Source organism: Gorilla gorilla, chromosome 10 (assembly GCF_029281585.2).
Source record: "Gorilla gorilla gorilla isolate KB3781 chromosome 10, NHGRI_mGorGor1-v2.1_pri, whole genome shotgun sequence".
Classification (NCBI taxonomy): domain Eukaryota; kingdom Metazoa; phylum Chordata; class Mammalia; order Primates; family Hominidae; genus Gorilla; species Gorilla gorilla.
In genome coordinates, this window is record NC_073234.2 from 71,135,001 (window position 1) to 71,204,324 (window position 69,324).

The window sequence follows — 69,324 nt, forward strand, 5'->3', positions numbered from 1 at the left end:
ATTTCCCTGTCCAGGGCCTTGGGCTCAGCACCTTTCAGAAGAGCCTTATTCACCTGGAAGTAAAATCTGTATGTGTCACACTCCATTTCTAAGCAGCCCTCAAATACATTTTTGAAGGACTATAGAATGATGGCCAGCTTGCTGATGAAATAAAAACCTGGGTCCTGATTATATATATGATGCTTTTTTGTTGGATTGTTTTGTTTCCCAGTGAAATAAATTTATGTGTAACATTTTTGGAGGATTAATTTTTTTTGCAAGGTCATGATTACTTTAGGGCTTTTGGCCATTCACTTTTTAAAGTGAATACATGCCTGTGCAAGCATTCACTATGGGCATGTGTAAGTGACGTTTCACTGCAATGGGTCATGGTTGTGCACTCATGTGTCATAAGTTTAAAAAAAAGCGAGGCAGTTAATTTAAGAAAGAGGAAAAGACAAATGTAGTCTTCCATATCTCCTATTTGAAATAAAATATCCTGTAACCTAATTTTTATGTTTCCATAAAACATTTCCTTTTAGTTTTTTACCTAGAACATATGATTCCTTATTGAAATATATTTTTAATAATTTTTAATTAAAATTAAATTATTAATTTTAATTAAATATTAATTAAATAATAATTTTCATAGGCTGCTTTTCCTATTTTTTTCTGAAGAGTTAAAAAACTGAAGAAAAGTATATAGAAAAATAAAACAAACACTCACATTCTTACTACCCCAAAAGAATAACTTTGAACATTTATAATTCTTCTTCCCAAGTCCCTCCAGGAAATGAAACATGGCAGGTACATCTAATGTCTCCATTAACTACATTTTTACAAATCATATTTCTTTCCCTTTTCAGGGATAAGAACTTTGACGAGTTTGGCGTGTAGACTGCCACTGATACATTACTTTTTTGCGAACTTATCTGTTTTTCCTAAATTATCCAGGAAACTGCTTCAATCTCTGGTTAGTCAAAACAGACAATTTCCTCAAAATAATGTATTGGAAGTAGAAGAAAATACACTATAGGACTCCCCAGATTTTACCCTTTCTTGGTCTCCTAATTATTTAAGGTATCACATGACCTAGTTTCTCCAAATATCAATTTTTATTTACTCATCTATGCTGTAATAACCCTGAATTCCTAATGATTGACTCAGAGTAGGAAGCTGTTTCTCAGATTACAAGAGTCTCAATAATCCTTAAACTTGTCCCTAAATTTCTAGCCCCTTTCAGCATCTTCATGCAAAGATACCATGGAAGCAATTCCTAGATTTGATATGATCAGAGTCCCTAACACTTGATCAGCAGATATCCTTCACTCATCCCTGCATCATCATGTCCCTGGAACTGCAAATGAGAAACATTGCCTAGGGGCACCATATTCCCCCATCTGAAGAGAATGACCGGACCAGTCTAGGAGGCACCTAATTTCCATTTGCCTCCATTGCTCTCAGAAGCCCAAGCCTTCCAGATTTTGTGTCAACATTCAAATTCTCATCTCATCCTTATCCTGGACATCCCTCAACCAGACTGACCTTGCTGACATATCTCAACAACTGGATATGGACTAGCCATCCTATATTTGCATCTCATTCTCTCTCCTCTACATTCCTTCAAAAAGAAAATCACCATACAATACTTCTTCCTGTTGCTGTTGTTAGCTACCCACTCCTCTAGTCATTGTGACAGACTGGTTACGGGTGTATGTTCTGTATTAGACAGCTTGGGTTTCAACTCCAGCAGTGCTACTTGTTAGCTGTATGATTTGGGGCATGCCTCAGTTTCCTTATCTGTAAAATTAAAGTTTTGTGAGGAGAAATGATACTGCATGAATGGTTTTTGTTTTGTTATTTGTTTTTTGAGACAGAGTCTCGCTCTGTCACCCAGGCTGGAGTGCAGTGGCGTGATCTCCACTCACTGCAACCTCCATCTCCCAGATTTAAGCGATTCTCATACCTCAGCCTCCTGAGTAGCTGGGATTACAGGTGTGAGCCACCACACCTGGCTAATTTTTGTATTTTTAGTAGAGACAGGGTTTTGCCATGTTGCCCAGGCTGGTCTTGAACTTCTGGCTTCAAGTGATCCACCTGCCTCAGCCTCCCAAAGTGCTGGAATTATAGGCGTGAGCCACCACGCCTGGCCCATCAGTGGTTTTTAAAACAAGGTCTGGCATCTAGTACATATCTAATAAATATTAAACGTTATTTTCAAAATAATTGTCATTATTTCCTTATAATGATGGAGACATCTCCATCGATGTCTATAGTGCATCTAAAATCTCAGCTTTAAGCAAACTAATGTCTAGTCACTGCCTCCTTTCCTTCCAGCTTGTCTCCTCTGATACTTCCTTCCAGCATTCTTCCATTCCAACAAGGACTCTAAGCCTCGAGTCCTCCTACCTTTCACCTTCAGTTGCCTTCCATATTTTCATTATCTTTCTTATCCACATTCAAGCTTATGGTCTATCTTTATAATTCCTCTCTTGCAATAATGTCAACTCTCTTCTTCCTCTGTTCCTTCTTTATACTCATCTGGTAAAACTACCACTCTATCCCCAATTCTTGCCTACTCTGCCAGAATCCAAGCCATTAAATATTTATGGGAAAAAAACATCACATGAGTCTGAAGATTTATAAATGAAAATCTCAAATGGGGTCTCAATGCTACCCACCAGTCCTACTGAGTTTTATAGTATGATCCATTTCCCATTCTCCCAAATGATTATTTCACATCTCCTCTCTCTTCAAACCTACAGCTCTTTCTCTACTGCCTCAGTTTTCCTAGTCATCTTCCTGAAACGGTGGCTTTGTTTCCTTGATCTGTTTTGCTTGTTACTCTATCAATACCTGTTCTGCTTAAGAAGTTAACTCAAAACTTCGTGGCTTAAACTGACAATAATCATTCATTTTCTTCAGTTTCTGTGGGTCATGAGTTTGGGAGTGACTTGGGGTCCCATGGGGTTGCAGTCAGATGTCACAGAGATCTGCAGTCATCTGAAGCCTAACTTGGCCTGGTTCACCCGCATGTGATGCTGCTTGAGTGTCTTCACAACATGGTGGCTGGATTTCCCTTAAGTGAGCCGACAAACAGAGCTGGGTGGATATTGCAATTCCTTTTATGATCAAACCTTGAAAGTCATGCACTATCACCTCTACGGTATTGTATTGGTCGTGCTTGCCAGCTATTATTCGTTGTTGGAGGAGACAATGTAACAGCATGAATACCAGTAGATGAAGATCACTAGAAGCCATTTTAGGTGCTGCACACCACTGCACATCAGTCTGACTGCTAAATGTTGGCATTCCACAGGTCTCTGAAGCAAGGTTTCTTTTCTTCTTTTTCTATACTCTCTTCCTTAGTGCTCTCATCCAGTCTTGTGGCTTTACGTATTCTCTACAAATTGTTGATCATCAAGTTTATCTCCACCCCTAAACACTAGATCCATACAATCAAATGTCCACTTGATACCTCTAGTCAGATATATAATAGATGTTTCCAAATTCTTCCTCAAATATTTTCATAGTTTCCTCATCTTAAAAATTATACCATCATCTGTTCAGTCACTCAAGTCAAAAATCTGAGAATAATATTAAACTTCCCCCTTTCCTGACCAAATTCTTAACAATAACTTCAAACCGTATCCCAAATTTGTCGAATTTGTTCCACTTCTGTTGCCAATATCCTAACCTAAGCTATCATATGTTTGCTGAATTTAAATTAAAAGCTGCTAATTGGTCTTTCAATTTCTGCAATCCATTATTCACCCTTCAGAATGATCTTTAAGAATAATCAATATCATGCTGAAATACTTCCATTGGCTCCCCTTCCACTTGGAATTAATGTCTCTTCCTCATCCTTCCAAAAAGGCCTTCCTGAATGGTGTCTGCACACCTCTATGATGCCATTTTCCCCCACTCCTTTCTTTGCTCACAACATTCCACCTATGCTTGCCTTCTTTCTGATTTTGGAACACGCCAAGCTCATCCCTGCACAGAGCCCTTTGTGCTGACTTACATCTGCCTGACATGCTCTTCCTCTAGATCTTTGTGTGCTCAGGTCCTTCTTATCATTCAGGTCTCAACTAATGTTCAGCCTCAGAGAGGCCATCCCTGACTACCCAATCTAAAGCAGCACCAGGTCATTCTTTATCTCATCACCCTGTTTTATTTTCCTCATTACTCTTAACACCACCTGTAATTCTTGCTTCTTTGTTGCTTTTACTACTTAGTAGAGTGTAAACTCCATGAATTCAGAGGCTTTAGGTCTCTTGGTCACTGCTGCATTCCCAACTCCTGGGATAGTGGCTGGTTCATGTTAAATGCTCAATAAATGTTTGCTGAATGAGAAAAATGAATTGTTGTTAACTGGTCATTCACTAAGACATTCTTCTAGGTATCATATTTACTGAGTTACCCCTGGAATATTTAGATTATCAGAATGGAAAAAATTATGTAGAAGCTATTTAGCATGAACAACCCTCTGGTGTGTTCTAATCCAAATAAAACAAATGAAAAGACATCTTCTTTGACTCTGTAAGACAAATATATTTATACTAAACATCTGTCCTTCATTTTATATGTTCTTTTGTGAGAATTCTCTTTATTGCTCTTAGTACTTGTAGGAAAATTTGCCTACATTTTAAGAATGTTGCAATTTCAGTTATAGATAATTATACCTTCGGGGTGCATCTTATGTTAATGAAAACGTATGTCCCTTTATGCTATTGGCTACAGTTCTTTCATTTGCAGTGTTTTTCTTGATAGCTCTGTTTCTCAATTTTTTATTGTCCAAATTACTGTTAACCTGGATCCATATTGTGAAGAAACCATTTAAGTGGTCATTTTCTCAGCAAACTACCACAGGTTGTCTTCAGCATGACCACCCTTTTTTGTTGCAAGCCACTGTGCTTTTCCTTTAGAATGACCCTGAAATTCAGACACCTTATGAGACCCCATCCTTAATCTCCCTTAGCTTAAAATCTCCTTCCCTTCTAAGGTGTGATACATTTCCCTTTACTTATCATATTACCCGTGTACTTTGCTTTATTTTTCAATTATGCTGATTAGTTATTGTTTATGACATTATTTTTCTTGTAGATGTTTTGTTCTTCTTTTCCCCACTTATCTTACCATGTACTGTGGGGCAATATCTGCTGCACAGTGGACTCTCAATCTGGGTGGGTGGATGCTACTCTTCTGATCATGCTGTCCTGGAGGACCCAACTGAGCCAACCATGACTGAGTGATGCACCTCACCTGGTGAGATGCACATCCAAGCTACATGTGGCTGAACTTTCCTTTATTCCCATCACATTTTATGCCAGAATGTTTTATGAAACGTAGACGTTTCTGTCAGTTTAATTATGCAAACATTTATTCATATTTATTCAATACCTGCTATTCAAATACAATACTTAATTCCAATTTAAAAAATCCTCTGAGGTATTACAGGAATATTGAGAATAATTAATAATATTAGCTGCATCAGGATTCTACCAGAGAAATAGAGCCAGGAGAAGAAACATATGTATATCTTAATCCTCAGTATTCACAGATTCCATATTTGCAAATATACACACTGAAATGGGAAAAGTTCCCTTATCTCCCTCACAGGGCATGCAATGGGGGTGTGGCTCATTTCTTCAGTGCCCTGCTGCTCAAACCTGTAGGGGAAGCCTGCAGACGGGCAGGTTGTGGTCATGGGCTCCAACCCCACGGCGGTGTCTAGGGGTGAATGTTTACAGCTTTTGAAGCCTCAGTGGGCGTGTGTTACCATGTTCTCTTTTAGTTTTGCCATCTATCTGTAGGTGGCTTGTGTTGATCAGCTCAATTAGACCCTCTGCCTTATCTCAAGGACAGAGGGCTTTCTGTATTCCAGGGTTCTTGCCTTAGTGTACTGGAAGAGTCGGATCACACGTGGGCTTGGAGAATGAGTGCAAGGTTTTACTGAACGGTGGAAGTAGCTCTCAGCAGATGGATGGGGAGCCAAAAGGGGGATGGAGTGGGAAGGTGGTTTTCTCTTGGAGTCGGGTGTTCAGTGGTCTGACTCTTCTCTGACCGCCCCAGCCATATTCCCCTCAGGGTCCATGTCGTTCCGCTGGTCAATGGCCCGCCGGCATCTTCTGGTGCCTCTCAGTGTGCTCTTCCGCACCTCTGCTCCTCTCGACTTCCAGCTGCCTGTGTGCCCTTTTGCTGATGTGTTCCTCTTGACGTGCAGCCACTTGTGTCTCTTCTACCAGTGTGTTCCTGTTGACATTCAGCCACTTATGTTTGTGCCTGCTAGGGCCTCAGGGGTTTTATGGGCACTGGATGGGGGCATGGCGGGCCAGGGTGGTCTTAGAAAATGCAACATTTGGGTGCAAAGGCAGGAATGCCTGTCTTCACCTAGATCTGTGGGCATAGGCCTGAGGGTGGAGCCCTTGCCAGAGACCCCACCCTTCTCCTCCCAGTACTTCCCTGCTCTCCTCCTGTATCAATACTTACTAAAGTGTTTTTGTGATCTCCAAATTCGTATTCATGGTTCTTTCATGGTCATTCACAGACATACACAGAGCAGAGAGAAGTTTGAATTGCCCAGGACAGCTGAGGTTGAATGAAGAAACACTCTGCCTTCTTGTTCCAGCTCTAACACTATAAATGTATCCTTTCTGCAGTCAATTTAGTGCCATGTTTTTCACATTTTTATGCTTTTTTTTTGGCTGATTTCACTGTTTAAAATGCCCCCAAACCTTGTGCTGAAGTGCTGCCTGCCTCCTGTTCCTAAGTGCACAAGAAGGCCACAATGTGCCTTTTGGAGAAAAAACGTGTTAGATAAGCTTCCTTCAGGCATGAGTTATAGTGCTACTGGCTGTGAGTTCAATGTTAATGACTCAGCTATACAGTACATCCAGCAAAAAGAAGAAGACATTCACTGGTCTGTATATGAGGCCACTCTGAAAAGTACTAAAATAACATCTATAGTTTTTGATGAAGCTATAGAAAAAATGGAAAAGTGGCTAAACTTCTGGCTTCATGAGATAATGACAGACCAAACAAACAAACAAACAAACAAACAAACCGGACAACACTGTTGTGAGGCCGAAAATAGAGAAACTTAAGGTAAGGTTATGTTACCCAGAACCAGGAAAACCTTAAGCCCTTCTTGGCTAGAGCTGGCTGGCTCACACATGTAAAAATCAGTATAGTGTGAAAAATGTTAAACTTGCAGGCAAGGCAGATTCTGTAGATCAAGAGACTATAGAATAATTTTTAAAATATCTACCAAGTTTATAATAGCTAAGATTTGGAAGCAACTTAAGTGTTCATAAACAGATGAATGGATAAAGAAAATGTGGTACTTATACACAACAGAGTACTATTCAGTCATAAAAAGAATGAGATCCAGTCATTTGCAATGACATGGATGAAACTGGAGATAATTATGTTAAGCGAAATAAGCCAGATGCAGAAAGACAAACATCACATATTCTCACTTATTTGTGGGATCTAAAACTAAAAACAAGTGAACTTACAGACTGAAAGAGTAGAAGGATAGTTACCAGAGCCTGGCAGGGGCAGTGGGGGTGTCGGGGGAGGAGGTGGGGACGGTTAATTGGTATACAAAAATAGAAATAATGAATAAGACCTACTATTTGATAGCACAACAGAGTGACTACAGTCAATAATAACCGCATTGTACATTTTAAAAGAAAGAGTGAAAATTGATTGTTTGTAACTCAAAGAATAAATGCTTGAGGGGATGGACACCCCATTCTCCATGAAGTGCTTATTGCACATTGCATGCCTTTATCAAAACATCTTGTATACACCATGAATACATATACCTACTATGTACCCACAAAAGCTAAAAAAAAAAAACCTGCTAAATATTATACAAAAGAATTATGTGAAGGAGAAGACTTTCAATGCCAGTGTTACTGGTTTGTTTTACCAGGATATTGGCAAATGAACCTATATCATGCAAACGGCTTCCAAAGCCCCTGGCTTTAAATCATTCAAAGATTGTGTAATTCGTTATTTTTAATACATATATATTAAATAAGGTGTCAGAAACACAGGTAAACAAAGCTATGTACTGATCGGTTGATGAAAATGTGACCAGAAGCTTGCAGGAACCTAACCCTGTATTTTCTGTAGGAGCAATGGGTCTGTATTCACTAATTCAGTGTTCATGGCAACTTTATAGAACATAACTAGTGAATAATGAGATGCAACTTCTTGTCAAGATTTTTTTTCGAGACAGTCTTGCTCTGTCATCCAGGCTGGATGATAACTTTCCTAACTGCAGTCTTCACCTCCAAGGCTCAATTGATCCTCCCACCTCTGCCTCCTGAGTAGCTGGGACTATATGTGCACACCAGCACACCTGGCTAATTTTTGTATTTTTTGTAGACACGGGGTTTTTCTATGTTGCCCAGGCTGGTCTTGAGCTCCTGGGCTCAAGCAATCCTCCTGCCTCAGCCCCCCAAAGTGCTGGGATTACAGGTGTGAGCCACCATGTCCGGTCTTCTCAAGTACTTGAATAGGTTTATACAACTGTGGGCTCTGGCTAGACAGGTTCAAAATCTGTAGGGCAGGCCTGCGGCTGGAAAATTTGGGGCAGGGGCTGGCAATGAAGTCTGGAGGCAGAATTACTTCTTCCCAGGGGAAATCCTCAGTTTTGCTCATAAGGCCTTTCAACTGATTAGATGAGGCCCACTCAGATTATCAAGGATAATCTCCTTTACCTAAAGTCAACTAATTGTATATCTACAAAAACACCTTCATAGCAGCACTAGATTATTGTTTGATTGAGTAAGTAGATTCTTTGCCCAGCTGAGGTGACACATAAAACTGACCATGGCACTGGCTAACATTTACTGAGTCTTCACAATATTGATGCACTGGTCTCAATGCCTTCACACTTATTTAACCCTAACCACAATCTCATGTGGATGGTAATATTATTATCTGCATTTTACAGACAAGAAAACTGAGGCTCAGGATCAAGCAGCTAGTGTGTGGTAGAGCTGGAAATCTCTACCACACAGTAGGGTAGACCCCCTAGTCTCTTCTCATGCCCAGCTTACTCAACTTACGTAAAGAGAAAGTAGTTGTGGCAAGAAATCTCATAATTCCAGAGGTGGGCCGAATTTTTACCTTAAAGATGGTACTGCCTAAATGGATTTTGAGGGTCCTGTGCCATTCATCAGGGTCCAGGCTTCTGAGCAGGTATTGGTCTCTCCCTCTGCCATAGGCTTCACCTCTTCCCACCTCACCCAGGCTCAGCCTGGTGCTGGGTTCCAGGAAACCACAGTGGTGATATGATTGGTTATCTAACAATTACACATTTTTTTTACTAGCCTAGAATAGGCTAACGCTGGTGACAGAAGCCAAATACCGTGGAGAAACAAAATTCACATACAGATCCATCAAATTATGTCTGGCAATGTTTACACCGAGTTAAAATAATCTCTGAGGTCTCAGGTCATTTCCATAAACAGTGTGGCTTGAAGTGGTTGTACTGAAACCACTAAATGTCTTGAGGCAGAGGGTCTGTGATTGTTAGAAACATCTATTATAACTGTTTCAGTTGTAAAAAGCAAAGTGAGTCAAAATAGAAACACAAATTACCAACTAGTAAAATTGAAGTAAAATAAAACTAAAGAAAATTAAAGTTCATTAAAAATTGATAATGGTAATTCAACATGAATATGGGGAATGGGCCACATGCATAAAGACTAATTCTTCAGCTATTTCCATAATGTGATTCAAAATACTGTTTTAGTTTTGTTTGATTTGTAGAACTCTCAAAATACTTCATGATCTTTTCACTTAGGGATGTAGGTCACCCATCTGCTTACTGAGACAGCCCTAAAAAAAAAATTAAATTGTGAGGGAAATGTAAGATGTTCTGATATCCTTGGTGGAGGTCATTCATTCATTTATATGAAAAATATGCTGTGTCTCTAGGACCATGTGCAAAATCAGATCAACCACACTTATTCAGGCCAGCGCAGGTGTGTGGCCTCATCACAGAGAGACCAACTCAGCTGAGTGTTTGAGAAGAAACACATCATCCCCACGGAATCATACTTCCCCTCTCTCTAGGTACAGGAGGCACATGGAAGAGGAAAAAAGATGAAATGTTATCCTGGATCAGTCAGAGAGTGAATCCTACTTTAAACAGCTAGCTTTTCACTACTTGGTGAAGGAATAGATGTTTCAACATATGTTTTAAGACATGTCATACACTTAAGGGAGTAAAACAGAGTAGTTGATTACCATACTACAAAAAAAGTACAAATATTTGAGCCCTGTTCTCAGAAATAAGTTATATTTATTTTCCCCAGTGATATGCTGGATATAGGTCTTCAAAGAAATACAAGAGAACAATTTCAGTTCCATTAATATTCTGTGGAAATTGCCATTTAAAAAAGCTAGGCCTTGTGTGGTCAGATCAAAGAAATGGGAAGTTCCCCAGATACGTGATAGAGTAAGCAGAGCAAGATTGAAATGTGTGAGAATAAGTAGGAGGTGTGGAGGATGGAAAACCTACCATTGGCACAGAACCTGAGGGAAGGACTGTTAGGGAGTGAGGGGTCAACTAGGAAAGCAGCTCCTAAATGGTGAAGGCTCATGCTGAGGCATACAGCCAACTTGATTGCAAATGTTGTCAGGTTACAGCTAGGAAAGTGGAGGCAGTCATGTTTAGAAATGATAATTTTGATCAAAATTCATTCCTTTAGATGGAAAGGAGACATGAGTTGGGGGGAACAGCTGAGACCTTAGCCTGACTCTTGCGGCCTCTCTGTATTACTAGCAATGGCTGGCAGCTTCTGACCTTAAGGATAAAACACAGGATAATAAGTAAACAACTTCACAATGACACAAGGGATTTCCCTTGATTATGGCTTTTCTGTTAACCAAAGGCATTCTCATGGATGAATCGATGAAGTCAGGGAGGCCCTGGGCCTGGGGGAGCTGACACTCAGGCATGCACTTTCCTCCTTGGGGTTCTCAGAAGCGGGGAATGAAGCCAAGTCAGATGGCCTGGTTCAGATGCAGTGCTGCACCCACTCCATCTTTGACTCAAGTTACTTAACCCTCCTAGACCTCAGCTTCCTCACAGGGAAAATAGGGCTAGTACAGCATCTCTCTCATAGGATTGTTATGATGATTAAAGTAGACAATGCCTAGGACCGGGCATGAAGTGGGCTCTGAAGTGTTTGTAGTGTAGCCACTGTGTCTGACTCTTTTGGTAAGATACTTCTGCTTTAGTTATCTCATTTAAGCTTCACAACAGCATATACAAACGCTTTTATTATTTACATGTTTTAAATGTAAGAAAGTTGAATTCAGAGAAGATAACTTGTCAAGAGTAACACAGGCAGTCACTATTTGAATCCAGGTCTTTCTTGACTCAAGTCTTGTTCACTGTACTGGGAAGGTCAGCATATATAAAAGATGGTACTGGGGCACTGTTGGGAAGCTCCAGCTGAGTACAGAGGTGAGAGGCTTCGTCCTGGAGGCTGTCGGGGATAATGGGATGTTGTGGCTGGGTAAGAGGAGACCAGTTCAAATCTGTGTTGTTGGACTGACTTTAAACTGTGTTGAGAAACCTGCATAAAAGGGATGTGGGAAGAGTGGCCTCCTCCATCTGAAAAGGGTAATGGGTGTTGTTTTCCAGATGTGTGATTTGTCATGTCACAGTAGAGCAAGACCTCACTAATGGTGACACAACAAGACCCAACAAGACCCAATGTGGTGAATAATAAGAACTCATGCTTTTTTGATCCCTTGATACAGTATGCACTGTGGAAGAATTTCTCCTATTCAATACTGACAGGAATTCTCTGAGGCTACTTGCTGTTATCATCTCCATTTTTGCAGTTGAGGAAACTGAGGCTGATAGGTGGAAGAACCAGGATTGGAAGGGACATCATAGGCACCTGAGAGCCTGTGATGACATCCCCTGCACTGTCTTTCTCCGGCAGCTGTACACTCATTGGCCTCGTGTCCACATTTCCAGTCTCATCTCCCACTGCCATTTTGCAGTAGTTTGCTCTCACCACATCCCCTTCCTCTCTGCTATGTAATGTATCTGTCCTTTCTGCTTGTAATGGTTTTAGTATTGTCATCCATCTCCACACCTTCTCCCCAATAATTTCTTTTGGCATAAAACAATCCATTTAATACTTTTTTAAAACCACCTGTCCAGGTGCTGGAGAGGATGTGGAGAAATAGGAACACTTTTACACTGTTGGTGGGACTGTAAACTAGCTCAACCATTGTGGAAGACAGTGTGGCAATTCCTCAAGGATCTAGAACTAGAAATACCATTTGACCCAGCCATCCCATTACTGGATATATACCCACAGGATTATAAGTCATGCTGCTATAAAGACACTTGCACATGTATGTTTATTGCAGCACTATTCACAATAGCAAAGACTTGGAACCAACCCAAATGTCCATCAATGATAGACTTGATTAAGAAAATGTGGCACATATACACCATGGAATACTGTGCAGCCATAAAAAGGGATGAGTTCATGTCCTTTGTAGGGACATGGATGAAGCTGGAAACCATCGTTCTCAGCAAACTATCGCAAGGACAAAAAACCAAACACCGCATGTTCTCATTCATAGGTGGGAATTGAACAATGAGAACACATGGGTACACGAAGGGGAACATCACACACTGGGGCCTGTCATGGGGTGGGGGGAGGGGGGAGGGATAGCATTAGGAGATATACCTAATGTAAATGATGAGTTAATGGGTGCAGCACACCAACATGGCTCATGTATGCATATGTAACAAACCTGCACGTTGTGCACAAGTACCCTAAAACTTAAAGTATAATAATAAAACAAAAAACAAAAAACAAAAACACCTGTCCAGTTCATTGCAACTTATCTGGAAACCTATAGCGCTTATTATTGCCTTCCTTATCATTTGCCAGTTTGTACTCTTAGGTTAACAAGCCCTCAAAGTCTTCCATTTTTAACCCCTATCAATCCTTCTTTCCACACTGTCTAACTTAATAAATATTGACTAATTGAAATTGACTAATTTCAGGAAAAGAATATAATAATCTGGAAAAACAATTTTAAGACACACACACAAAACACATTTACTGTAAAATTGTAGCATGAGTGAGAGTTTATGGATATTAGAATAAAAAGCCTTCATCATCTTATTTCAATGAAAAGAAAGTAAATTAATGCAAAAAATATATAGCCAAGGAAAAAACTATAACCAAAAGGCAGAAAGTTAAAGGGATATGCCAGGATCATGGTGGAGTTGATACACCAGTTTGGAAGACTTAGGTCAACTGGGGACCCCAAATCCTTGAGTGTGAAACAAAGTGCAGCAGCCAAACTGAGAGAAACCATCTATACCATAGATAGTTATTAAGCAGCACTTCATTTCTCTTATGTATCTTTTTAGTAGTCCTCATGCTAAATAACATTTTGTATAAATTGTGATATTATTTAATTACCTGACTTCATCCAAACAAATGAGAGAAAGATAATTTAGAAGTAAAATTGATATTAGATTTTGATAGTTTTATTGTGTCTTCTTCCAGCAGTTGTTTGCACAAGAAGCAAGTTATCTCTGTAGTCGTGTAGGTTAAAATTGTTATCTAGTTTAAAACATTTTTCTTTTAAGGACTTAATATTTACTCCCTGATATTTTGCCATCATGCTGTTGTTGTTGTTGTTGTGTGTGTTTAAATATATATCTGCCTTGCTAAACATTTAGGCTTCTATTCACACCATTGCTGTGTTTGCTGAATTAAATCTTTTAGTAGAAACTACAGTTCGCTGATCAAGTATTGAAAAAATCAGGCCAGGCACGGTGGCTCATGCCTGTAATTCCAGCACTTTAGGAGGCCAAGGTGGGTGGATTGCTTGAGGTCAGGAGTTCGAGACCAGCCTGGCCAACGTGGTGAAACCCTGTCTTTACTAAAAATACAAAAATTAGCTGGGCGTGGTGGCATGCACCCGTAATCTCACCTACTCAGGAGGTGGAGGCAGGAAAATCGCTTGAACCCGAGAGGTGGAGGTTGCAGTGAGCCAAGATTATGCCACTGCACTCCAGCTTGAGTGACAGAGCAAGACTTGTCTTGAAAAAAAGAAAAAAATTAGATTTTTATTTCTCAATCTTTTCTCTAAACATTTCCTAGAAATAGGGAGAATCCATTCCTATTTCATATACTAACAGAGATGATGTTTGTAAGAACATCTCAGATTTCCAGGTATACCATGACTTTCCTCTTTTTGGAATATCTTCCTGTCTTACCTTCAGATATTGTTAGAAGACAGAATGCAGCTATTTTAGCTAAGACATGTAATTAACCTAGGTACTCATCAATGGTTGATCGGATAAGACAAATGTGGTACATATATACCATGAAATACTATGCAGCCATAAAAAAACAACAAAATCATGTCCTTTGCAGCAACATGGATGCAGCTGGAGGTCATAATCTTAAGTGAATTAACACAGGAACAGAAGACCAAATACAGCATGTTCTCACTTATAAGTGAAAACCAAACATTGGGCATACATGGACACAAACATGGGAACAACAGACACTGCAGAACAATCAGGTGAAGCCTCAGCTGGCATCAAGGCTATTAGAGGTGGGAGGGATCAAGGGATGGGGGAGTGGGTAGAAAAACTACCTATTGGATAGTATGCTCACTACCTGGGTGACAGGATCCATACTCCAAACCTCAACATCACACAGTGTATCTATGTAACAAACCTGCGTGTGTATCCCCTGTATCTAAAGGTTGAAATTAAAAAAAAGAATGTATCTGTTTTATATAACTGTTATATTTCCTTGCATAAAAGAGATAGTTAAAAATATCATTCTCCGCCAGGCACAGTGGCTCATGTCCATAATCCTAACACTTTGGGAGGCTGAGGAAGGCAGATCACCTGAGGTCAGGAGATCGAGGCCAGCCTGACCAAATGGTGAAACCCTGTCTCTACTAAAAATACAAAAATTAGCCAGGTGTGGTGGCGGGCACCTGTAATCCCAGCGACTGGGGAGGCTGAAGCAGAATTGCTTGAACCCAGGAGGCAGAGGTTGCAGGGAGCTGAGATCGCACCATTGCACTCCAGCCTGGGTGACAACAGCGAAACTCTGTCTCAAAAAAAAAAAAAAATATATATATATATGTGTGTGTATATATATATATGTGTGTATATATATATGTGTATATATATATGTGTATATATATACACATATATATAATTTATACATATAAATTAATATACAAAAATTATATGTAAATAATATATACATATATTTCTCAAACAGGCTTTTCCTCACTTTCTGAACCTATTAGTGGAATTTCTCTATGTGCTTTCTGCCTTATTTATACCCAAAATAATTCTGTACAAAGTTTACTATTAAGATGTGAGAGCATACGAATCATTACTACCCTGTTTGCTGGCTCTTTTAAATGTGTGCAATTTATTTTAATATGGAACAACTGGAAAACAATCAGGTGAAACCGCCTTTGGCATCAAGAAATAATTAAATCATCTTCGTGCTGATACCCACCGTCCTCAGCTGCAGATGCCAGAGCTGTCATCCTTCAGTGATCTCTCCCAGAGATGGTTTTAAATGTGGAATCTCCGCTTGTTTGCAGCAACTCTGACTGTTTTAAAGGATAAGTGGGGGAAAGGACATGATAGTATCTCCTCCTGTCTAGGTATGGGCGTTATTTTGTTGAAACTAGTCAGATGTGGAAAAATGGTTCTGTAAGGCGCTCAAGCCCAGGATTTTAAGTCATACATGTTATAATAATACACTTAGCATAACCCTTCTTTCTTTTTGATGAAGAAACGTGGCTGTTTTCTACAAAATGCATTTTGGAAAAGCCACTTCTGGCGGTTGTACTGCATGTGGCCATTCAATCTGACTGGCAAGCGACGAAAACCACCTTTCTTTATTCATTTCTTAAGTCTCATCGACTCAGGTAATATACATTCAGTGTCTTTGAATTTATTAGATACAGCTAAGTGGATTTAGACTAAAATAATTACAGCTTTTGATTCAATTTAGAGCATGCTTTCTGGGATTTCCTGCTCCCTGAAACACCCAGCCACTGATTCCAGGAATATTCCCCTTGAGTGGCTTGTTCCACACACTGGCCCTAACCTCTCAGGAATATCTGCCATACACAACCAACAGTCTCTTCAACACCCTCCTAGAAGACACCAAATGCAGAAAAAAAGGAAAGATTTAATGCAAAGAATAAATGTATTCATCCAGTCAAATGAGTGCCATTCACTGTCTAGGTCTAGAATGTATACCCGTGAAATCAGAGTCTTATTCTCAGCAGCTGGCAGAAAAGAAGGCATGTAATCAGATGGAAACATAATGTATGAGTCACATCCTCATTAGGAAAAAGAAAGTACACTCACGTAAAGATAATTGGAGGAGGATTTGTCCACAAAGGCAGGTTTATAGCCATAGAGAGGATGGTGTGATGGTGGAGTACCCTAGGCTAGTAAGTGGAGAGTTGCTGTCATTGAGAGGTGACAGCTTGTTGGCAGCCCTTGCTCACTCTCGGCGCCTCCTTGGCATTGGTGCCCACTCTGGCCGCGCTTGAGGAGCCCTTCAGCCCGCTGCTGCACTGTGGGAGCCCCTTTCTGGGCTGGCCAAGGCCAGAGCCGGCTCCCTCAGCTTGCGGGGAGGTGTGGAGGGAGAGACGCGGGTGGGAACCAGGGCTGCGGGTGGCGCTTGCAGGCCAGCGGGAGTTCCGGGTGGGCATGGGCTTGGCGGGCCCCACACTTGGAGCGGCCGGCTGGCCCCGCCTGCCCCGGTCAGTGAGGGGCTTAGCACCTGGGCCAGCAGCTGCTGTGCTCGATTTCTCGCAGTGCCTTAGCTGTCTCCCCAGGGGGCAGGGCTCAGGACCTGCAGCCTGCCATACCTGAGCCTCCCCCGACCCCCGCCCCTGCTGCAGGCTCCTGCACGACCGGAGCCTCCCCGACGAGCGCTGCTTCCTGCTCCAGGGTGTCCAGTCCCATCACTGCCCAAGGGCTGAGGAGTGCGGGGGCATGGCGCGGGACTGGCAGGCAGCTCCACGTGTGGCCCCAGTGCGGGATCCACTGGGTGAAGCCAGCTAGGCTCCTGAGTCTGGTGGGGACTTGGAGAATCTTTATGTCTAGCTAAGGGATTGTAAATACACCAATCAGCACTGTGTATCTAGCTCAAGGTTTGTAAACACACCAATCAGCACCCTGTGTCTAGTTCAGGGTTTGTGAATGCACCAGTGGGCACTCTGTATCTAGTTAATCTGGTGGGGACTTGGAGAATCTTTATGTCTAGCTAAGGGTTTGTGAAGGCACCAATCCGCACTCTGTGTCTAGCTCAGGGTTTGTAAATGCACCAATCAGCACTCTGTGTCTAGCTCAGAGTTTGTAAATACACCAATTGACACTCTTTATCTAGCTAATCTAGTGGGGACCCACGTGGAGAACTTTTGTGTTTAGCTCAGGGATTGTAAATGCACCAATCAGCACCCTGTCAAAACGGACCAATCAGCTCTCTGTAAAACAGACCAATCGGCTCTCTGTAAAATGGACCAATCAGCAGGATGTGGGTGGGGCCAGATAAGAGAATAAACGCAGGCTGCCAGAGCCAGCAGTGGCAACATGCTCGGGTCCCCTTCCACATTGTGGAAGCTTTGTTCTTTTGCTCTTTGCAATAAATCTTGCTGCTCACTCTTTAGGTCCACACTGCCTTTATGAGCTGTAACACTCACTGTGAAGGTCTGCAGCTTCACTCCTGAAGCCATCGAGACCACAAACCCACCAGGAGGAACGAACAACTCCAGACGCGCCGCCTTAAGAGCTGTAACACTCACGGCGGAGGTCTGCAGCTTCACTCCTGAGCCAGCGAAACCACGAACACATCTGAACATCAGGAGGAACAAACTCCAGACACGCCGTCTTTAAGAACTGTAACACTCACTGCGAGGGTCCGTGGCTTCATTCTTGAAGTCAGTGAGACCAAGAACCCACTGAGATCAAGAACCCACCAATTCCGGACACATTATCACCCCTAGAGCTAACAGGAAGAAAGAACAGAACAATTACCCAAACCTGGAATGAGAGAGTCTTGTAGAAATGTCCCCTTGAGAAGTGCAAGGAGTGACACATCCATCTTAAGGCAACACGAATGATTCGCTGACTTTCCTCCCTTCCTCTCACCTCTTGTCAGGGCATTCCATTGCACTCAAACTGCAAGCCAGAGGACATGGGAGCTTGTTGTTGTAAATCGTATAGGGTAGTCTTCTGGACAAAAAGCAGAGTGAAGCAGGATGGAGAAAAGATCTCAAGGAGAAACAAGACACCAAGCAAACACAGATTAAATGTCCTGCCAACAAGAGTTCCTTATGTAGTAGGGAGACAGGGCAGTAAACAGACTGGATAGGCTGGTTGACATGAGCTCCATAAGTGGCACACACACTGTGCAATTGGAGGCCTAAGAACAAATCCTAATTCAGAGGGAGAGGAGTCGGTGGTGTTTATGGGAGACCTTTTTGAACTTTGAATAATGAAGAGTTTTCGTGGTGAGAAAACTAGCCCCTGAGTGAGGAATTGGCCGGGCACACACAGCTGGGCCTTGACATTCTGTTGCATATGAACAATTTCACACAGCATCAACATCAGACAATGTTGATGGATCTGTGCTTGGATGGATCAAGCCAAAGACAATAGCACTCTGTAATTATGTCTGAACACAAACAGATGCATGAAGATTGTCCAAACCACAAAATGGTCAAATATTCCTCTATCCTAGATAATATGAGTGACTGCTCCTTTCTTGTTTTTTTTTTTAAATGGAGTTTCACTCTTGTTGCCCAGGCTGGAGTGCAATAGCGCGATCTCGGCTCACCGCAACCTCCACCTTCTGGATTCAAGTGATTCTCCTGCCTCAGCCTCCCGGGTAGCTGGGATTACAGGCATGCGCCACCACGCCTGGCTATTTTTTTTGTATTTTTAGTAGAGACAGGGTTTCTCCATGTTGGTCAGGCTGGTCTCGAACTCCCAACTTCAGGTGATCCACCTGCCTTGGCCTCCCAAAGTGCTGGGATTATGGGCGTGAGCCACCACACCTGGCCAACTGCTTCTTCTTTACAAATTACAGATTTAGCCTTGTTCCATCTCTCCCACCTTATTGATAAGATTTATTGAGATGCTCCATCATGGAATTACCCTCACTTCTAACAGCGTTCAGTCCTGAGCAAAGCCCTTCCTTCCTACCCATATTCACTAAATACTAGCCCAAATCTTATAATAAGTCCTTTCTAACATTCGGACTTAGACGCCCCACGTCTCCCCATGGTGTGCACTCTCCTTTTCCACAATGAGGAGCAATAAACTCAATGTGTGCAGTCACAGCTGTGTTCCTGGTGGGTTATGGTTGTAGGGTATTGACACTGGCTATAATTGAGAAAGACATTTTAGGCTGGCAATGCATCATATAAAAACGAATAGAAGGGAGATAATATAATACCGGGGCAAAATTATTAATAGTTCACAATGGTTGGAGCTATCTAAGTCCATTAGATGCTGTAAATATGCCCCCAAGGCATGTAATTAAAAATAAGTTTTACTTTTTCCTAGCTTGTGTAATTAGGTGAGGAAGGGAAACAACATGTATACAAATTGGAAAGAGATCTTACGTTTTGAAGTAACCCAAAACTTACCCATATGCAAAAAGTCAAATCAATTTTTGTCCAGATTTTCTGATTGCAAAATTAAAATAGAGCTGTACTTTTCTTATTTCTATGGTGGTTGGGATGGAAGTGTAGCCATTTTTTGTGGGTGTCCTAAACATGCTGAATTGCCCTGCTGGGTAATCCCGAACTCTGTGGACATTGTGGCAAAGATGAGACAGGAGTACGAAGCAAGGACAAGATAGTATGCAGCCTTTCACAGTGTGCCAGAAGACAATGCTATTCTTTAAAAACACAGGGGAGTCACCCAATCAGGCTTTAAAATCCTTGCATAATTTAATCCGTATTTTGAAACAGAGTCATATAATGCTAAAATAGTTGATAACTTACTTTTCTGCTGTGCTTTTTCTGCAAGTCGTTATAAATAAAAATATTAACACAGCCGGGCGCGGTGGCTTACGCCTGTAATCCCAGCACTTTGGGAGGCAGAAGCGGGCGGATCACGAGGTCAGGAGATCGAGACCACGGTGAAACCACGTCTCTACTAAAAATAAAAAAATTAGCCGGGCGCGGTGGCAGGCACCTGTAGTCCCATCTACTCGGGAGGCTGAGGCAGGAGAATGGCGTGAACCCGGGAGGCGGAGCTTGCAGTAAGCGGAGATCGTGCGGCTGCACTCCAGCCTGGGTGACAGAGGAAGACTCCATCTCAAAAAAAAAAAAAAGAAAGTGTGCGTGTGTGTGTGTATATATATATATATATATATACACACACACACACATATATACACACACACACACACACACAATAATTACTAAAACTTACATTGAATTGACTTTATGCCAGGCATCGTGCTAAGCACTTTCTACACGTTTGTTTACTTAAACCTCACATTTGTAGAAGGAATTGAGAGACAGAGAGTTTAAGACTTTGGCCTAGATCACCCAGTTAGTAAGTGTAGGAATTGAGATGTGAACTGGCGGAGTTTGTCTCCAGAATCTGTGCTTTGCTGGATTGGAAGAGTTAAACTGTGGTGTAGATAAGTGCTTTTAAAACATTCATATGCATGGGAATTTTCTGGGGATGTTTCAAAATAATTCCTGGTTCATTTGGCCCAAGACAGATCTGAGAGTAGGCATTTCTACCAAATGCTGCTCGTCTGCTTTGAGTGGCAAGGGATAGACGACTTGGATTATAAATGTGGGGTCTGCGTCCTAAGGATAAGCCTCTGGGTAGCTCAGTGCAATTAATCTCTTTGCCATCCCTTTGCCTGATGTGTGAAATGAGCAAGTTGGGTGATTCTTAAGGTCTGTTCAAGCTTGTAAAACCCTGCACTCCCTGGCTTCCCACATGTGGGCAGCTCCTTTTAGCTGTCATTGGCGTTTCCCTGGCGGTGACTGTCCAGGAGGCTCCAGAGAAGGAAGCTGGTGTGCGTGGCCTCCTCCTCCCCGCGTGCTGAATTCAGATCACAGCTCCTGAGCTTCTGGACTGACAGGATGTACTCTGCTGTCAGCTGTTTCCTTCCAACTCTGAGATCTCTCAGCATCTGGCTCTGCTCCCTTCTGCCCCATGGATCCTCACTCCCTGTCACAGCTGATTAGGGTGCTGGCTCTAACATTGGAGCCTGATGCTCAAGGTACCACACTGAGTCATTTATTTAACATCCTGTAATTTCAGCCAAATATTGTTATATTCCTGTGAAGAAACCTCCAGCATCTTAATAAAGCTCCTTCCTTTCAAAGAAGGTTTCTATTAGACCAAAAGAAAATACATAACTCATTGTGGCCAGTCAGTGCTCTGCTTCAGACTCACTGCGTTGCATTGATAATAGCTGGGAGGCCCCGTGAATAGAAAGTGATAAACCCTCTTATAACCTAAGCTTCAAAGACAGTTTCACTGGTATGGTTCCCAAGCTTGTACCTCTGATTTAGGGCTCTGATGTACTGTAATCCACAGCCCTATGATCACTATGCAAATCACAGCTTTGTGTTTCAGGTGGTCAGTTTGGGCCCACATTAGTGGTCCTTGCTTCTTTTTCTTCCTTTTGCTTTGATCATGCAGTGCAATAGCACATGCTCAATAAATTATGCAAAGAATTTCTTCAGATGCAGAGCTACTGTGACATTATGTGATATGGTTTTCTTGCTGTATTTTGACATTTTGTGAAATTTAATTGCATTTGATGACGCTGTCAGTCTAACCAGGCCAGAGCAGCAGTATTACACGCTATCATGCTCAGCAGTGTCTCCTAGAAGGTGGTGGAGAAGGTGGTTTCCTTCCCTAGTTCCATGGTTGTATAATTCATTATGTCTTAACTACACTCAGGGCTAATTACAAGTCATGACGACAGTTGGACAGGATTCTCTTTAAAGTGTATATTTAATCTTCAAGTAGAAACAAATCTTTCCATCTTTAGAGTGATTTCTATATTGGGTTATTGAATAACTTGGCTTCCTACTTTTTCCTGGTCTGTGTTCAGGGATGTTTTTATTATGTGCCACGGATACTCAATGATTATCCCAGTTGTGATTTAGGATGATTATGCCTAACACTTACAGGAATGGAACTTTCAGGATTATTAAGAAATTTAAGGTGCAGTGTATTTGAAAATGTTATAAATCTAGTGATGGGTGTTATAAGGCACAACTGTTACAAAAATCCTGACGAGAAACACAGTTGGTCTCTGTCTCTGTCCATATGTCTTTCTTGGCTAATGCTCCATTACTGTTTGAGCTGAAAATCTGGAATACGTGGAAGAGAGCTATTAGAAATCTAGAAAGCTCTTCTCTGGGATTGTGTTAAGATTGCGAAGGTGGTGGAGACTTTGTTACTAACAGGGTAAATACTGTATTAAATGTCCCCTACTTCTCTGAAAGCAGTTTTCACATGAATTGCTTTTGAATTACACTAAAAAGATAGAAAATATCTATTGAATAAGCAAAGGTTAGGGCAGAAATCTGGTGCTATTTCACAAGACAGGCTGCGTCTCTGCTCTTAGGACTCACCTCCTGTCATCTATCCACCCTCGCCCAGCAGCCCAGAGTACAGGCAGCCACTCTCCCAGGGTTGTAGGGCTGAGCATGTCCCCTGAGACTGCACTGCATGATCTTCTGGAGCAACATTAGGTGAAGCAGAACACAGTGTATGATTTTTCTCTTCCTTTTGGGCCAGTATTTGTCAACTCAATTAGGCTGTGGAATCCAGAGTTTAGGTAGAAGCTACATATATGAAGTCTTGGGTTTTGCAAAATGGTGAGAGGTCACAACGAAATTTGTCTTCCTCTGCCAGGCAGCCTATTATTCACATTCAGATTCTCTGATTCCTTTTTTTTTAAAAAAACTGCTTGTATGTTTAAACACATGCATGCGTTTTGAATTTGAACATTTGGTTTAAAGAACTGAGACCCATCTATGTGGGTCCTTTCCCCTAAAGTCAATCCCAGCGTACCTCTGATAACTTTGAAATGTTATGCATGGAAGAAGGAATATACTGTTTCATTACGGCTGTTGTGAAATAGATTAAATGAAGATCGTTTTAGAAATTACAAAAATGTAATATGGTAGAAACTTGTCTTCATAGAGTATTCACTTAAGATTTGCGGGGAAATCATCATTTTACAGTACGCTGGCATTTATCTGGGTGCAGTGTTTTATAAACAAGATTATTCACTAATAGTCTTTCCATTACACCTTTATTAGATGATGATCTTACAGTCTAAAATGTGGAAGACAACGTTTGAGACTTGACAGAAATATAGCCCAGTTATATAGATGTTTAAATTGTTCATTTCTAGTAAGAAAGACATCTATAGCATTTGTATCTTACATGCTTTCATGTGCCTTTACATATTCTAGCTTTTTACTTTAAAGTCTTTTAAGTATTGAGTATATAATAATAATTATAATAAAACATTTGCTCAATTTTACAGGGTTTAGAATGAATTCAATAAATCCCTCTGTATCATGTGTCTCTCCCCTACAGCCCGTTGTCTTCCGACTTTCTCAGCGGCACCATTATCCTGGATTTTATGTTTATTTTCTCCTTTTCTTTCTTTATGGTTTTAATCACGTATGTTTGTATCTCTTAAAAAATCCCTTTATGTTTTGGATGCTTTTGAAATTTATAGAAATCAAACTTCTTTTTATTTTGAATTGCTTTTTTTACTCACCTTTATGTTTCTCAGATTCATCTACATTTTTAATTTTAGCTATAATAAATTCCTTTCAATGGCTATATATTTCATTACAGGATTGTATCACTATGTATCCATAATGCTATTGATAATGCTATTTGTTTTTTCACCCTTTGCTACCACACACAGTCCTTTTATGAGCAATCTTTATAAGCTTATTGATGTCAATGTACAAGACTTTCTCTAGTTAATATTTCTAAGATTGACATTTCTGAGTCATAGGGCATGACCCAGAAACATTATTAACATAATTAGAAGAACCAAACTTTTTTACATTGCTAGATAAACCAAATATTAACATTATTAGATGAGCCAAATTTTTTTCCAAGATCATTATATGAAAATTGAATCCATCAGCTGAGTATATACAGCCCAGCTGATCCATGTCTTTGCCAGTATTCGGTATTACTGTCAGTCTTTAAAATTCTGACCAGTCTGGTGTGAAAAGATGTGTTACTGCTTGTTTTGCTATAAATACTAATGAGATTCAGCATATTTTATGTACTATTGACCATTTGGGTTTCCTTTTTTTTTTTTTGCAATGCCCCTTTGAAATCTTTTGCCCACTTTTCTATTGGGTTGTTGTTATGAGTTGAATTTTATTCCCCTAAAATGCATATGTTGAAGTCCTAGCCTCCAGCACCTCAGAATGTGACTGTATTTGGAGCTCAGATCTTTAAAGAGGTAATTGAGTCAAAATGAGGTCTTAAGAATGGGCCTTAATCCAATACGACTGTTTCTTATAAGAAGATGAAATTTGGAGGCAGGAATACAGGGAAGATGATGTGAGGACACAGGGAGAAGATGACCATGGACAAGGCAAGGAGAGAGGCTTCAGAAGAAACTAACCTCGTCAACACCTTGATCTTAGGCTTCTAGCCTCCAGAACTGTGAGATACATTTCTGCTATTTAAGCCACCCTGTCTGTAACCACTGGTACTTTGCTATGGCAGCCTAAGCAGACTAATACAGTTGTTAATTTTAACAATTTCCTCTTTGGTTTGTAAAGCATTGTGCTTATTTAAGAAATTCTCTCCATTCCAATGTCATAAAGGTATCCTTCTATATTCTACTTCTAAAAGTTTTTAGCTTTGCTTCTAATATTTAAATCTTTAGAGAACATGTAATCAGTTTTTAGTGTGTGTATTGTGTAACCTGGGAGTACAGTTCTTTTACTGTAGGAAAAGCTAATGATCAGAATACAATTTGGCAAAAAAAAAAAAAAAGTCCGTTCTTTCCTCAATGAAGTTTCCATATGTCTCAGTCTGTTTTTACTTTCCCTTTGCCAAGGACACATGGTTTTAAATATTATAGCCTTGTAATAATTACTGATATTTGGTACAATAGCTACTCATCTAGTTTATTTTTTCTATGGGTTCTTAGCTATTCTTGATGTTTACTGTTCCAAGTTTATAATACTTTTATTAAAAATCAAATTGAATTTATAGATCAATTTTAGGAGACGATATCTTTAAGTCAGTCAACTACAAAGTTGACTGAGACTTGTACTGCTTTAAGTGACAGAAGTCAATGGCTTGAACTAGCATGCACATCTTAAGCATTAGTCTTATTTTAGTGATTCAGCAAGCTGATTGCTTGCCTGGAAATAAATCCCAATAAATGTGCTCTGGCCATTTACAAGGTATTTCAGAATCACCCTTGTCCTGCTGCCTTCTAAAGAACTCTGCAATTTTGGACATATTGTTTAGCATGCAGTTAAAAGATCATTATCATGTCACAATGTTTGTGCAATGCAATGTATCTTTTTTACAGAGAAACTGTTTTCTTTTTGGAATAAGGTAGTTTCCCATTGAATTTTCATTCACCTTGAATTTTTGCATTTTTTATCCCTTAAATAGTATATTTATTTTCTTAGTCCTTTGGTTTAGGCATCACGGGGTATGTTACATAGGCACCACAGCAGGGTGGTTTCTTTCTTCCTGAGCAGCATGTCATAAATATGCCAAAATCTACCAACTTTAATCCTATCAAGTGACTTGTATTTGTCAAGTCTAATCAAATACAAATAAACACTAGTTCTTTTGCATAGTGACAAATGGTTTCACTGGTTTATAAGCTGTGAGATTCATATTGGCATTGTCATTAACACTTAACAATGACAGCTGATATCTACTGAATGTTTACTGTGTGCCTGGACTCTTTGCATTTGACATGTGCCATCTCATTTCATTTTTGCAATCACTCTATCAGGTGGTGTGTTAGTCAGCCTGGGCTGCCATACCGGGGCTGCCATAATAAAATATCATCGACTGGGTAGGCTTAAACAGCAGAAGTTTATTTCTCACAGGTCTGAAGGCCGGGAAATCCAAGATCAGAGCACTGGTGTGGCTGAATTTTGATAAGGCCTCTCCTCTTGGCTTGCAGATGGCTATCTTTTCCCTGGGTCTTCATGTGGCAGACAGAGACAGAAAGCAAGCTTTCTGATGTCTCTTCTTATAAGGGCATTCATTCATTCATGAGGACCCCTCCTTCATTATCTCAACTAAACCTAATTATCTCCCAAAGGCCCCATCTCCAAATACCATTACACTGGAGTTTGGGCTTCAAAATATGGATTTGGAGAGAGAGGATATAATTCAGTCCATAGCAGATGGTTACTGTTATGAGCTTATTTTCCTGGTATGGAAATGGAGGTGAGGAGAGTTAAATATCATACCCAACGTCACTTGTTAGTAAGTGGCAGAGACATAATTTGAACCCAGGTACTTGGGCTCCAGAGCCAGTGTTCTTAACATGTGCTTGATGCTGCTTCACCTGCAGAATAATCTTATGGAAACAGCTGGTAACACAGAGAATTATATTGTGTCTTTCAACTCTGAAATGTCCAGATTTTTTGGTCTGTCTGCCATATATTCCATAAATATAGAAAATGACACAAAGACTAAAGAGAAAGATTTTCTCCCCAGTTCCACATTCCCTATTCTTTAATTTGTGTTGTACTTACTAGCTTTATCTTGAAGTTTATCCTTGTTCCACTTGTCCCTGTCCTGTCCCTCACCATCTGGTTTTCTCTTTAGGTTTGCTGACTCCAATGACTGTCGTCTTGTCATTTAACTTACTAATATGTACTGTAGGAACATTGGGTAATTCCATTAGAAATGCAATAGCAAGCTAATAAAAAACATGGCTTACGTGAAGTTCAGAAGATTTGTTTTATTTTTATTTTTGTACTTTAAAATTATTTATTTTTTGGAATAGATAATACATGCGTGTCATATTTGAAGTCAAATTCTAAATGTATAAAAGAATATTAACTCACAAATGAGTTCCTTTTATGCCTTCTGTCCACCAACTACCCCTTCCTCTTCATATAATAAACCACTAAGATCATGTTATGGGGTATATTGGGATATAAAAAGTAGAAATTTATTACTTAATGAAATACATTTGTCACTTTTAGGTGCTTAATTTTGGGATTTCTTTTACATTATTGTTTTATATTTGTTTTGACATTTTTATATATATTATACACAGTCAGGGATTTACATTACATTTATTGTCATTTTAAGGGATTTACATTTAATTTTGATAAATGCCTGTCATTTTTTATCATAAATCTCTTGCAAACCAAACTGGCAGCTTGCCTAACTGAAGTGCAATTATTAGTCCATGAGATTAGAATAAAATGCATATATTTGTGGAGGGAATTATAAAACCCTAACATTATAAATTTTTCAGAATCTTAGAATGATTTTTAAATGACTGTTACTTGCTATTTTCAAATTATAAGTGAATGTTACTATATATATATATAGAGAGAGAGAGAGAGAGACAGTCTTATACCTAATATAAGATATCTAAACCAAAACCTAAGAATGCACTTTCTAGCCTCATTTTAACTCCTACAAATTGCTATATATACTTAGTATTTGCTCAGGAATTCAGGTGTGCTAAATCTCGTACGTGGTAAAACTCAGGAGAGAAGAGCATTATTTTGACTAAAATGGAGCCATTCTATGAAAGTTCAGCAGGCTCAATTCAATTCAGACCTGATAGATATCAAACCACTTTGAGATAGTTCTCCAGGACCAGAAGTTGGATATGGAAACTTTCCTATCCTTTAGGACTGGGCGTTTACATTTTCAAACTTTTGCTTGATGTACCTATTAAGTTTTTTTTTTTTTGAAACTCAGTATGTTCCCATCCATTTTAAAGTTGGTATCTTAAATTGTTCATTATGTCATGAATTTCAAATTATAAGCTGAATACTTCTCAAATTTACTGATAATATTAATCTACATGGCCAGTGAACCTCAAGTAGAAAAATTCAAAGTGGGATTCACACCTAGACACATCATAGTCAAACAGCCAAAAGCCTAAGACAAAGAGGAGTTTTATTAAAATAGCGGAGAAAAACAGCTCATTAGAAACAGGGGAACAACACTATGAGTAATGAGTGACTTTTCATCAGAAACATGGGGGCCAGAAGGTAATGGAATGAGTGGTATATTGAAAGTGCTGACAATGAAGAATCCTATATAATGATTTGAAAATGAAGGTGAGAGAAGGAGATTAACTCTATGAGTAAAGCATGTGCTTGTATCACCCTAGCTTCTAGATGGCAACTGCTCCTGATGAGCATTGTGACCTGCAGCAAAACCCCATCACATCCCAGCAATCCTAGTGACTAAAGGTCATCCAAGGTGCTGGGAGCAGGAGGATCACTCTGTGTCAAGGGACATGCAGTTCATATATCCAGCTTGCTATCAGAAAAATTAAAAAATAAACTTGCCTTGTGGATTTAAAAGACAATGAAGGCAAAATTAAGGCATTCCCATATGAACAAAAACTGAGCGAATTCATTGCTTCTAGACCTGTCCTACAAGAAATGCTAAAGGAAGTCCTTCAGGCTGAAAGGCGATGATAATTTATAGTAACTAGAATCCACAATAAAGAATAAAGAGCACAAGAAACAATACATATGTTAAACATAAAATATCACGTTTATATATTATATATATATTTAATTTCCCTTTTATTTTCTTAATTTCTTTAATAACATATTGTTTAGTACAAAAATACTAAATCCGTATTTTGGAGATTCTAAATTATAAAGGTAAAATGCAAATGTGTGATGGTTAATTTTATGTGTCAACCTAACTGGATTAAAACATACCCAGATAGCTTGCAAAATATCATTTCTGGGTGTATCTGTGAGAGTTTTTCTGGAAGAGATTAACATTTGAATCAGTAGACTGAGTAAAGATCTGACCTCACCAACATAGGTGGGCATCATCCAATCCGGTGAGAGCCTAGAGAGAGCACAAAGCAGAGAAAGGCGAATTTGCCCTCTCTCTTCTTGAACTGGAACATCCATCTGCTCTTGCTCTCAGATAGTAGAGCTCCAGGTTCTCAGGCCTTCAGTCTCCAGTAGTTATATCAGCGCTCCCTCTCCCCTTTTTTATTATTTGAGACAGAGTCTCATTCCCGTTGCCTAGGCTGGAGTGCAGTGCCATGATCATGACTCACTGCAGCCTCGACCTCCTGGGCTCAAGTGAACCTCCCACCTCAGCTTCTTGAGTAACTGGAACTACAGGTGCAAGCCACCATGCTCAGCTAATGTTTGTATTTTTGGTAAAGACAGGGTTTTGCCATGTTGCCCAGCCTGGTTTCAAACTTCTGGGCTCAAGCAATCTGTCTGTCTCGGCCTCTCAAAGTGTTCCCCACTTTCGGAGGAGGACTTGATTTTCTAACCCAGCCCTGGTTCTCAGGTTTTTGGACTCAGAGTCAATTTCACAGTCAAATTTCTTGGTTCTCCAGGTTGCATACAGAACATTATGGCACTTCTTGATCTCCGTAATCATGTAAGCCAATTCTTATAATAAATTCCCTCATATATATCTCCTATTGGTTCTGTTTCTCTGGAGAACCCTAACCAATACAACAGGCCAATGACATAAAGGAGTGGAGAAAAAAATGGAGCTATACTGTAAAAAAGGTAATATTTTACTGGAATTCAGTATTACCCTGAAATAGCTTGTGATAAGTTAAAAATGCATATTTTAGTACTTAGAGCACCCACTAAAAAATAACTTGAAAAATATAGCTACAAGATTGTCCAAAAATTAACAAGATTAACTAAAAATATTTTTAATTCTATAAAAGGCAGGAAACAAGAAACAGATGCACCAAAATAACTCAAATATTAAAAAATAGCAAAATGGCAGACATAAATCTAATTATATCATTAATGACATTACATATGAATGGATGAAGCACTCTAATCCAAGGGCAGAGACTATCAGAGCAAATTAAATAAAACATGGTTCAACTATATGCTGTCTATAAGTGATGCACTTTAAATACATGTTGTCTATAAATCCCACATTTTGATTCAAAGATGCAAATAGGTTGAAAATAAAAGGATGGAAGAAGATATGCCATTGAAACAGTGACCAAAAAAGAGTTTGAGTGGCTATATTAGTATCAGACAGAGTAAACTTTAAGAAAAAGTGATGAATAGAGACTAAGAATGACATTTGTTATTGATTAAAGGGTAAGTATATGTAAAATATATGACAATTATAAATGTACATGCACCATTTAAAGGGCCCTAAAGTATACAAGGTAAAATCTGACCTGCTTGAAGAGAGAAAAATGACAATTCAAATGTTACAATTGGATATTTCAATACTCATCTCCGAGTAATTGATAAAACAACTATACAAAAGATCAGGCAGAATAGACTACCTACCCTATTTTAATAAACTACCCTATTAACTAGACAAAACTCCCATGTATAGAACACTTCACCCAATAATAACAGTATGTACTTCTGTTTCAAGCATACACAGAACATTATCCAGGATAAACCATATATTAGGTCATAAAATTAGTCTCAATAGTTTTTTTTAGGATTGGCTTGTAAAAAGTATGTTCTTTGACTGCAACAGAATTAAATTAATAAACAACAAAAAGAAACCTGAGAAATTCCCAAATATTTTGAAATTAAACAGAAACATTTCTAAATAACCCATGGGTAAAAGAAGAAATAAAAAGGAAAGTTATGCAATATCTTGAACTAAGTTAAAATAAAAATACAACATATCAAAAATTATGGGGTGCAGCTAAGGAAGTACTTAGTGAGAAATTTATAGATTTGAATAATTATATTGGAAAGGAAGTAACATCTAAAAATCAGTAATCTAAGTAAATACCTTAAGAAACTATGGAAGAAAGAGCATATTAAACCCTAAATAAGTAGTAAGAAGGAAGTAATAGAGATTACAGTAGAAATCAATAAAACAGAAAACAGAAAAATAGAGGAAGTCAGTGAAAACAAAAATTGTTTATTTATAAAGACCAACAATTTAATAAATCTTTAGTTAGACTGATGAAGAAGAAAAAAGATATACAAATTACTAAAATCAGGAATGAAAGTGGAGATGTCGTTGCAAAAAGAAATTAAAAGGAATACAGGGAACTATTAAGTGCAACTTTATGCCAAAAAATTAGATAATTTTGGTGAAATGGAAACATTGCTAAAAAGCACAAATTACTGAAACTGACACAAGAAGAAACAGAAAACCTTAATATATCTATGTTAAGAAAATAAATAATTTGCAACTACATGGATGAACCTGGAGGATATACTATTAAGTAAAATAAGCCAGACACAGAAAGACAAACACTCCATAATCTCACTTGTATGTGGAATATAAAGAAGTTTAATTCATAGAAATAGACAGTGGAATGGTGGTTACCAGGGGATGGGGTGGGGCTGGAGCAAAAAGGAAAGGCTGGAGAGAAATTAGTCAAAGGATACAAAATTCTAGTTAGATAAGAAGAATAAGTTCAAGACATCTGTTGTAAAACATGGTGACTACATTTAAGAACAATGTACTGTATTCTTGAAAATTGCTGAGAGTAGGCTTTAAGTGTTCTCACCACCAAAAAAGTAAGTATGTGAGGTATTGATATAGCCATTCCACAATGTACACATAGTTCAAAAAAATTGTTGTATGTGATGAATATGTACAGTTTTTATTTGTCCATTAAAAATATTAATAAAAAAGAAAATAAGTTAGATCACTAACTGAAAATCTTCACAAAAAGAAAAGCCCAGGTCTAGATATCTTCACTTTTGATTTCATCAAAAATTTACCAAGAAGTAACAATTCTACACAAACTCTTTCAGATAATAGAAGAAGTACACTCTAACTCATATTATGAGTCTGTTTTAGATAGCTATCTGATATCAAACTGGACAAAAACATCCTAGAAAAGGAAACTATAAACCAATATTTTTCATGAATATAGACACATAATGTATTAACAAAATATCAGCAAATTAAATTGAACACTCCATGACTAACTGGAGTTTATCCCTTGAATGCAAAATTGTTTAATATCTCAAAATAAAATAATATAAATATAATACACCATATTAATGGAATAAAGAACAAAAACCATGCAATAATTTTAAGAGATACAGAAAAGCATCTGAAAAAAATTCAATATGTACTTTGATAAAACTTTAAAATGACAAGTAGAAGGGGACTTCCTCCACCAGATAAGTGGAGTACAATTTACATTGTACTTCATAGTGAAAGACTGAATTCTTTTAAACAAGGCCAGAAAGAAGCCAAAGATGTCCACTCTGATCACTTTTATTGCCTATTTTACTGGAAATTTAACCAGTGCAAAGGGCAAAAAATAGAAATTCAAGGCATAGGGACTAAAAAGAAAGAGGTAAAACTGCCTTTATATAGACATAATATCATTTTGTATGTAGAGAAACCTAAGGAATCTACCAAAAAAGTGAACTAACAAGAGAGTTTAGCAAGGTTGCAAAATATAGATCAATATGCAAAAATGAATTGTGGTTTTATATACTACCAAGCAACAATCTCAAAATTAAGAAAACCCTTACATTCATCACAACTTAAAAAAGAATAACATACTTAGGAATATATTTAATAAAAGAAGTGCAAGGCTTGTATACCAAAAACTATAAACCATTGCTGAGAGAAATTAAGGAATACATAAATAATAGAGATATCATTTTTGTAGATTGATGAATTCAATATTGTGAAGATGGCAGTTCTTCTCAAAATGATCTATAGATTCCATATAATTCCTATCAAAATCCCAGCATGCTTTTTTCTAGGAACTGATAATCTGATCCTAACATTTTTCTGGAAATGAGCAGGATCTAAAATTGTCAAATTACTTTTGAGAAACAAGAGAAGTTTTGAGGGCTTATACCACCTGATTTTAAAACTCACTATATAATATGCTGCAATATTCAAAACTGTGGTATTAGCATAAAAACAGACCTATAGAGCAATAGAACAGAATGGACACACCAGGAAAAAAAGTTTGATGTTGAATTGATTTGCTAAACATGTAAAGAGATTTCAACTGGGAAAGGAGAGCCTTTCCAACCAATTCTGCTGAAACAGTTGGCTAACCACATGTATACACTGCCTTTCCCTCAAAAAAGAGATCTTAGACCCTTCCTTCCCCACAGCTAAAATTAACACAAAATTGATCATAGCACAAAATAGATCTAAAAGTATAAATCTAATACAAGGAACATAATCTTGATGACCTTGAGTAGGCAAAGATTTCTTAGGTATGATATCAAAAGCATCCATAAAAGAAAAAATTGATAAACTGTACTTTATTACAATTAAAAACTTTTGCTCTTCAAAGGAAACCACTAGAAAATGAAGGCCAATTTAAAGACTGGGAGAAATATTTACAAATTATATATATAATAAAGAATTTCAGAATACACAAATAATTCATATAACTTTATGAGAAGAGGACAAAAAAATTCTTTAAGAAATGGGACAAAGATTATAATAGACCAAACAAAGTATATAATTTACTAGTAAGCACATGAAAAGATGCTTAACATAACTAGTCACTACTGAAAAGCAAATTAAAACCACAATGCGATACAACTACCTACCACTAGAATGGCTAAAATTTAAAAGGCTGTCAATGCCAAATTTGGGTGAAGAAGTGCAGAAATTCTCTGACATTGCTGGTGGAATGTACAGTGGAATGATAAAGCCAATAGGCAGGTGGTTTCTTAAAATTTAAACATTTCTCATTCAACCCAGCAATTCCACTCCCGAATATGTACCGAAAAGAAATGGAAACATAGGCCCACAAAAGGTCTTGTGCATAAATGTTCATAGCTGCATTATTCATTTTTCACAATCATAAACTGGAAACAAATCAATATCCATCAACTGGTGAATGGATACAGAAGATTTGGCATATCTACACCACAACGGAACTACTCAGCAATAGAAAGGAATGAACTACTGATATATGCAACAACACAGATAAAACTCAAAAACAGTGTGCTAAGTGAAAAAAAAACAGCCACAAAAGACACATAATAGATGATTCCGTTTATATGAAATCTAATCATATGAAAAGAAAAGGCAAAAGTAGAGAAACAGAAAGCAGGTGAGTGGTTATCCAGGGTTAGGGATGGGATTGAGGATGGCTGTAGACTGCACAGGGAAACTTTTGGAGGTGATGGAAGTGTCCTAAATCTGGATTGTGAAGATGGTTGTGAAATTGTGATAAATTTACTAAAACACCTCAAATTTTGCATTCAAATATTAAAGTGGGAAAAATTTGTGGTATGTAAATTGTAACCTAGTAAAGCTTTAAAAATAAATTGGGAAGCCAGATGCTGTAGCTCCACCTCTAATACCAGCTACTCTGAAGGCTGAGGTGGGAAGATGGCTTGAGTCCAGGAGTTCAAGGCTGCTGAGAGCTATGATGGTGCCACTGCACTCCAGCCTGGGCCACAGAGTGAGACCCCCATTTCTAAAAAATAAATTGTAAGGATGTATGGATGGACAGATGGAAGTATTTGTGATAATCAAGTACAATAAAATGTTAATAAAGTGTCTGTGTGATGGGTTTATAGGTATTCACAATAAAATCCTTTTAAAAAGAGAAACATGTAAGACTCTTACTTTTACAATTAAAATTTCATGTCTTTTTTCTCCTTGAACTTATATTTTCATTTCACTTCCATTATACTCTTTAATGTAATACTTTTTTAATTGAAAGCTTTCATTGAATATCATATTTTTCTGCAATAAAAATTTATATATCCATTTTCAAATTTCAAATTAACTATGATCATAAGGCTTGAAATACAAAAAAAGTTTCTGGATTTGGTTCTGAATGCAAACGAAATATATTTATTATACATGCATTGAGACAACACAGGGTTATGGTTAAGAACACGGATTCTGAAATCAGACTGCCTAAACTCAAAACTCAGCTCTGCCTGACTGTGTAATTTTGGGCAATTTTCTTAACCGCCTTGGGCAGCTATTGCCTCAACTGCAACATGAGGTAAAAATAATATCTAGTTCATAGGGATGTTAACAGAGTTCAATTAGTTAAAATAGGTACAACAGTTAGGGCCCATAGTAAGCCTCAATATATGTTGCTGTTATTTTCATGTTGATACTTATCATACAAAGAAGGTAAAATTTTATTGGAAATGTCTCATGAACATCAGTTATTGCTAGAATGAGCTCAGCATCAGTGCAATCTCTATTTTCCATTGTAACACTGCACAGAGAAATGTTTTTACATAAATTAGCAGATGGAAATGAAATAAGCTTTTCTTCCCTTAATGTATAAAAAAATCACTCAATTTGATACACATGCCAAAAAAATTGTTTACCATCTCTTCGTGTTTTATTTTTAGTGATTCTTCACTAAATGACCTTGTACAATTTTATTGAAAGCAAAGATTTAGAGACCACCTCACTAATCAAAGTTTTTTCCTTACTCTTTCCAGACATTTTTCTTTGTAACCAGAACACCAATTTTTGGATTATACATACATCTATTTGGTGCCTCAGGAGGTTTTTTACCCTACGGGACAGTGGACCTTTGTGATATCCTGGGAGAAGGAAAGATTTGCCTTCCTTTTATAAGTGGTAGAAATAGTTATTGGGAAGGAGAAACAGTGTGGTGCTTGAACTGCTGACCTCAGACAAGTCATTTTAAGGAAACAATACACGCGGTAAGTCTTTGTGTGTGGCCTGGGTACGAGGGCTTTAGATTAAGTAATTTGGTCTAGGGGCCCTCTTTTCCACCAGGCATTTGAATCAGGAATGTCTCCGGACTTGAGCTCTCTATTCTTATTCCTATAGGGTAGGGGCACTCAGACAGGGCCTATTAGTAAACAAAAGGAAATCAGATGGGGAGGAAAATCATTGCTATTATGACTGAGCGCATATTATGAACTAAAATTTGTTTGCAGGGGGTTAACCTGTTTGGACATTTTTACATAAAAAGTAGCTTTCAAACACATGATATTTTTAGTGTTTTTCGGTTGTAAAATGAATGATCGTTCAATGACATTTAATTTTAGGATTCTCTTCCATGCAGTGTTTGTTCATGTGTTTGTTTGTTTTTCAGGGATGGCTGTAATATATTTGAGAGTAAGGGAGCCTCATGGAAAGAGTATCTGAGAGGAGCTGGGAGATACAGGGCCGCTTTGTAAATTGGCTTCAGGAGCATTTTGCTAAGGGCACGCAGAAATTCAATATGTTGTTTTCATGCCCTGCCTCCGGACCCCAAATTTCTGCATATTTCCCTTGTATGCTCCGACTACTCCATTAGCCTCCCTCATTATAGCTGTGTTATAAATATACTGTCATGTGCAGTTTATAGCTTGAGTTAAAAAACAATCTCCAACATCCTACTCCAGTGCATTTAAATTTTTGGCATGAGAACTTGCAGGACAACGCAGATCATTTCAATAGGTTTACAGGAATAGAAAAACAACATTTTGAACAGAAAAAAACAGAAATCTGTTTACCTCGAACGCTCCTTTATTTCCTCCCTCCAAATGATCATGTAAAACTACTGGCTATGTAAATACTTTCCCTTCTTACCTTGTAAAATATTTAATTTTTATATTTCTTGCTCTGAAAATGGCCTCCTAAGAGTTCAGGTAGGTTTTGCCAAGGACATTTGAGGGCCAGGTTGATGACAAACATTGGGCATCAGCATCATTTGGTTTCTCAGTCACGTGGTTCCTGGAATGGAAATGGGGTTCTAATGGCTGCAGAGAAAGAGCAACCTGCAGACTAAATTGGCATGCACAGGAAGTGCTAGGAGCCAAATGACTTGCAAGGGATCCGCTGTGTCCTAACAGGCCTGAAGATTGTCTGAAGACCCTGGCAAGGTGGTGCAGGCTGCATTTGGAGTAGCTCAGCTTGGAAGCCAGTCAGATTGTGGCAGCAACTGATTAAAGAATGTTGTTCTGTAGAATCGATGGGAACAGAACACGACTCTAAACTCTGATTGTCTGAGGAAGGAGAAAGTATGTTTGTGCACACTATGCCAGTGAGGGGCCTGTTCTGTTTGGTGCAGAGTTGTTAAAACAACCTTTTTGGAGCTGATCATAACTTGTTGGTGGTCCTTCTCTTAGCAAATTAACCGTGTCATACTTGTTCAAGACAACTTGCCTCATGCTGAGTGCCTATCTTTCTGTGCATAATTTTCCTCACATATATTTTCACATGATGGTGAGGTATTTGGATAGCATTTTATGCTTTTTACTATGTTTTGCAGATGTTATGTCAGATTCAGAGCAACCCCAGGAAACGTATCTTACAGGTCAGTGTCAATAAACATTGAGTTAAGTTATTAAATTTTTTGGAAAATGGACACGAAAGGCATTTGTAAATTTTAAAGCAAAGTTTGTAAAGCAGAAATAGAGCCAGAAGAGTATCATCCAATCACCATGGTTTCCATTGCCATCTGGGGGTTGAATTCTGAAAGAAGTCCCCAGAACAGATAAACAGGCTCAGTCAAGCCGGTACAGGTGAGGAGTTTCTCTGATTTCTTTTTCATATTTTGCCTCTTCCTTTTTGACATCTGTAAAATCCTCACAACTCTTCAGGGCTTTTATTTCTCATAAATTGTATTTTTAAGTTCTGTTTTCACTCAACCCTTTTTAATTTGAAGATTTATTTTTCTTGTTCTTTTTTTCCTTTCTACTCTCTTTCTTGCATTGTTTTCATGCCAAGTATTGTTCCAAATGTTTTACATGGATTACCTTACTTAATGTTTACACAGCCCTATGAGATTATTCTTACTATTGTTGTTATTATTATCTCTCCCATTTTATAGAACATAAAACAGGTTATGAAGGTTAAACGTGTAGATCTGAAGTTGCTTAGTTAGGAAAGGATTCAGACTCATTTATTTGAGTCCAGACATTTTGGCTCCATAGAACGTAGTCATATGTTTTTAAAACAGCTCTACAAAATGTCATCTCTAAACGCTGAAACTTTTCTGTAAATTTGAAAAATCATACATGTACTTTCTCTTTATAGATGGAATAGAAATTGATATTGTTATATTGTGCAAAAAGAAAGAAAAACAATGATTTATTTTTTTCCTCATTTTGCTGATCTACACCTGTTCAATAGCATTCCTCGCTATTTTGTTTCCTGCTTCTAGAACTGATCTGGAAGGATGTGCACTTGTCAGAGACAGCACTTTATTTTATTCCCCTGTTTATGAGAGACACAAACTAGCTCACTTTATTCAGAAGAAAACTAAGGTAACATTTTGTTTTGACGTTGTTCCTATTTAGGATACTGATTTGATTCGCAAAGGTTCTAAAGATTGTGGATGTGTCTTTTTATAGATTACTTCTCCTTTATTACATCTCCCAAAAAAGCAAGGCTTAGGAGAATATATTCTGAATTTAGGTTTCAACTATTGTGGATTTTTTTTCAAGGATCTTTTTTTTTTGGAACTTATTGAACAAATCAAAGGTTTTCAGAGGACTTTCTATTCTGGGTATGCTATAGCTCTGATTGGAAAATTCTAACATGCCCTAACTATACGTTATGCCATATACCTACAAGGATTGTGGGAAAAAGTGCTTTTAGAGCAGCAGTCCTTAACAAGGCATCCATAGGCTTTAGGGGGTCTCATTGCAATTGTCTGCAACATTTGTTTATCAAAGTTCAAGGGAGTCTCTGACATTTTAAGGGCACTGCTTTAGATGATCTCTAAAGTTACTTCCAATCAAATTATTTACTTTATGGTTTTCATTGATTATGATTAGTAGTTCCTCTCTTTGTGTTTCATATGGATTTATTTAGTAAATAAAGTATATTAAGTCTGTTGGGCATATCCTTGCACAAGGATTATTTCTTGCATAAAGATTTGTTCCTTGACTCACTCGTTTACTGAATTCACTGTGCCAAAGCAAAACCATGTTTCCTCAAACTAGGTACAATCACCCAGTTATAAACTCATGGTATTCTGTATTCTCCATGGCAATTTCATCACAGTTTGCAAATTATGTATTTGTGTGATGTCTTCCTCACTGGACTGGAAACTGCAGGATGCCAGGGTCACCACGGTGTTGAGCACACTGCCTGACGCATGATAGAATCTGAAAACATAGTTTGTTTTATTTTATTTTGTTTTTTGAGATGGAGTCTCGCTCGGTAGCCCAGGCTGGAGTGCAGTGGCGCGATCTCGGTTCACTGCAAGCTCCATCGCCTGGGTTCATGCCATTCTCCTGCCTCAGCCTCCCGAGTAGCTGGGACTACAGGTGCCCACCACCATGCCCGGCTAATTTTTTGTATTTTTAGGAGAGATGGGGTTTCACCGTGTTAGCCAGGATGGTCTCGATCTCCTGACCTCGTGATCTGCCTGCCTCAGCCTCCCAAAGTGCTGGGATTACAGGCATGAGCCACTGCATCCGGGCCCAAACATAGTTGTTGAATGAATGTATGTCTTGTAGTGCCTAGTGTCTAACTGAGGCTCATTTTATATCTGTTGTAAAGAAGTACACTTATCATCATGGATGCAAGTACAGTAGAAATAGAAAATAGAAAAAAAATACAACATGATCGCTATCCTCCAGTGTTTACAGTTTCATAGAGGAAAAGGGAATATCAAATCGCTACTTCCCAGTGAAGTACTGCAGGAGAAGAAGAAGGAGCGGGGAGAGAGCAGGCTGCAGGAAAGGAAGGCTTCTCAGTGAAGAGGAGACTTGGAGGAGGATTTGTAGAGAGAACTGGGGAGAGAACATCCCAAGTTCAGTTGAAAAGCAAGACCAGCAAGAAAAGAGAGGAAGACCACAAGACGCAGAGACCAATCCAAGGATAACATAAGAGTCTGTGGACTTTCCCAGTTGCAGTGCAGTCTTCCATTTCCTCTCCCCTTGGGCACAAAAAACAAGTGCTTGGCCTAATGTAAGTGGGCAAAGGGCCCACTAGGGCCAGGCTAGTGAGCTGTTGGAAATTTGTGATAGGAACATGATTTTTTTTCTTTTTTTCTTTTTTTTTTTTTGTATTTTTAGTAGAGAAGAGGTTTTGTGTTAGCCAGTATGGTCTCAATTGCCTGACCTCATTATCTGCCCACCTCAGCCTCCCAAAGTGCTGAGATTACAGGTGTGAGCCACCACACCTGGTGGGGAAATGATTTTCAAACAGGAGTAAAGGCAGTGCAGGGAGGAGTAGCAGAGCTCTGATACATGGCCTTGTGACACAAGGATGCTCCAGCTGGAGAGCAGAGGAGGGTGAGATGTGGAGGTGGGCAAATGGTGAGATACTGAGGAATTACATAATAGCAGCTAAGCAAGCCCATTCTAGGAGACAGAATATCTGTGGGCCAAGTAGCATATGTGTCTCCCATGAACCTCGTAATGAAAATGAGGATGGCTGGAGCAGAAACAGAGTCAAGCAAGGAGAATCTTCATGCCCATCATGGCAGAGGGGCCTTTAGAGTTGGGGTGTTGCACATACGTAGCGTGGTTCTAAAACCAAGATATCCACAGCATAATGCCAGACATCCACATTGTATTTACTTTGGGACATTTAGCCTTCTGCCCAGTAATTTTTTCCCCTAATGCCCCAGCATGTCTGCCTCATGAGACTCAAGACGGCCCAAGGTGTAACTGTTTTATGTTCTTAAGAATACAGGAGTAGGAATAGAATAACCTTCGTGTGCCACTACTCCCAATTACATGCTTTCCACAAATAAGCACGTTCACTTTTTTCTCTTATCATTGCTCCTTCCCCTCATTACAAATCATAAATTAACCGTATCCTTTAGGATTCATTTTCCTTACTCTTTTCTTTTTTGTCACAAATCAATAAGAGCAACAACAACAACAACAACAAACCATCAACTTAAAAAAAGAGGAAGAAAGAGAGAAGGAAAGAAAGAGACCAACTTTGTAGAATGAGAAGCCACAGCACAGGAACTAAAGTTTACCAAAAACACCGTAAGAGAGAGTGTCATCAAATAGTGTTAACGATAAAATTCTGGCAACTAGGAAACTGATTCTAGTCACTCATTTTGAAGAGAAATAATTATTTTTATGGATGACTGTTCCCAAGTGGTTGACGATTCCTAGAGTCAGTGATCCAAATGAAAGCATCTGTTTTAAAACCTGTTAAAGTACTTCCAGAATCACTTCTTCGCTTTTCCATATTCAGTGAAGAAGCCAAAATGTGGCTAGAAGTAATTACTTCAGACTAAGCTCTGATGCTAATAGTGCTACCTCATTAGCATTGTGGCTCAGAGAGGAGCCAGAGTATATTTTTAATGAGTTTAGAATGGCAATAAAATTAAAGTGGAATTGTTGGGCAGAAGGAATATGTAATCCTATTATACTAATGTCTCAACATAAAGGGAATAATGGTTGGGATTGTGTTACTTTTGCTCTTGTCTCTGCTTTTAGTGTTCCTGGCTGCTCAAGCTCTTGCCCTTTGGGAGATGCACACCCCCCTCACACCTAACCTATTCCCTTCTTGCAGATGCCAGAGCAGCTTTCAGTCTCTCCATGAAACTCTTCCTGGCCACCAGATGCATCTTCCTCTGAAAGCTGGTGGCATTATCTGGGCACTATAAACTGAGTTATTTATTTCATTTTACATTTTCTTTAACTGCCATACACAAATGGTCTTAATAGATTGATTTTTTTTTCCTAGAACACATAGGAAAAGAATATGTAGAGGACATAGGCAACATTCTATTTTGTTCAACAGTTCACTTTTGTGGAATTATTATGTATAGAGAATGTAATTGACAATAGATATGCAAATCTACCATAGTACCCAGGTTCCCATCCAGAAGTGAATAATCATCTTTGCAAATATCATATTAACTCTTTCTAATGAGCACACCAGCAAATAAGGAGGCCCTGAAAGACACGATGTCATTTATTCATTCATTTATCCATCCATCCAGAAACATTAAGTGCTAGTGGTGATGTGGAGACACAGATATAAAAAATATTGTAGACGAAGTTCCTGCTCTCACAGAGATCACTATCTCTATAAATGTAGAGGGACAGAAATGATGTTAGACCCAAATCATGAAGTACTGTGTAGGTCATAGGAAGGCATTTGAATTTTATTCTTAATTTTATGGGAAAATGTGGAGGCTGTTAAATGAGGAAGTAACAGGAATGATTCATGGTCTAGAAAGATCTTTCTGGAATCATGATGGGTGATAATAGTGGAGCAGAGATATGGCAGAGTAAGTTTCTATAAAGGGACATCAGAAAAGACCAAGATATTCAAGAAAATCTCTCCAAACAGAACACTTTAAGAACAGGGATATTGACCAACAATGAGGAAACAGTAAATACTTCTGGATGAATACTGAAACAGTTTAAAACTTTTTTCTCGGTCACTCATATCAAAGATGGATTAAAACGACTGGAGACTTAATGGCTTTTAGAAAGGAATTAATTTTGCAAACAAAATTTTGGTTATAATTCTATGCATTTTGTTAAACTAATGTGCAGTGAGAAGCTTTACTTATCTATTTATTCAATTAAACATGGAGAATTTACAAATAGAATGGCACTCAAGGATATTCACTGAAAATATCTTATGGTTTAAGAAAACTTTTTTCTCACACATAGAATTTTATTAGTAATAAGACACACCAAAATTCAATTTAAGTTTTCTTAATCTTTTCTGTGTTCTCTTCCAAGAGTTCAAGTATCAATTTTCATATTTAAAAATGTGTAAAAAGCAACTTACAAAATACAATGAAAGCAATAAAATATTGTTGAGACATGTGAAAGGAAGAATTTCACATGAGCAAAGATTATATGGTTGACCTATCAGAAAAATTCAGGGGTCTTGCTCTGTGCAGCTGTTACCTACTCTACTGTGAAATTAGTTAAAAGAAAATAATTTCTTGTTCCAGATCTAGTTCCTCCATCTCCTGCCACTCCTGTCTTGGAACAAATAGGGCATTCCTAGCTTGAGTATCTTGTAGGGTCCAGTGTTAAAGATTCTACTTGTACATATAAACTCATCTTGTCCTCTCTCAGCCTTGATGGTAGATTTATAACCCCATCAAAAAGTCAAAATTCTGTTGCTCATTAGTCCCGATAAAGTAGCAGGAGTTTCTGCAAAGGGAACATTGACAGGCCTAATTGTTCACAGCTGTAGAGTGTAGGGTTGGTTCCAGCCATGACATGCTAACCCTCTCTCTCCCCATTTCTTGACTTTACAGATAGGAGCTGGGCTCTCAGGATCCATATTAAACCAAAATCAGATGTTCATGATACTGAAGATCTGTTCATATGCTGGGAAGACTGAGATGTTGATTTGAATTTGATAACATAGTAACAGTTCGTATCACATGTTTGTGCAAGAATGTCCATGCAGAAGTCTGACTGCTTTTTGTGGGGGTCAACCAAGTCAGAGACTGAAACAGCTACAGAGGAAAGGTATCTTCTTGGTTTTCCTATGAAGTTTCTTTTAAAAACATAATAATGAAGAGTTTATTTATAAATGTCCTCAGAGCAGAGATAATATAAGTCATGTGTAGAGACCAAATCCCCCTGAAATATTAGAGAAGTCTTCAGAATCCATTCTTGTCGTCATGCACAAATCCTTTCTGGACATCTGTTGTGACAGGACACCATGTTTTTCTCAGCAGCGTTTTGTAATTTTCAGTATGCAGGTCTGGTATGTATTTTGATAAAATTGTCTGTAAATATTTTATATTTTGCTTATTATAAATATATTGTTTTAATTTCATTTTGCAGTTGCTCATGGCTAATATATGGAAATACTGTTGGTCCATACTATTGATTCAACAGTATTTCTAAATACTATGTAAAGAGAGACTTGAAGTAGAATCCAGGGAGGAGGGACATGTTCATGTAAGGGTAAAAGACACAGCAAGATAGATCTTATGCCAAGTGCTAAAAAAGCAGGAGGAAAGAGGAGAACTCATAGGAGAATCAGAGAGAATTACAGGGATCAATAAGAGGTACAGTACAAGGTCTGCAAAGCAAAGAATGGAATTTTCAGGAAGGAGAAGATGACCAACAGCATAAATTATTACAGCAAAGTTAATGAAATCAAAGACTAAAAATAAGTAAGGTAATTGCACTTAGCTATTTGGAGGTTGTCAGTGACTGGAACATGCAGTTTCAGTTGAGTGTGGATGACGAATTGGACAATGTGAACACAGCTTAAAGTAGGACATACTCAAGATTATAGTCATCATGCATAACAAAGTATTAGACAATTGAATCTGGCCATATATATATATAAAGATAATACACCACTAAATTATACACACATACACATGCACCATAAATAAATAGTTGTTTTATCTATTAATGAAATTAACCATATAAATATAATGAGGTAAAAAATAAAGAAAACATACATATGATCATCTCAGTAGAGGTAGAAAAACATTTGGCAAAATGCTATATCCATTTATGATTTTAAAAAACTCTCAGCAAACTAGAAATTAAAGGGAACTTCCTTAATCTAATAAAAGGCAACTGGAAAAAATCTACAACTAATATCTTACTTAGTGGGGAAAGCCTGAACAAAATTAGACAAATGATATAAATCATTGCTCTCACCATTTATATTCAACATTGTACTAGAGGTCCTAGAAAGTATAATAAGGCAAGAAAAAATGCATACAAGTTGGAAAGGAAGAAGTAAAACTAGAGTTACTCACAGACAACATGACCATGAACCTAGATATTCTAAAAGACTCTCTCTCTCTCTCAAAAAAAAAAGCCTACTACAACTGGTAAATAGGTTTAGGAAGGTAATAGGATAGAAAGTTAGTATGCTAAGACCAATGATATTTCCATGGACTAGAAATGAGCAACTGCAAATGAAATTAAAATAATATTTTTTGATAGGCAAAACCATAAAATATTTACACACAATTTTATCAAAATACATACCAGACCTGTATGCTGAAAATTACAGAACACTGCTGAGAAAAATCAATAAAGACAAAATAAATGGAAAGGCTTCCTTGTTGTGTTCATAATTCAAAAATTTCAAATGGTTAAGATGTTGATTCTCTTCAACTTGATCTAAAGATTCAACAACATTCTAATAAAAATCCCAGCAGGGGATTTTTTATTTACAAAAAATTTCTTTTTAAATTTTAAAATGGTAAGTTTTGGGAATTCAAAGAACCTTGAATAGCAAAAACATTTTGATGAGAAGAAAAGGTTAGAGAACTTACAACTTGTGATTTTAAAACTTACTATGAAGATATGGTAACCAGAGGAGTGTGGTTTTGGCCTATAACAGACACACAGAGCAGTGCAGCCAAATAAAGTCCAGAAGCACCCACACCTGATTTGTCAATCGATATATCAAGAGAATCTCATGGAGAACAAAATAGGTTTGTCAATAAATAGTACTGTGAAAATTGAATATCCTAATAAGAGGAATAAAAGAACCTCAGTCCTTCCCTTACACCCTATTCAGATATTAATCCTAAATGGTGTACAGACAAAAACGCAAAAGCAAAATCTATAAACCTTTTAGAAGAAATAAAAAACCTTGGAACAGTCAAAGATTTCTTAGACAGGACAAAGAACTAACCATAAGAGGAAAATCTGATAAATTGTTCTTCACTAAAGTATAAAGCTTCAAGAAATAAAAATGAAAAGGCAAACCTTAAACTGGAAGAAAATATCTACAGTGCATGTGTCTGACGTAAGACTTTGTTCTAATTATATAAAGTTTACAGCACAATAATAAGAAGCCAAACAACCAAATTGAAAAGAATGGACATGCAATTTGAACAGGCATTTCATAAAACTAGATCTATTTGTGGCAGTGGCCAATAAGCACATAAAAGATGCTCAACATGATGAGTCACCAAGGAAATACAAAATAAAACCTCACTAGAGCACAGTTCGCCCACTAGGATGGTCAAAATTAGGACAATAGCAATGGTGAGGGTGTGAGGCACCTGGATCGCATATATTTCTGGTAAAGTGTAAAATAGTAAAATTATTTGAAAAAGAATTGGTAGTCTTTAACACAGGGAAACTTACATTTAACATAAGTCCTAGCACCCCCACTCCCTTGGTATTTACCCAGGAGAAATGAAAAAGTGTGTCCACAGTAAGGGTTGTATGTGAATGTTTGTAGAAGACTTATTCATAATAGCTAAAGTGGAAACAATCCAAAAGTCCATCAACAGGTGAAGTATAAACAAACTGTGGCACAGACAAACACCAGAATGCTACTCAGCAATAAAAGATTGCAAATGACTGATACACACAACAAGATGGATTGGTCCTAAAAACATAATACTGAGTAAAAGAAGCCAGACCCAATAAAGTATGTGCTGTACAAATATCTAGAAGAGTCAAACTAATCTATACTGACAAAAAGCAGATGAATGGTTCTCACACAGGGGGAGGTTGGGAATGACTGCCGGGGGATACAGGGTACCTTCTGAAGGAGATGAATATGTACACATCTGTCAACGTCTACCTAAGTGTAGACCTGAAATGTGTCCATGTTATTTCATGTAAATGTTATCCAAGAAAGGTGATTCAAAAAGTTAAAAATCATGATCTATATGCAACTTTTATGATTTTATTTTGCTTTGTCTTTTTAAATAAGATTAATGTTATGGGTCACTCTATGTCCTGTGTAGTTAGATTTCGTATAATTAAAAATTAATGACAAAATCCTTTAAGTTAATGGTGTGAGCAATGTTTGAATTCAGCTCTTAAAATATGAACCTCCACAGTATGTAACCAAGTGGTTTTTCAGACCACTAATTAAAATCTTTGAAACTTATTTGGTTGCACATACTAGTTTATTCTGAGAAGTCTCAGAAGTTTTTAGATTCTTGTTCCATCTCTTCATTTTCTTCTTGTTATTTTAATAAAATGAAAATGTAAAAAATGTTATATTGGCTGATTTCAATCTGATGAAAAAATTTGTCTGTCAGCCATAAAGTGTGGATAAGAAAATACTATTCTCCTGTTTTCAGAATTAATGTGCTGAAACCAGTTAGTGTTCATTTTCCACTGGAAACACACTTGCTTTTGGTTAAACTTTTTATACACAGTAGAAAAGTCGTGGATCTCAGAGACATGTTAAGAGCAAGATAAAGAGAGTCATGTTTTTTCTTTTTTTTAATTTTGTGTTAGTCTTTATTGGTTTACTCTTTGCATTGTATCAACTTGTTGGCGGAAGGCAATTTAGTCTCTAGAGTCTGAAATGTTACAGAGAAAATTTTACAGAGGAATTTGATTGGGGCATAAGTTCAGGTTTAGGCCAAAAATATATCTTTAAAAAAACAAATATGACCATGATATTAGTCAGATTTTTAGAAAACAAGCTGTGATTGGAATTTTTCTTTCATAAATTCGATTTGCTGAATTAAATACATACTGTGCAAAGCAACGTGTTGGGACAGTAGAGGAAACACAAACAAGAAAGGCACTGTCCCTACATAATTAAACAAACCCAACACTTTCTCGATTTGAACTTCAATTTACATGCGATTTGGTGATTGATACAGCACCAATGTGACGGTACATCAGTGAGAAAAGGAAACTGGCTGTAAATAAAATGGAAATATTAGGTTAACAAGCCTTTGTGAGGCTCCTTAACAATATGAAACTGTATATTCTTTAAGTGTTACCTAATAATATTCAGGGCCACTGGTGTGTGAGTTAGAATGAGGTGTGAGCATGAGGCTTGGTGGACCCATGAGTTGGTAGGGAGGGCACCCTTGTGCATTATCAGGAAGTCTTCCCCTCTCCAAGACAGATGCAGCCTCCAATGGGAGCACGTGGGTTGCATTTCTATTCCTATTTGTCATCTTAGCTGGGCTCCTTCACCCCACCGTGCTGTGGTGGTCTGACCTCAGCATGCAAGCTGAATTAACACAAAGACTGTTGAAAGCTAAATTAAGTTTTATCTTTTAGGACATTTCTGTGTTACATTTTCTTTTTCTGCCCAGGAAAGAGGAGATTGACAGACATAAGAGGGATTATCTCATTTCTGTACTTACCCGAGTGGGATTTCTTCACTCCCAGGCTGTAGAAGGCGATTCGCTATTTATGTGTAGCCCCAGAAGGCACAGACTATAGATTTAGTAAGTTTAGTAGAGCCATGGTAACTGTTCTCATAATGGCTACTTTGGGTGCCTTTAAATGATTGGGCATTGTGTTGAGCCACACATTGTCTCATTTAATTCCTTTTAACAGTCTTTAAGGGAGAAATCAGGCTGAGCATTTTACAGCTGTGTCACCTGAGACCTGGGTAAGCCCAGTCTCCCGGCTCATACTTAACTGCTAGGATGCCAACACTAGCCTGTCTCCCTCCCTCAATTGTGATGAATTCACCACATCAAGCTGCCCCTGTAGTAATGTGGCCACCTTTTTAGTTGAGAGCTTAGATTGAGAGGTCACTCTGGAAACAGAGGCCCAAAAGGTTCAGAAACATGCACAGTCACACAACCAAAACTAAACGGTTGGCCCAAAGGGGTCCTGATTAAAGCATTTTAAGAATCAAAACAGCTGTCATCAGGAAGCCCAGTCCATCAGTAGCATGGACCAGTTTGTAGTTTTTTTTCAGGGGTTAGGAAGAGGTGGATCAGTGCGGTGGATAAAGGCTTGTGCTTGTGGGAATCAGCTGGGGCTGTGTGTCTGTGGCTTGCTGTGTGACTGCCTCCATTTCCATTTCGGAAAATGAAAACCATGATAATAGCTCCTATCTAGATAGAGTGAAGATCATATGGGACCATCAATATATGATCACTACTATGAATTGTAGTCACTATGAATTGTAGTCTGTGTAATACAATGTTAATATTGAGTGTCAACTTGATTGGATTGAAGGATGCAAACTGTTGTTCCTGGGTGTGTCTGTGAGGGTGTTGCCAAAGGAAATTAACATTTGAGTCACTGAACTGGGACAGGCAGACCCACCTTCAATCTGAGTGGGCACAAGCTAATCAGCTGCCAGTGGGGCTAGAATAAAAGCAGGCAGAAGAACGTGGAAGGACTAGACTTGCTGAGTCTTCCAGTCTTCATCTTTCTTCTGTGCTGGATGCTTCCTGACCTCGAACATCAGCCTCCAAGTTCTTCAACTTTTGGACTCTTGGACTTACACCAGTGGGTTGCCAGGGGCTCTCAGGCCTTTGGCCACAGACTGAAGGCTGCACTGTTGGCTTCCCTCCTTTTGAGCTTTTGGGACTCAGACTGATGCACCACTGGCTTCCTTGCTTCTCAGCTTGCAGACAGTCTATCGTGGGACTTTACCTTGTGATCATGTGAGTTAATTCTCCTTAATAAACTCCCTTTCATATATACATATATTATATTAGATCTGTCCGTCTAGAGAACCCTAATGCATACAAGAACCCAGGACAATATCTGAATGCAAAAGAAAAAAAAATCTATTTTGTGATAAGGACAGAAAAGTAGTTTGGGAATTAATTTGATTTCTCTTTTGTTCATAATTGTCTATGTGGTATATAACCACTGCTCACTCCTATACCCAGGCCACCTGAAGACCAGAGTTAATGACTGGGATTCTGCAGACAGACTTCCTCATTTCAGGATGCATCATAGATGTGGATCAACTTCAACCATAGTATTTTTTATTGATTTCTGATTTTTGCATTGTAAATATCTTATGCTTTGGTTGAATTGATTAAGAATATTAAATTACCAGCAAGGATGCATACATATTAAATAATAGGACAGACCAGAATTTCTAGTTTCCTCAGCAACTTTCCAACTTAAACTTTCTTTGCGTGTCTTGAATATAGATGCCCAGGTCTACAGAAAAATTAGGAGAAAGTTTCAACATTTGTATAACCAAAAGGAATATGTATTTCATTTTCACATACCATGAATATGATATACACATGATTTCCATGATATTGATAGACACATTAATTGAACTTTAAAATCCTGCTATGGATAATGTTGGTATACATGTTTTGAATACTCTGTGCTAGGGTCAATGTGGTTCTTATTTGTACTCTAAAATCTTACGCATGGCTTTCCCCCAAGGATCTGTGAGTGAAATTCAAAATAAAAAATAAAATAAAACACATGCTAGATATTCTAAACGTGAAGGCTTAAAATAAATCCACAGGCTGTTTTTAACATCGTAGAGTTTGGCCTCAAGGTAGAAATAATCAGAGGTCTAGCTACAGATCTACAGAGCTCTTTCTCCATACAACTTTCTCCTCGCTGTGCCCTTTGATCTCCAGCCACCGCCACTGCCACCGTAGCCTCCTGGGACTCCCAGCTCCAAGTCCATCTGGGAGACCACAGGGCTGTACCTTGGTACCACCTCTACCCTCAGCACTGTTGCCTAGAGACACTCTCTCTAGGACAGTAAGCTAGGGCAATTATTTTCCATCACTCAGGGGTCACTATCCTTCATTGCCTGGTGACTTTTGTTTTTTGTAGGAACAGTGAATTTTAAAGGTATTTGGTAAGATTGTGGAGAGAATGACTTCTTTTCTACTTTCCGGCCCCTTCTACAATGATAGTCAAATTCTCATGCCATAAAACCCCATTGGAAGGAGAGGGAGGGATGTGACCTGTTCTTTGCGTGAGTTTTGTTTGGGCTAAGAAAGGGCTTCTTTTCTCTTTTATTAACATTATTTACACCCGTTTAATTGAGCCGTGTTTTATTAGGGTTACCTACTCTGCTGACAGGCTTTGAACACAACTATGAGGGAATCTATGGGAGGCGGAGCTGTGGTCTCAAGGAAGCTAAGGCTCCAGAAGATCTTCTTTGGCTCTGGTGTGAACTCAGTGTATGAAAACCGTGCTTTAAAATTTTTCTAACTCTTTATTTTGAAATTATTTTAGATTTAAAGACAAATTACAAAAAAATCATACAAACTAGGAAATTAACATTGATATGATAATATTAACTAATCTACACATCTTATTCAAAATTTGCAGTGTTCCTACTAATGTCTTTTTTTCTGGTCCAGAATCAAATCCAGAGCCCCATGTAAAAAATGTACCCATCTTAATGTACATTTTTACGAGCTTTGATAAATTTATATGCCATATAACCACTACTAAAATAATACATACATTTTTACAATCCCAAAAGAATCTCATTCCCATCACTCTACAAAGTCTATTATGCCGCTTCCTAGTCAATCCCCCCCACCCTCTTTTGGTCCCCAGACTACCTCAAAACTGACCTGCTTTCTATCACTATAGATGAAATTTCGCTTTTCTAGTATTTCAAATAGATGGAACCATATAGTGTGCACTTCTTTGCATCTGGCCTCTTTTGTTTAGCATCACTGCTTGGCGGTTCATCCATGTTGTTGCATCAGTAGTTCTTTTTTTATTGCTGAATATTCTTTTACATGGAAATGTCTCACAATGTGTTTATTTGTTCACCTGTTGGTGAATGTTTGGAATGTTTCTGGGTTTGAGGTACCCAAAGGAGGACTGATAGGAAGGTGAACCCACACTTGCCTTGTTACTTGCTCCTTTTCCAAGTAGTGTTCTTGGCTACTGAAGGTAAACATGAGAAACAGTAGCAAACTGGGAATCAGATAACCACTACATATTCCTGCTTCGGGACCCTCTATTGAAAGCTTTATTGGCAAAATTGACTTGGGCTTAAGGCTTAGGTGAGGCATTCTCTTCCTCCTGCCTTAAACTTAAGATGCCTTGGATTGTAGATCCACCTCTAACCTAAATTATTCACCCTATTGTAAGCACAAAATTGGGATAGATAGAGAGAAATAGAGCTAGTGTTGAGCATATGGGTTCAGGAACCAGGCTGCACAGGTTCAAATATCAGTTCAGCTAATTACTGGATTCATGACCCTGGGCAAGGGGATTTACCTTTTGGTGCCTCAGTTTTTCTTCTATAAAGTGGGGTTAACAATAGCAACTGCTTCCTAGGATTGTTGTTAGGTTTTAAAAAGTACATGTGTTTAGAACAGTGTACGGCACCTCAGTATGCATTCACTACATATTAACCATTGTTATTTAAATATTGGCTTCGTGCATTTCTTTCATGCATGCCTGATGTTCCTTGAGGTCAGAGATTCATAAATGCAGTTTTTGTCTTTTGCATTACCTCTAGGTCTACCACAGGGCTGAGCACTGAGTAGCTGCTCAATATTTGTTTTTCAAATTGAATATTGACATCTGGATTGTTCATCATCTTCAGAGCAATGAAATTATAGCCATTCTTTGGTTGGTTTACCAAATTGAGCAGCGATATTCTGCTATCCTGAGTTATCATTCTTCTAACAGGCATCATTGATGTATTTGTATTTCTGGAAATAGTATTTGAAGTTCAAGTATCCTCCTAGGAGGGTTAAAACAGAGATTTTGCTGCCAAGAATGGGAGAGAGGTAGTAGAGTATTGATGGTTAAGAGCAAGGGTTCTGGTTCAGCATGGCCTAAGTTTCAATTTGACTCTACTTACATAGTTACTAGCTGTGGGATCTCAGGCAAGTTACTGACAACTCAGTGCCTCAGTTTTCCCTCTGTAAAATATGGACAATAGTAGTACCCACATCATAGTGTTATATTGAGGATTGATGTATTAATACAAGTAAAGCACTTAGGAAATTACCCTGCAAAATGTAAGTTTTCAATAAATGTTATTTTTTATTATTACTATTATTGCAAGGTGGTATATTCCCAATTTTCCAAGACAGCCTCGATGTCAAATATTCTGTTTCAGTAGCTTCATTGTGCTATAATGTATTGGCCCTTATGTCCCAACTAGGGATTCAGAAAATATAATTACAGCAGCATTGGCTGTTTTTAATCGTCTTAGTACTAACTTTAGATACCTGCATGAGTACGTGCTGCAAGTGGTAGTAATATTGTTTGCATGGGATCCTTGAAGTTTCTGGTTTGCAACAAGCTTAGACAGATGAGATAGAGAAAAATCCCACTAAATTCTATATACTTATGATCATGTAGCTAAAGGGACATGACAAGATTCAAATTCTGGTTCATTTTTCACTGGCCCTGGCCACATTACCTCTGTGAGCCTCATCTGTAACATAAAGACAGTATTTTCTGTCCTGTCAACTTCACAAGGATCTTTCAAAGATTAAGAAAATGGACAGAAAAGCCCTATATAACCTACAAAATGATATAGAAATACATAAGGTATATAATTATGTGAGTGATTCATATTGTGGCAAACTAAGTTTTCAGATAATAGAGAAATCTCATACTTAACAAATTAATGACCAAATGGCAGAAGATTAAAATGCATTGAGAAAATACTTAGCACTTAAATCATATTGATATATACATATAACATGTCTTTCTCACTTAGGCTTATCCACAATTAAGGGAATCTCTACTTCTTACCTCTGGAGGCTCCTCGATATTTCTAAAAGTTCTTCTGATTATATCTCAGATGATCCCCCAAGGTACTGTTGTCCACCTCTTATTCTGGCTTCTGTCACTGCTGTTACTCTCTGGCCCTTGGGCCTTGCTTCGATACCTCTTACTCTGCATCAGGATGATGCCCCCTGTCATGGTCCTCAGAGTTGTGCTGTATAAATATTACGTGCTGCTAATGTTCTCTTGCTTGAGATTTGATCATGTAATCTCTCTGCCTAAGCTCTTCCTTTACTCCCCACTCCCCTCAAAATAAAGGGCATCAGACTCCTTATCAAGCCTCCACAGCTCAGTTTCTTCTGATCCCTCCTCATCTCTCCAGTCTCACTTCTCAGCACTATGCCAGTTGTTGATCTTCATATTGAATTTCCTTCCATTTCTTCCCCATGCCTTGACTTCTTTAGAGACTAGGCTTTTATATATGCTCTTCCCTCTAAATTGTCTTCTAGTCACATCATGAATTCTTCATCATCCTTCATGCGTTAGCTTCAGCATCAGTCTTTCAGGTCATTTGTTCCTGAGCGATCTCATCTTCTGCTTGCAGCTCCTCTCTGCCTGGGTTGTAGATCTGCACCCTTGGGGCTAGCTGACTAGTGGGTCTTAAACTACAGTGCAGCGAGCTGGTCTAGGGTTTGCCTTCTTAGCTGTGTGCCCCCCTCCCTGTGGTCAACAGTTTTACGCATAGGGTTTCCGAATCAGCTTATTCTACATGGGGTTCTGTTTTACCTTGCAGTAGCCAAGACATACATTTATCTTTTAAAATATTTTTCAGAAGTCCCTTCAGGACTGCATACTGCTTCAGTTTGTTCTTCATTTTACAGATATTTATTGTATACTGATTATGTGCAAGGAACCATTTATGGAGACATCAAAGATGCCTGAGGTTGTTGTTTTTTAATAAAAACCAATAATTATCACATTACAGACATGCAGAAATGCCAGTGAATAAAAGATATGTTGAAAAATGCTGGGTAAAGTGGCTTTTATTTTACTTCTATAGGGTATAAATTAGTGGATGGCCTTGAATTTGGGTTTGGGTTCTACCTCTATATTTACCAGCTCTGGGTTCCTGAAGGAGAACATTTCTAAGCCTCATTTGCAAGAAGGGGAAGAGTTCTGCCTCAGTGGCTATTGTGAGGATTAGATGAGACGAAACATACAACGTGCTTCACACAGGGACAAGTACATATGAAATGCACTCAATGCCAGACATCGTTATTAAATCGAAACATCTCTGAGACTATTAATGATAGGTATGGCCATTATCACCAAAACCAATTAAAGCTATAGATTGTAGAGGGAATGGACATTGTTAGTCTGGGTTCTCTGACTAACCTAATGGTATGGTGTATTGAGAAAAGCACTGCACTGAGCATAAAGAACCTAACTTCACCTTGACTTTCGACACTTTGACATTAAATGACTGTATGACTTTGCACAAGTCACTTGATATCTCTGGCTTCATTTTTCTTATCTCTAAGACTATGGTCCCTTCTAATTATAATATATTGAAACTTCCACTGCCATCCCTTTAATGATTTTCAAATTGGTTTAGAGAACTGAAATTATATTTCCACATGCCTCCCATATTCCCTGTTTCTACATTTCCTGATATGACAAAAGGAAATATTTTCTTGTGCACAATCCTTTCTTTATAAGTAACATGCTGGAATAACAACCTAATGTTTCAGGAAGACAAATTTTATCATAGCTATGGAACGGGATATTGAAGGTTAATTTGATCATTGGTGTAGTCTAGACATTTGTGAGTGCTTTCTTTGACTGGTTGGACCGCATCCTCCCTTCAGAATCTGCCTTTGAAAATCAAAGGAGACATCAAAGGTTGTTCTGCTCCTCTGTACAATACCATTGGTTATTAAGGTTTTTGTGAGGCACTTCATTGATTCAACGGAATGCATTCCAGAGAGAACCCATAGACTTTAAAATTTTCTTTTTTGTTAAGCTATAATTTTTCCTAATGTGAGCTGTGTCTTTGCTACTTTGGTCAGCTGAGAAATCTCTTTTCCTACTATTCACAAGAAAATAGAACTTCTGAATTTTTATTCTAAAAACTTTGAATTCAAACTCTTTCTCATTAGAAGATGTGACTCTTCTCCTTTATTGGGTGAAAAAATAAGAAAAATTATGTTAGTATGATTAATGTTTTAGAAGAAATTTTATATAAAGTTCTTTATGATTTATGGGTATAATGTAAAATGGTAACAACTCTTTGTAATGAATGAGATGTTGGTTACCTTACTCGAAATTTAGGCAAAAATTATCAAGTGTTTATATATTTTGTGAAGGATTTGAGACTCTAATAGACTATTTTCATTTTAAACACCAGGAATTAAGGTGGGAAAAACTTTCACCCTAATTCCAAGTAGTTCTGCCTGCTATCCATTTTCTTTTTTTTTCTTTTTATTTTCTTTTTTTATTATTATTATACTTTAAGTTTTAGGGTACATGTGCACATTGTGCAGGTTAGTTACATATGTATACATGTGCCATGCTGGTGCGCTGCACCCACTAACTCGTCATCTAGCATTAGGTATATCTCCCAGTGCTATCCCTCCCCCCTCCCCCCACCCCACAACAGTCCCCAGAGTGTGATATTCCCCTTCCTGTGTCCATGTGATCTCATTGTTCAATTCCCACCTATGAGTGAGAATATGCGGTGTTTGGTTTTTTTGTTCTTGCGATAGTTTACTGAGAATGATGATTTCCAATTTCATCCATGTCCCTACAAAGGACATGAACTCATCATTTTTTATGGCTGCATAGTATTCCATGGTGTATATGTGCCACATTTTCTTAATCCAGTCTATCATTGTTGGACATTTGGGTTGGTTCCAAGTCTTTGCTATTGTGAATAATGCCGCAATAAACATACGTGTGCTTGTGGCTTTATAGCAGCATGATTTATAGTCCTTTGGGTATATACCCAGTAATGGGATGGCTGGGTCAAATGGTATTTCTAGTTCTAGATCCCTGAGGAATTGCCACACTGACTTCCACAATGGTTGAACTAGTTTACAGTCCCACCAACAGTGTAAAAGTGTGCCTATTTCTCCACATCCTCTCCAGCACCTGTTGTTTCCTGACTTTTTAATGATTGCCATTCTAACTGGTATGAGATGGTATCTCATAGTGGTTTTGATTTGCATTTCTCTGATGGCCAGTGATGATGAGCATTTTTTCATGTGTTTTTTGGCTGCATAAATGTCTTCTTTTGAGAAGTGTCTGTTCATGTCCTTTGCCCACTTTTTGATGGGGTTGTTTGTTTTTTTCTTGTAAATTTGTTTGAGTTCATTGTAGATTCTGGATATTAGCCCTTTGTCAGATGAGTAGGTTGCGAAAATTTTCTCCCATTTTGTAGGTTGCCTGTTCACTCTGATGGTAGTTTCTTTTGCTGTGCAGAAGCTCTTTAGTTGAATCAGATCCCATTTGTCAATTTTGGGTTTTGTTGCCATGGCTTTTGGTGTTTTGGACATGAAGTCCTTGCTCATGCCTATGTCCTGAATGGTAATGCCTAGGTTTTCTTCTAGGGTTTTTATGGTTTTAGGTCTAACGTTTAAATCTTTAATCCATCTTGAATTGATTTTTGTATAAAGTGTAAGGAAGGGATCCAGTTTCAGCTTTCTACATATGGCTAGCTAGTTTTCCCAGCACCATTTATTAAATAGGGAATCCTTTCCCCATTGCTTGTTTTTCTCAGGTTTGTCAAAGATCAGATAGTTGTAGGTATGCGGCGTTATTTCTGAGGGCTCTGTTCTGTTCCATTGATCTATATCTCTGTTTTGGTACCAGTACCATGCTGTTTTTGTTACTGTAGCCTTGTAGTATAGTTTGAAGTCAGGTAGTGTGATGCTTCCAGCTTTGTTCTTTTGGCTTAGGATTGACTTGGCGATGTGGGCTCTTTTTTGGTTCCATATGAACTTTAAAGTAGTTTTTTCCAATTCTGTGAAGAAAGTCATTGGTAGCTTGATGGGGATGGCATTTAATCTGTAAATTACCTTGGGCAGTATGGCCATTTTCACGATATTGATTCTTCGTACCCATGAGCATGGAATGTTCTTCCATTTGTTTGTATCCTCTTTTATTTCATTGAGCAGTGGTTTGTAGTTCTCCTTGAAGAGGTCCTTCACATCCCTTTTAAGTTGGATTCCTAGGTATTTTCTAGACTGGGAGAATTATTCACTTGGGTTTAGTACTGGATAGCAAGAAAAGAAAAAAGAAGAGAGTGAGAGGGTTAGCAGGGATAGGAGAGAAAGTTACAGTTGGAGCAATAAAGATTTCATAAGTTCATTTCAGTCCAGATGTATTGATCATCCTGTTATGTGGAAGGAAAATACTAGTCACTTGGTGGTACAAATGAATAGGAAATAAGAGTGGCCTTCCAGGGACTCACAAACTTGTGTGAGAGAGATGGAGAATTGCATTTTTTACTATTCTGAGGCTGATTGTGGTAAGACTGTTACACAGACACAAAGGATGAGTCAAGATCTGAGGCTCCAAGGGGAGACAGACCTGGTCAAAACCAGCCCTGCTCTTTAAACTTCATGTAAACTTGACCAAGGTATCGACCATTCTGATAGTAAGTTTCTTCCCCTGTAAATGGAAATAATGACATCTATGAGGGTCACTGTGAAGATTATGCATAGAGGATTATATAGTTATATGCATCAAGGATAATATGCAGAGATAGATAAATGCGTTGGCACAATGTCAGATATATAGTAAGAGCTCACAGATGGTAACTAGGTGGTATGAAAGTCCAGGGAAGGGAGAGATTAATTCCTGCTGAGGAATTGTAGACAGTGTCTTGGAGAAAATTGGATTTTATTTAGGTCTTAAAGAATGAGTAAGTATCTGAAAGAGGCCATGGAATGAAAAGGCATTCTGGGCAGGGGAAGCTGTATATTCCAAGGTCTCAAAGTACGGAGGGAGGACCCAGAAGACATGGAGGATTTGGACATATCTGACTCGGGAGATTATTTGGATATACTGCTTATAGTCAGATTTTGGAGGTTTTGAATGCTACGTCAAGAAACCTGGACTTCAATTTTAGTAAAAACTACATATTGGAAATAAATTTTATAGTTTCAAAGAGCTTTTTTTATACATTATTGTTGTTTTAATCTTTACAGCCTATGAGATAAACAAGGCAAATGCTACATAATCTCATTACATACTAGAAGAAATTTGGCTTTAAAGCAGTGAAATAACATGTTCAAGAATCAATAATTAATCCCTAAGAAGTGGAATTAGAACTAGGTCTCAAATGCTTTGACCCAGACAAATGTCTTGCCCAATCTGATTGCAATGGTTGCAACTGAAGATATTCAGGGGAGAGAGGGCCTGGTTAGATCTGTTCTTTGTTTGTTCATTTGCTTTTTAAAAAAGAAAGGCCAGTGAGGGAGGCCTTGGAGGTAATTAAGGTGAGAGATAACAGGGACCTGAACTGAATAACTTCCAGGGCAAACACAAAAGGGAGCAGAGCCTCAAGAGCCTTGGTGTAGGTAGAATCAATGGGATGGGAGGACTGATTAACTATGGAGGGGGAACTTTAAGAAGCAGCAATATATGGCCCTGAAGTTTGGAATCTGATGAACTAGGAAGGTGAATGTTCACGCTCAGAGAGCTTGAGATGGTTTTTGAGGGGGCAACTTGGCTGCCTTTGCAGCAGCAAACCCTATAAAACATAAATGAAATAGAAAGGTAACTAATAACATTTAAATAGTACCTCATGTTTACATAGCACATTCAGGTTCTGTATCTCATGATTGCATTAAGTAGCTAAGAATATCTGATGTAGTGATTAAGTATTATTTCTAGGTATTTGTTCTCGTCTATAAAATGGGAACTATAATGATTTGGATCCTGGAATTATATCAGTTAATATATTTAAATTACTAATAACAGTGTCTGGTATATACAAATAGTTCCTTATTATTTTTGCTTTTGTTGTTAAGTTCCAGGTGTGCTGATCATATATGATAGAATGATGAGGAAAATCCCACTGACCAATTTTGTAGGGGTAAGACAGGAGATGAAAGAGATTTAGAGAACTCAACCCCTGGAGTGTTCTCTATAGGAATTTAAGAATTTCACCCTCTGATGTAGGGTGGGGAAAAGACCATGCCATTTTGGGTTATTTTCTATTTTATTATAGGTTGCTAAATAAATAGAAATAGAAATAGAAATGTTGAAACAGAGGTAATTTCTTCAGCCACAAATCTTTCCATTATTCTAGTCTTTCATTGCTATGGGAAGCTAACTTTTTAATTAAGAGTAAATTATTTGGTCACATTAGATTCACTTCTTGAGGAAATGGAATTTCTCAAGGAAGAAGAATTGCTAAATAAGGGGGAGCCTCCTAAATAAAACTTCCTAAAGTGGCAATCCCAGTAAGCTGTCAGAGAACCAGAGTTTGAGAAATTTATCTCAACAGAACATTTTAAACAAAATCCCCAAACATAAAGTTTTTTTTCCTAGAACAAGGGAAGCCCTTATAATTTCATCACTGTATTAAAATAAATAAACAAAAGAAGTTGAGAAAATGAGCTTTCAGGAGAATTTTCCCATTCAACTCCAGTCCTCCCAAGCATGTTTTCCCACACTGTCATTCTCTGGACCTGCCTGCTATAATTTATTTCAATACTGTGAAGAAATTGCAAAGTACCCAGAGTTTGGTCTTTGCGGTGTTGACATGAAAATGGTACCATAAGGGAGCCGGAGCTGAGAGGAAGAGGATACTTAGGTGGGGCTTCAGCCATTTGAGATCACAGATCATGTTGAGATTGAAGATCAGTACGAGACTTTTACCTCAGAAAAATACATAGATGAAAATATATGCAAACTGCTACTTATAATTTCAGAGATTGCTGACTCCCCTAAGTCCCTCTTGGGACAGGAGCTGCACCTGTCTGGGGAGAGCTGGCAGTGTCTCTGAGCTTCCTCTTTACCAAGCCCACTGTAGGGGGCTAACAGAAGAAAGGTGAGATAATTAATAAACATGGTGGTCAGAGGCCTGATGCGGTGGCTCACACCTGTAATCCCAGCATTTTGGGAGGCCGAGGTGGGTGAATCAGGAGTTCGAGACCAGCCTGGCCAACATGCTGAAACCCCCATTTCTACTAAAAATATGAAAAATTAGTTGGGTGTAGTGGCAGGTGCCTGTAATCCCAGTTACTCGGGAGGCTGAGGCAGGAGAATCATTTGAACTTGGGAGACAGAGGTTGCAGTGAGTCAAGATCACACCACTAGGTGACAGAGTGAAACTCCGTCTCAAAAAAAACAAAACAAAACAAAACAAAACAAAAAACAGAAAACACAAAACAAAAACAAATAAACATGGTGGTCAGGGATGAATTCAGTCCAGAGCTTGCTAAAAGGGACTCAGTTTAGTTTGTTCCAGATTCTCCTCATTTTCTCCATTTATTAAATACTTAAATAGTCAGTTTTCTAGGTAGGTATTATTTCTATCAGTATTATTAGTATGATTACAAGGAATTTGATATTAGGAACGTGAGGGAGAAAGAATGAGGAACGAAGACACGAGATCTGAGTAAATTAGTCATCACCTCTCAGTGCCATTTGGATACATTTAACTGTTATACACAAGGCCCCGTATATTTTCTAAATACTAAAATAGAAATTTCTTTTATATTAACTCACTCTTGTAAGTGAAGTCTTACAGAAACATTTTCCCAGAGAGACCTCATTCAAGTGCAAAACTTTGAGAGAGGTGGGAAAAAAATCTTCTGAAGAAAAATTGGATGAAATAAAGAGTGGTTGGGGGTGATGGAGTAAAAATGCATGGACAGAAAAAGTGAGGTGGACTGAAATGGTTGCAGACTTTTATGGTAAGATATAACTCTTTTGTCTGCTCTATGCCCTTTAATATGTAGTTAATTTGCAAGTAATTTGTGCATAGTAATTACTTCATGGCATAGCCAAAGAATTTATGCAAAATTTGACATTGAATAGAAAGTAAATGATCACATAACCTGCAATTGTGCTGTTCGTAGCCTCCTTCCTCTTCCCATTAGTGTTCCTGTTCAGCCAGCCTGTATATTGAACACAAACCAAGTGTTTGTGTGCTGTGTCAGGTCTAGGGTCCACACAGTCTTCCTGCTTCTCTCTGGAAGATCGTATTCTGCTAAGCAAGTGTGGTCCCAAAGATTCCAGAAAAAATAAGGACACATGCTGTAAAGCAGGCGCGCACTGAGCCAACCTCTGATGCTTACTCACTTTGCGACTACAGGGAAATCACATAACCTCACCCAACCATGGTATCGCCTCTTTTTAAAAAATATTTATTTATTTTTTCATTTTACTTTAAGTTTTGGGATTCGTGTGTAGAACATGCAGGTTTGTTACATAGTTATACATGTGCCATGGTGGTTTGCTGCACCCATCAACCCATCACCTAGGTTTTAAGCCCCACATGCAGTAGGTATTTGTCCTAATGCTCTCCCTCCCCCTGCCCCCCACCCCCCGACAGGCCCCAGTGTATGATGTTCCCCTCCCTGTGTCCATATGACAGACTGGATAAAGAAAATGTGACACATATACACCATGGAATACTATGCAGCCATAAAAAAATGAGTTCCTGTCCTTTGCAGGGACGTGGATGAAGCTGGAAGCCATCATTCTCAGCAAACTAACACAGGAACAGAAAACCAAACACCACATGTTCTTCCTCACAGGTATCCCCTCTTTGTAAGCATAAGAGATAGATCTGTTTGGGTGACATACAATAACAAAATACCAGTTTAAGTCTTCAGAATAGTACTATGAAATGAATACTATTATTCTTCCCATTTTACAATTGAGAACAATATAGAGGTGCAGAGAGGTGAAACTGACCCAAGGTTTCCCAGGCTGTAAGCAGCAGAGCTGAGGATTGAAACCCTCATTGCCTGGCTCCCGAGGCCACACTCTCTTAGTTTCAATTCTTTACAGCTGCCCACAAATAATATGGATTGAATGAAACATATTTCAAGGCAAACACATATTGCTTATGAAAGAATAGTGTGATGTATGTGGTAGATGCTTAACATTGCTTGGGAAAATTTTTCTTTTCTGTTGCAGGTATATGGCTATAAGCAGCAATAGAAATTTCTGCTTCCATGAAGCTATTTTTTAAAAGGGCTATTTTGGTCATAAGCCATGGAAGCACATATGTGCTTTTGAATTGTCTGATAAAGAATGTTCATACTTGGCCGGGCGCGGTGGCTCACGCCTGTAATTCCAGCACTTTGGGAGGCTGAGGCGGGTGGATCACGAGGTCAGGAGATCGAGACCATCCTGGCTAACACGGTGAAACCCTGTCTCTACTAAAAATACTAAAAATTAGCCGGGCATGGTGGCGGGCGCCTGTAGTCCCAGCTACTCGGGAGGCTGAGGCAGGAGAATGGCGTGAACCCAGGAGGCAGAGCTTGCAGTGAGCCGAGATCGTGCCACTGCACTCCAGCCTGGGCGACAGAGCGAGACTCCGTCTCAAAAAAAAAAAAAAAAAAAAAAAAGAATGTTCATACTTTAATTTGGCTCACAGACATGATTTGGGGTATTTAATAGGCTCTTCAATGGAGTCTAATAACTTTTTATTTTTTTTTTGAGATGGAGTCTCACTCTGTCACCCAGGCTGGAGTGCAGTGCTATGATCTCAGCTCACTGCAACCTCCACTTCCTGGGCTCAAGCAATTCTCCTGACTCAGTCTCCTGAGTAGCTGAGATTACAGGTGTCCACTATCACGCCTGGCTAATTGTTGTATTTTTAGTAGAGAGGGGGTTTCATCATGTTGGCCAGGCTGGTTTTGAACTCCTGACCTCAAATGATCCGCCCGCCTCGGCCTCCATAAGTGCTGAGATTATAGGCCTGAGCCATGGCACCCGGCAAATAACTTGATCTTAGAAGCGATATTTGCTGGTCCACTTCATGATTCTGAATTTTAATAATAATGGTCACAGAAAACTGGTCATTCTCCTGTGTTGTTGAAGTCTCATGATCAGCCAGTTTAGGAAGCTAGTTTTGTGTGATATTGTTCTTTCTCATATATTTTCTATCAAAAGTATGTAATGTAATTTACAGGTTTATTTTGCCAAGGTTGAGGACATGCTCAGGAAAAAAAGACACAAGTCACGGTAGGATCTGTGGCCAACACTTTTTCCAAAGAGAGTTTAGAGGGCTTCAATATTTAAAGGGAAAAAAGGAAAAAAGAGAGAGGGTATGTAGTGAAGTAAGTGGTCACATGCTTGTGAGGCTTTGATTAAAGCTCACTGAATCCACATGTTGCGTGTGGAAGGAGGGGATAGAGGAACAGTCAATTATGCATTTGTCCAATGCTCAGTAAATCTGCAATTTACATAAGATAAAGTAAACATGGAGTAGAGAAAGAAGTCAAATATGCCTTTGTCTCAGGGTGGGTAGAGGAAAGTTTTCTAGTCTTGTCTTTGTCCCATACTTGTGAAGAAAAGCTGTTAACTTACCTTGTCAGGGTGACGGAGGCCACCTGGGAGATATGTGGCCTTCTATCTTGCAGCTGTCTGTTCAGGAACAAAAGAAAAGGCAGTTTTCTGCATGACTCAGTGTCCACACTTAACTTTTCCCTTTGGCACAGTGAGTTTGGGGTCCCAAGATTTTGTTTTCCTTTCACAAGTTACGTATAAAAACATTTCTTTTTATTTTTAATGTCAGTTGCTAACATAATATGATTATTAACCCAACATTTTTCAAAAGAACCAGCTTTTGGTTTTGTTGATTTTCTTTAATGATTTCCTGATTTAATTTCCATTGATTTCTGCTTCAATTTTTAAATTATTTCTCTTGTCCTGCTTACTTTGGATTTAACTTGCTTTTTTTCTAGTTTCCTAATGGAAACTTAGGTGATTGATCTTAAATCTTTCTCTTTTTCTAATAGTCAATGCTACGCATTTCCCTATAAGCACTGCCTTCAACTACATTCCACAAATTTTAAGTCTAATTTTTATTTTCGTTTAGTTCAAAATATTTTTGTGTTGTCTTGAGATTTATTCTTTGACCCAGGTGTTATTTGGAAGTATTCTGTTTAATGTCCAAGTTCTTTAGGGTTTTCCACCTATCTTTCTATTATCAATTTCTAGTTGAATTCCACTGTGGTCTGAGCACAGATATTGCATGGTTTCTCTTCTTTTAAATTTGTTAAGGTGTTTTTTATGGCCCAGAATATGCTCTATCTTGATGAATGTTCCATGTGAATTTAAGAAGAATGGATATTCTGCTGTTGTTAGAGGAAGTAGTCTATAGATTTTCATTATATCCAGGTGATGATGTTGTTTCTTTATGTCTTTACTAATTTTCTGCCTGCTAGATCTGCCCATTTCTGGTAAAGAGGGGTTGAAGTCTCTGATTATAATAGTGGATTCATTTCTCCTTGAAGTTCTGTCAGCTTTGCCTCACATAGTTTGAAGCTCTGTTGCTAGGCACATACATGTTTAGGATTGCTATGTCTGCTTGATGGATTAACTGTTTATCATTATATAATGCCCATCTTTATCCCTGATAGCTTTCTGTGCTCTGAAGTCTGCTCTGCCTGAAATTAATATAGCTACTTTTGCTTTTTTTAATTAGTGTTAGCATAGTATATTTTTCTCCACCCATTTAATTTCAATATTTAAGTGTTTTTTTAATTTAAAATGAGCTTCTTATCAACAATATATAGTTGAGTCTTGTTTTTCTGATCCACACTAAAAATCTCTATCTTTTAATTAGTACATTTAGATGATTGACATAAAAAGTGATTACCGATATAGTTGAATTAATATCTACCATATTTGTTACTGTTTCTATTCATTGCCCTTGTCCTTTGTTCCTGTTTATAACTAAGCATGAGAATAGGTGGACTCGGTAAAGTAGATTTCCCTCCCCAATGTAAGTGGGCATCATGCAATCCATTGAGGGTCTGAAGGGAACAAAAAGGTGACGGAAGGAGGAATTTGCTCCTTTTATCTTCCTACCTGCCTACTTCTACTGGGACATCAATCTTCTCCTGCACTTGGACAGGGATTTACATCATCAGCTCCCCTGGTCAGTCTTCAGATTTAGACTAGAATTATACCACCAGCTTTCCTGAATCTCCAGTTTGCAGATGACAGATTACGGATTTCTCAGCCTCCAAAACTGTGTGATCAAATTTATCATAACAAATCTCAATCTCTTTTTGTTCCTGTCAATATCTCAATACACACACGCACACACACATGTATGTATATATATATGTGAGTGCATGTATATACTATCAATTCTATTTCTTTTCTTTTCTTTTATTTTTTTTCTTTTTTGAGACAGAGTCTCGCTCTGCCACCAGGCTAGAGTGCAGTGGTGAGACCTTGGCTCACTGCAACCTCTGCCTCCCAGGTTCAAGCAATTCTCCTGCCTCAGCCTCCTGAGTAGCTGGGACTACAGGCGTGTGCCACCACGGCCAGCTAATTTTTGTATTTTTAGTACAGACGGGGTTTTACCATGTTGGCTAGGATGGTCTCGATTTCTTGACCTCGTGATCCGCCTGCCTCGGCCTCCCAAAGTGCTGGGACTATAGAAGTGAGCCTCTGTGCCTGGCCTATCAATTCTATTTCTCTGGAAAACCCTAATACACATAGTTTCTGAGAAGTTAGATATTCTTCTTATTTTTGCTCTTTTTTTTCTTCTGACTTCTTTTAAGAATTTTTCTTTATCTTTGATTTTCTATAGTTTGAAAATGCTACACCTAGGTATGTTACAGTAGATAGCGAGACATGAGCAGGGCAGGAAAGGGATTCCTCCACCACCCACCAGGAATGTCAGGTGACCATCAGGTGATGGTTCAGCAGTTATCACACTGCGTCTCTAAAAATGGTAATTGGCAGCGGGCACTAGGGAGAGGCAATTTCCCGAACAGATAAAAACACTTGAAATTGATAATCACCTTTCAACAGCATCTTAGGAATCGGGTGAATAAGTTCGAGCATGCACTTTATGAGACAAAAAAAATGGCAGAGTGTGGCCTTCGGGGGCATTCCATCAGAAAAGGGAAGAAAGCCTCAGGTGGGCATGCATACAACTTCCTAAACATGCTGCACATGCTCACCTTCTAAGCGTTTGGAGGGCACTGCACGCGTGGGCAGTTCACCCCAGGGGAGGAGAAAGGGAAAGGGGCATAAGACACCAGAAGTGGGCCAGCATATAAACTCCTAGCATCAAGTTTAAACAGGGCACTTGGCCTCCAAAGAACCCACTTGGATCTCTTCCAATTGTACTTTCCTTTCTTTCCTGCTCTAAAGCTCTTCTTTTCTTTCTTTCTTTTTTTTTTTTTTTTTGAGATGGAGTCTCTGTCTGTCACCCCGGCTGGAGTGCAGTGGTGCTATCTCAGCTCACTGCCAGCTCCGCCTTCCGGGTTCATGCCATTCTCCTGCCTCAGCCTTCCGAGTAGCTGGGACTACAGGCACCCACCACCACGCCCAGCTAATTTTTTGTGTTTTTAGTAGAGACGGGGTTTCACCGTGTTAGCCAGGATGGTCTCGATCTCCTGACCTCGTGATCTGCCTGCCTCGGCCTTCCAAAGTGCTGGGATTACAGGCGTGGGCCACCACGCCTGGCCTTCCTGCTCTAAAGCTTTTCAATCAACTTTCACTCCTGCTCTGAAACTTGTCTCAGTCTCTTTTTCTGACTTATGTCTCTCCGTCAAATTCTTTCTTCTGAGGAGGCAAGAAGTGAGATTGCTGCAGGCCGGTCAGTAATTCGGATATTTGCCACCCCTAACAGGTGTATTTATCACGCTTGGCATTCTCTGAACTTCCTGGCTGTGATTTGATGTCTGACATTAATTTGTGGAAATTCTCAACGTTATTGTTTGAAATATTTCCTCTGTTCCTTTCTTTCTCATCTTTCAGGTATTTGCATTATGTGTATGTTACACCTTTTATAGTTGTCCCGCAATTCTTGAATATTTTGTTCTGTGTTTTAAAAAGTCTTTTTTTTTTTGCTTTTCAGTTTTGGAGGTTTCTACTGAGCTATCCTCAAGTTCAGAAATTCTTTCCTCAGCTATGTCCAGCATGCTAATGAGTCTGTCAAATGCATTCTTCATTTCTGTTACAGTGGTTTTGATTGTTAGCATTTTTTGTTCCTTCTTAAAATTTCCATCTCTCTGTTCACATTACCCATCTGTTCTTGCCTGCTGTCTACCTTACCCATTAGAGCCCTTAGCACAGTAATCATAGTTGTTTTAAATTCCCAGTCTGTTAATTCCAACATCCCTGATTTATCTGAGTCTGGTTCTGATGCTTGCTCTGTCTCTAAAAACTATGTGTGTTTTTGTGTTTGTTTTTGCCTTTTTATGTCTAATAATTCTTTTCTTGATAACCAGACATGATGTACTGGGTAAAAGAATTGCTGTAAATAGGCCTTTAGTAATGTGGTGGTAAGGTGAGGAGGAGGGAAAGCCTTCTATAGTCTACGATTAGGTTTCAGTCTTTGGTGAGGCTGTGCTTCTGGACTGGGATCAGTGCTTAAATGTGGTTATTGATTAACCACATTTTTTTGTTCTCTGAAGGTGATTGCATTATGCTGCTGTATTTCTGTCTGTGGACAGTGGAAGGACTCAGGCTACTCTTTTCATAGCAAGAAAATCTCATTTCATTTTTGCCTTACAGTTTAGCAAAGTTAGTAAAAATAACATTTTTGAAACCTCGTCTAGGTATTTGTTGGATAGTTTTTTATAATCCTACTATGTTATATTTTGGTTTTGTAACGTAAGGAAAAAAATAGTCAAATTCTACTCAGGTTGTAAAGAGGTTAGAGTGGCAATAGAAATGTATAGCTATTTTTGCAAAGATACGTTATTTGTGCTCAAGAGTTCTAGAAGTATTAGAACAAGGAATAATGTTGACCAATGGGTCTAGATCAATGATAATGATTTCATAGAAATCTGTGGTATTGTTACTTTGGTTAAGTGACTGTTTAAACAACAGGTTGAGCATCCCTAATCTGGAAATTCAAAATTTGAAATGCTCCAAAATCTGAAACCAACATGATGCCACAAGCACAAAATTCCACACCTGATCTCTTATGATGGGTAGGAGTCAAAACGCAAGCTCACTACAAATTTGCTAATTACCTTGATTCCTTTAAAGGAGGGCATTGTTAAAAGGTGAAATTAAGATGAAATTGAATTACCTTATTGTTTATTCACAGTTTATTCAAAGTCCCCAAGGACCAAAAAAAAAACCCGTCCAACTCCATTCAGCTACAGTGTATCTTTTCTGCACATGTCCAGATTCCCGCATGCAAGTGCATCCAAAAAGGGTAATGAACTGGCACATGTGCAAGCCAGGCACACCAATGACAGATTCCCCACGATGGCTCACGTGGGACCAAGACCTATATGGACTACTCCCTGTGTTTTTTGCCTATTCTCTCCTCTGTGGTGCAAAGATACTGTTGAAAGTGTCACAAATGTCTGCAGATACCCATAGGGGTAACAGTGATAAGAAAAGAGGAAGCATTTGTGTTTATTGAAAGCACAGAAAGTCATGCTGTTGGTGAAACTAGACAGCAGTGTAAGAGTGAAATATCGTATAGAAGAGTATGGTGTTGGAATGACCACTACATGTGACCTGAAGAAACAGAAGGACATATTGCTGAAGTTTTATGCTGACAATGATGAACCGAAGTTAATAAACATTAGAAAATCGTATACAGCTAAACATGAAGATCTCAATTGTGTATTGAAA

At 38.5% G+C, this 69,324-nt stretch overlaps 1 long non-coding RNA gene across 1 annotated transcript; it reads right to left on the reverse strand.

Moving 5' to 3' along the window:
* Positions 1-20,134: 20,134 nt before the first annotated feature.
* On the reverse strand, positions 20,135-48,458 carry LOC129525811 (uncharacterized). Its single transcript, XR_008670293.2, has 3 exons — positions 48,213-48,458; positions 26,836-26,959; positions 20,135-20,385 (listed from the first exon to the last, which is right to left on the reverse strand). It is a non-coding gene; the product is annotated as an uncharacterized lncRNA (long non-coding RNA).
* Positions 48,459-69,324: the final 20,866 nt, after the last annotated feature.